The sequence below is a fragment of the Phragmites australis genome, chromosome 3, assembly GCF_958298935.1.
Source record: "Phragmites australis chromosome 3, lpPhrAust1.1, whole genome shotgun sequence".
Taxonomy (NCBI): Eukaryota; Viridiplantae; Streptophyta; class Magnoliopsida; order Poales; family Poaceae; genus Phragmites; species Phragmites australis.
In genome coordinates, this window is record NC_084923.1 from 25,019,759 (window position 1) to 25,091,847 (window position 72,089).

Genomic DNA, 72,089 nt, shown 5'->3' on the forward strand with positions numbered 1-72,089 from the left:
TCGAGATTTGGTACACGAGGTCCCTTTAGGAAAAATGGTACGCATGTTGACACAAGTTCTTTGTAAGTTAAATTTAGGGTGCAACTAGTGTTTGTGTCAAAGAAACATACCGCCAATGACCAAGCCTGATCCCTATGCATCGAATAAGTGTCTGGCACGTGCGCCACATAAGTCAGCACCTCGGATGATGTGTATGTCACCTTGGTCCGTGTTTGAGGTAGAAAACCAGGCCATGTACTTCGTGAATGCCTCCTCAGAGTGCAGTCTAACCTCATCAACCACGTCATCCACCGTGCTATATGGCTGAATACATGAAGCCTACATGGTAGTAGATGACGTACCCTTCCGCGACATCCTACAATATGAGCAAATACATGAGATAAGGTGCATGATTAAAGATTGAAAACAATTAATCATAAAATATACTTGTGCACATGAGTAGGCACAATCTAGACATGAGGGGAGAGGGAGGTAGGGGAACTACTGGTACCAACCAAACTAATGTACCACCCGATGCACCACATAGTCCTCGACAAAGATGTCAAAGAAGATAGCCTTCCTCGTCAGCTAGTACTCGATGTCCTGCGTGCACAATGAAGAAAATCCATAGGGGGTACGTCTAACTACGTCCTCATAGGTGTACGTGGTCCATCTCACGTCATCGGCCATGAGGTCATCAAATTGGGCTGTGAAGTCTGATATGGTTTGTAAATTAGAAAAAAAACATTAAGCATGTATAGGTGGACCATTAAGCACATGAAGAAACGCCAGATAAGTAATGTACCACGAACTAGAGTAGAAACCTCTCGCTAGGTCCGTACGTCTCGGTCCTAGTATCATCCTGTACAGGGGTGTCATCCCTTTGAACAACGACATCGAGTTGTGCCAGGATGTTATCGTGCCAAGTCGGAACGAGACATCTTCAAGTGTTGGCACCATCTCCTTGCACGGGGAGATGGAACATGTGCATCTCCAGCGTCCACCTATTCACCAGCGCAACAAGCAGGGCTCGATCAAAATTGAATCATTGTGCAAACTCTAATCGCCCGAGCTCCGCGTCTGCCTCAACAAGCTTACTGAGCGAGAGAAACCCAACCCCGCGCAACTTGCAAACAAAATAGATGTAAGTCAGAGTACCTCATGAACACTAGAAGCACATGATGGGAATGAATTGCAAATCTGGGGGTCCAACACTCGTTATCCTCATGAGCTCGTCCAAAAACTGTGGTCGGAGTACCGGGAGTTCAACCGCCTTAACAGTGATTAGGTACAACGGTGTATGTCATCCATGCGTGGGTCAAGTAGCTCTAAGTGGTTAGCAGTCATACCTACCCACGATCATTGCTATAAAAAACTATAACTAATAACAATACAACTGTACCTAAAAAAACATACATCCAACAACCTCAAAACCTAGGTATAAAAGTAGCTCTATGTTGTCCAAAAAGCTATATCTAATAACAGTACAACTACTTCTATAAAATCTAGTTATAAAGAGTTACAAGTATATAAAAAATGTTGGTATAAAAAGTTACAACTATCCGACATGGATGCCACTGTGGACTCGTCGACTGTTGGAACTGACACGACATGTTGCTCTTCCAACAGGTGACATGAGTTTAGAAATTTTGTTTGGTTCGTGCATAAGTTTGCTACACCTAAGATTAATCAACTGTACCTTGCCAAAAAAGTATGGCTAACAAATTCTTAGCTCCGAGTATGATAAAATTAGTCAAAAAAACTAAATGTATGACGTGTGTACCCATGAGCTAACAAAATATGATTTACCATAGTTATGATAGTCAATCAAACAATTATTTAAATATCCATGACGTGGCAAACTTAGATGCTAACTAAACATGCTCTAGTTTTGCAATTTTTCAAAATTGAAACAAATATTAGTAATTTTTTGGACTTACAAAATAAAAAGAACACGCTCTAGTTTTGCAATTTTTCAAAACTGAAGCATATATTAGTAATTTTTTGGATTTAAAAAATAAAAAATAAATAGATTCACTATATCTAGCCGAGGTGGTCATACCTTGACACTGTGTACGCTTGGGGGCCCTAGCCGCTCGAGTCCCCCGTTCCAGGACAAAACGCGGTCTAGGATGCTTGGGAGTCGAGACGAGTAGCTTTCTGGCCCCTTTCCATCCTGTCGCGCAGCGCAGGTGCTGTGCGCCTCGCCCCCTCTTTTCTCTTTTGACTCACCACCCACTCCTGCCGCTTCCATCTCCCTCCCTCCCACCCCTCCTCGTCTTCTCCTTCCACTTGCTTGATTGCTTCTCCCTCCGTTACTACCTGTTGATGTTCCTGGACTCCCATGAACCGCCCTCCGTCGGATTCTTGATCCATTCTCGGCCCAAGCAATCGGACCCTGATCAAGATTCGGAGCTTCCTGCGCGTTTCTGATAGATTTGGCTGGGCGGCGCCTTCTGTTTCGTTCTTGGTTACAAATCCATCGCACCTCCTGGTGTGCCTACTACTGTGGTATGCCTCTTCGTTTTCTGATCTCTGTTACAGTGGTGACAGGAGGAGGTGCTCTTCTTTGCAGGTCTTAGGACTTTTGGAGCATCTGAGGCCTCGGGCGGTTTGTTCCTGGAGATGTTCGGCGTCCAGGAGCAGTTCGAGATCAAGTTCCGGCTGCCGGACGGCACCGACATCGGGCCCAGGCGGTACCCGGCGGCGTCCACCGTCGCCACGCTCAAGGAGACCATCATCGCCCAGTGGCCCAAAGGTTCGTCCAACCGCGCTCTTTGCCATTTTTTCTCATCTAGTTCGTAGCAGCAGTTTGTTAGGGACCAGCGAAGACATTGGTTCTCAGCAACGGTGAGTGGCGCTGGAGCTGTGCGATTAGTATTGGCGCGGTGGTCGCTTTCTTGGGTTGGATTCTGCCCGTGGAACGGCCACCATCTTGTTTGGAATCTTGAGGTGTACAGCACTATGGCGTCGCCATCAGTAGCCAATCGAGTACTTCGAGAACCAATAATTGGGGCTTGTGTATCGGCAAAATGCCTGTCCATGTGAACCAATATTCCTGATCAACGCCATCTGTTGTTATTACTGCCAATCAGATTGTTTTACTGCTAAAATTTAGTACAGATATAGTGGGGGCTTCCCTCACCGTTTTCTGTTTTAAAAAATAAATAAATAGTACATAAGGTCGAATCAGTGTACTGACATATTTACATTGAAGTGAACCGTTCCTAATCTTTTCCGAAATGTGCATATGTGGTACAGCAAAGTGATCAAACCAAGTTAACTCTTGAGGGACAACCGAAAGGAACTTAACAAATGGAGAAGTTAGAGCTACAGGGCATCTAAAGGCGCGTGCAATGGGAGCTAGAAAGGGGGAGCTAAGAGATGTTTTTGGCATTTGGACTCGAGTCTAGGCCATTGCAGCATAAGGAGCTAGCTAAGTTTTCCTAGAGCCATAGCAAGTTGAAGCGCCGAAGCTTGCATACTAAAAAATGGCAATGGGCACACCTGCTGTAAGCTTATTTTTTGCATGAAAGGGGGACACTAGTGAGAGAGCTAGAGAGGATGGAGACAAGTTAGAGCTACAGGGCATCTAAGGGCGCGTGCAATGAGAGCTAGAAAGAGGAGCTAAGAGATATTTTTGGCATTTAGACTTGAGTCTAGGCCATTGCAGCATAAGGAGCTAGCTAAGGTTTCCTAGAGCCATAGCAAGTTGAAGCGCCGAAGCTTGCATACTAAAAAATGGCCATGGGCACACCTGCTGTAAGCTTATTTTTTGCATGAAAGGGGGACACTAGTAAGAAAGTAGAGGGGAGCTTACAGTTTAAGTAAAGAGACGAATTCCTATGAATGGAAGTATGAAGCAATGTGCCTAGGATAGTAGTTCTCTGTGATGATCTTTGCCATGGAGCAGCTGAGGAAGTACCATTGGTATAAGCAAGTGCTGCACTTTGACTCTATATCTCTCTCTCTCTCTCTCTCTCCACCATTGCCTACTGTCTGTTTTAATACTCTTTCCTACTACTCATAGTGTTGAAAATTGGTATATCAGCTCTATGAGATTGGATGTGCTGAAAACAAAATAATATGGTGGAAAGCTGCTATTGGTTGGACACAAAGTCTGATAAACTGCTGGTATGGTTTCAAATTAGGACAATACAAGGAGCGCTAGTAGTATTTAAAGTGATGAGCAAATTGCAGCGAAGGAAAAGGGCATGTCAAAATGGAGTCATATGGACTATATGTATATTCCATTCGTAGCAGGTCTCCACCATTTGGATGAAGTGTCACAGCTGAAGGAGGGTGGTTGTATAATATGGTGAACAATGGATACAAGGGTAATATAGGGCAAATCACCCTCACTTCTCCTATAGACTAGAGGTTCTGATCGATGCCAAGGGAAGATCGCCCTCTAATCGTCGGGTTTCTCCCACCGAGAAGAGGCTCTGATCTAACCATCTGGGCAAAAGCCTTTTTTCTTAATTTTCCCTGCTTAACTATTACAAACTAGACTCCTCTTTATATAGAGGCTAAAGACTCCAAAACATGCAAAAAATTATTTATAGAAAGACTAACAATAAAAGGAAGGCTAAGGATATAAAAGGACTAATAGTCCAAAACTTGTAAAAGGAAACTAATGGCAGCAATGATTTTTCCCTTTTTTTTGGGCGAAATTGGTGAAGGGTGGGCGGCAGAAGGAGTCGTGGTTTTGCTGGATGCAGGGCAACAATGGATTGGCGTGCGGTGGTGGAATTGATAGGGTAGGCAGTGGCGGGGTATTGTGCAGGAGGCAGCGGTGAGCGAACCCAAGGCAGGAGTGACAAATTTGATACCAAATATTATGGTAACGAGAGGAACTGTGGATACAAGGGTAAGATAGGGCAGATCGCCCTCTAAACCTAGGCTTCTCCCGTAGATTAGATGCTTTGATTGATGCCTAGGGCAAATATCCCTCTAATCGTCGGGCTTCTCCCACAGAGAAGAGGCTCTGATCTAACCATCTGGGCAAAAGCCTTTTTTTTTTCTGAATTCTTCTTGCTTACATATTACAAACTAGATTCCTCTTTATATAGAGGCTAAAGACTCCAAAACATGGAAAGTTTTATCTATAGAAATACTAACAATAAAAGGAAGGCTAAGGATATAAAAGTACTAACAGTCCGAAATTTGTAAAAGGAAACTAATCTGTTGATTGCTTTCCATAACATTGTAACCTCAGCTGTCAATGCAGCAACACAACCTGTTAGAAGGATAATGTCAGGACAATTTGATTGATGGTAAGTGTTTACTTTGTATAGATTGCACAAATGATAGATTGATCACACTGAGGCCCAATGGGTACTATATATAGCAGTGGCGGATCCAGGATTTTTTCGTAGGGTAGGCATCCAAATTTTTAAGATCACAAATTCGGTAAAAGAGTATAAAATTTGACAAAAGACAATGCAAATTCGGTAATTCGGTATAATATCGTAAATTTAACAATAAATCCCAAATTTGTAAAACCGCAATATAAATAGTCCAAACATGACATAAGGTCTTACATAAGTGGAAGATTACATCGTTACGATACTATTCTAGATTCTTCACTTTGCGCTTTCTCATGGCCATAAAAGACTCGATTATTTTATCCCCACTTACCTTGTAGAAGATATCTCGCTCGATATATGTGACTAAACAATCATTCAGCAACTCATCACCCATTCTATTTCTCAACTTATCTTTCAATAAACTCAATGCCGAAAATACTCTTTCAACACTTGCCGTTGTCACCGGTAGGATCAATACTAATTTAAGAAGCAAGTACACCAAGTCATAAACAACATACTTATTTGTTTCAATAAGCCTAATAGGGAGCTCACCAAAATTGTTTAGACCTTTGAATCTATCATCTTTCCTATGTCATCAATGAAGTTATCAAGTTGAAGTTCAAGTCTTATCAATTCCACACTTGAAAAGTCCTTGGGATAAAACTTATCAAGCCTAAGGACTTTATGTGCATCATAAGAATCAAAAGAATTGAAGGGATTCAAGGCCGACATGCAAATAAGTAACTCTATATTTACCTCATCAAACCGATTGTCAAGCTCTTGCCGAATTTGATCAATGACATCAATATACACTTCTCTTTTATAATAATCATCAATTGTTTGAACCGGATAAAACTATGGGGATCTTGTATGAGGGACATATCTACCATCCAATGCAGGAATATCAATGCCATAAGCAGCAGGAGACTCTTTCATGATCAATATTTTCAGCACATTAATCTCTCCTTTCATGTTACTAGCCGCATCATATCCTGTGAAGCAACTCGGTCTTGCTCCTGCTACTGAAAAAAAAATGAAGCACCAGTGCACCATGTAAACCTGCGGTCTGTATACGATAAAATGATCCAACGAAATCATGGAACTGGGGCTGCAGATGGACCGATGGTCGATGGACGTACCAGTCACCAGGTGCAGCGGATGGACCGATGGATAATGACTTGATGCCAGTCCTGATTGATGTCTTGATGGAAGTACCAGGGGAGCAAGTCAGTCCTGATTGATGCTTGATGGAAGTACCAGGGGAGCAAGTAAGCATCCGATGGATAATGAATTGATGCCAGTCCTGATTGATGTTTTGATGGAAGTACCAGGGAGCAAGTAAGCAACCGGTGGATAATGAATTGATGCCAATCCTGATTGATGCCTTGATGGAAGTACCTCGTCGGCCACCTGTTCGGCGATGGCGCTAGGCGCTGGCTGTGCTGCCTGCTGCGGACTGCGGAGCAATGGCTGGACCGATGGATTGGGCGCAGGGCGGAGCAGTGACCGCTGACAGGCTGACCACATGAGGAACGGAGGACGTGACGAGGAGGCGAGGAATCGCGATGGCACTCGATAGCGGCGTGAGGAGGCGAGGAGTCACGACGAAGAACGAAACTGCCGTGAGATTTTTTGATATTTTTTTTTACAACCGGGCTAACTAATTACTAATCGGACTGAGCTGGACTAGGGTAGTCCTATGCCTACCAGGACTACCCTGTAGGTCCGCCCCTGATATATAGAGGTACAATAGAGAAACCCTACGACTAAGAGATGACTCTAATACCCTTGACTATTATACCTTTAACACCCCCTCAAATGCAACGTGAATGCAATAACATTTCATTTGAAGAGTTGTCACTAAGCATTAGACCTAAAAAATGATACATCCGAAATTCGATAGCAAAGATGTCGTCAAAGCATGCAACTCTTGAACAATGTCGATGTACGAAACTATCTCCTCCACAAGAGGGTACTGACTTCATGACCCGTACTTCAACACATACCTCAAATATGAATCTTGCTTTGGAGACTTTGAACACGACGAGGATAGTGAGATGTGACAAATCAAGCCGAAGGGATAATAGAGAAGTTACTACTGCAAGACGGCAAACAATGAGACAAAATCGTGATGACGACGAAGGGGGTCATTGGTCATGATGTGTAGCAAGACAGTACGAAAGGACTGAGAAGGTAAGGTCACATCAACGATGGCGATGATGGGGTTAGCCAAATCAACGGGACTTAGCTGATCACAGATAAAAGGAGGCAAATGTTTGATTGACAGAATTTGTGGATATGCATGGCTAAGACGAACTGAAGGAGTGCAACAGACTTGGATGGACATAACAAAAACAAAGACTGATTAAGATACCAGCAACAGCATGCAACTAGGATATGGATAGCAACAACGAAGACAACCTTGAAGCGGCAAGCAACAACCATTAGTAGGGATGGACATAGCGGAAACATGACTCAACATACTAGAGCTACTAGAAAAAAAATGAATTGGACTTAGTGGACTATAGCAACAAAAGGGAATTGTGAAATATAGAACCAGAGTGGGGAGGCGAGATGGAGGTCGATGATGTGCTTCTTGGCCCCGATGCCACTGTCGTCGAGCTCCAAGACACAATTTCATGTGGTCACAATCTAGTTTGTTAAGGAAATGGATGCGACCCTAAGACTGGGCATGAACCCAGGTGTCGTTCTCCCACCTGCACTCCCTGTGGGTCTAGGCCCCCATCTTCAACAAGTAGGTATCCATCGAACTCGAAGACGTGCGGGGTTGAACGCCAACGGCTGACAGCAGATAGATGAGACAGCGGGCAGGTGGACAACAGGCTGGCGATCCGTGACGGAGCCCGACGTAGGGCGGCATGTACGGCACACAATGGAGGGTGGCCGCGACGGATGGCGACAAAGGGTGGATCTGGCATGAAGATGACGTGAGACGGATCCTGCGGAGATGGGTGACGCGCATTAGGCAGGTGAATCCCAGCGGCGCGTTAGACGACGGATGACTGATGTGTCGTGATGGAGGACAGAGAGTTGATGACAACTAGAGGACTGACAGCTGGAGAAGATTCGTGACGGTGGAAGGTGTTAGTCGCTGAATTCTTACTCTTGGTAGTAGCTGAATTCTTACTCTCATCGAGAGAAGATGACACTAGGAGTTGGGGCAATTTTTTCTTTATTTCTCACACAAAATGCCATACCAACCTGAGGGGTTGGGGATACATATTTATAGGCCCATGGCCAGCCAAGCATATGCCAAGATGCTAGTCTAAGATGCTAGTCTAAGATGCTGTCCTAGATGCTGTCCTCTAGTCTAAGATGCTAGTCTAAGATGCTGTCCTAGATGCTGTCCTCTAGTCTAAGATGCTGTCCTAGATGCTGTCCTAGTGTCCTAGATGCTGTCCTAAAGCATATGGGCAGCAAGACCACCATGTGGCAGCCCCACAAAGACCATGCAGCAGCCCCACAAAGACCATGTGCTGCACAAGGACTTATCCCATCAGAAGGCGGCACCATGACAGACGAATGGTGGCGGATGGTGGTTCAGAGCACCTGCAATGGACGAGCGGATGAAGGATGGTCGCGACAGCGGCCAAATGCGCGCCGATGAGCCTCGATGTGAACGATCGAAGACAAACAAAGACAGGATGGCAATGACAACAAGATGGATCGTGGTGGATTAGACCTAACCCTAACCCTGACCAGGTTCTGATACCATGTTAACTTTGTATAGATTGCACAAATGATAGATTGATCACACTAAGTCCCAGTGGGCACTACGTATAGAGGTATAGGAGAGAAGCTCTAAGATTAGGAGATGACTCTAATACCCTTGACTATTATACCCTTAATAGCAAGTTCTGCCAAAGTGTTCATTCTTTTCTTAAGGGGAAAAAAGAACAATTGTGCTTGAGGCAATTTGAGAAATTTGAACTTCTCTATGATCTTGTGGAGCTATGTCGCAATAATAAGAGGTGATTGAGGGTACCAAGGCACTGATTCTCTTAATGGGATTGACTCAGGCTGATTAATGACAAACTGTTGCCCAAGGATTTAGAAATGAACAATGATATTGAGAAAGCAGGCAGAAGAGCTCGAGTCACCGTGTACTCACCCCTAATAATACCCAACATATATACACTTCACAACTAAGAGCTGTATGCTTGTCAATTCAGGACGTGTTGACGACAGCAACTAGTGAGTACTCTTGTGAATGTTTTGAATGTTTTCAGTATAGATATAAAGCTGATGCACTCTAGACTACCAATTGCATGATGTCATGTGAAAACACATCATCTTTAGGGGCACTAAACTACTATTGCAACAACAGGAATATATGCTAGTTTCTTCAAAGTATTAACAAGTATCTTCGTCATAATTATTTCTTTAGAAATTTTAGGTATGTGGTTGTTACAAATTTATTATGTATCAAGTCAACAAGACAAAACTAGTATGACCAGATTGACCTGCTTATATGTATCTGTATATTGCAGAATACTTAAACTGAGCTATTTGGGCATGTCTTATTCATGCAACATTCAACAATTAAGACATCACGAATTTTCAAATGTGACATGGATATAGTCTCGTGACCAGTTCGTCAAGAGCTTGCTATAGACCAACTTGTGCCTTCTCGAATTGGTGCTAAACCAGTTTATGCAGTTGTAATACTTGATTGGAATGATTTGAAAGCCAATACTCAACCCGAAGTCATCTGGGAGCTTTTTTGAGACCATATAAAGCACGGCGAAGACGAAAAACATATCCTGAAGGAACATCAACATCCGTGGGTGGTTGCATATAAACTTCCTCATGCAAATCAGCATGAAGAAAAGCATTCTTAACATTCATATGAGAAATAGTCCAGGAACAAGCAACAAGCACTGCAATCAATGTATGAATTGTGGTCATGTGAGGAACATGAGCAAATGCCTCATCATAATCTCGATTCTTAGTTTGCTAAAAACCTCTAGCAACGAGACGAGATTTGTGCCTCTCAATGGAATAGTTGTAGATGTGATAGATGGAATATGTGGTGAAGGAGTTGAATCCAAAGCAGGAGTGGTTGCGATGAGGAGATGGATCAGAAATAGTTGGGGTTGAAATCGAATCAGAGGTGGGTGGGATGGAAGAAGTAGGCGTAGGGTAAGGAGATGGAATAGGGATATCATCGTTAGATAAAAGAGGAGGAAGACATAGCAAGGAAGTGGACTCTGTGGGAGAGGATGAGGGCTGAGTGGAGGGGTTATAAAAGAAATGACGGTACTCAACAAAAGTCACATCACGAGAGATACGCATGCGACGCGAGGAAGGAGCATAGCAACGATAACCCTAATGCTCATAATTATATCTAAGAAAAACACACTCAACTGGCTAGACAGTCAACTTAGTCCGCTCACGTGGTGCAGGCAGAACATAATATGTAGATCCGAAACCTAAAGATGATCATAGATAGGAGTACAAAAGGAGACTCATCAGGGCATTTTCCAGCCAACTTTGAAGACAACTGTCGGCTAATAAGATAAATGGTTGTAAAAACAATTCCCTAGAAATAAGAAGGAACAAAAAATGCAATGAGTGTGCGAGTAGTCTCTAAGATGGCGATGTTTGTGTTCAATAATGCCATTATGAGCATGAGCCCCAGGGCATCAAGAGTGCCCTCAGAGGTGAGAAACTGACAAAAAATAGAAGAAAGATAATGTCATGGGTTAAGATCCAGCCCATGGCCCAATTAGGCCGACCGGCTCAAAAGCCCACCGCCTGCCACCACATTATTGATCATCGACGTATCTGTTGGCATAAAAAATGGATCCTCGCGCCAACACACGAGCACCTCGTGTGCAATCCGTAGCACCACGCGCAGAGTGTTCAGCAACGGAGATAACTATTGCGCTTTCGCGGCAACGAGCGACCGATTTACGAGCAAACCGGCAAAAGATAACTAACCCGACAAGCAGCACCTGGGAAGCCTAGTTTGGCATTACGACGACGGATTTTCGTCAACAAATTGCACCCGGGAGGGACCCGTCAGGGCACGGTTAGCCGGCGGCTTTTCCTTGGTCGTCGAGATTAAGAACGAGTAGCAGTAGGAGGAGGAAGAAGGAGGAACATGACTACAGGACCTATGCAAAAGATGAAAGATAATGTAAATTATGTTTGATTGATTGGTTGATGTCCTCAATCAGTCATGACCCTCTCATATTTAAAGAGCAGCAGGTCTTAGTTGTAAGAGATCAGGACTCTTAATTCAAACCGAACAAGACTTACATATATAATTCGACTATGCCTACATGATCTCTGAACTTTCTATAACAAACATATATTTCCTATTTGAACATGTAAAATTCTCATATATCTACTCGAATATGCTTTAATGTAGTTCGGACTTCTTAGATTCGACCAACTCTTCCATCTGTCCGGAGATCAATTGTAAGAACAAACCATGATCACTGTTCACTTGGTCATTGATCGTGACCATTGATCGTGTTCACTGGTCCGAAATCACTATTTATTGGTCTAAAATCACTGTTCACTGGTTGAAGGTTACTGGGAGAACACTTTCATGCGCAATAATCATGAACAACTTATTATTTATTTCCAGCCATCACTTAAACGATGATAAATGATATGTCGGCTACGTATGCTCTTAGGACGATGATAAATAAACATTGGCCATATATGTTATGGTTTCCTAATAATGTTTCTAATACGGCCGTAAGAGCCGATACTGTGTACCTTGCTTTGGCAATGTCTGACTAAACTGTAAAAATTTATAAAACGGCATCCAAGGATCACACCAAAACCAAGGAGAATAATCAAACATACCTGGGCATAGTTTCCACGATGAGGACATCGGTGGAACAGGTAATAAACACAAATGATGCGGCTGCCAAAGGTTTTGATGATCATGTTCAAACCTGTGATTTTGTAGTTGTTTCTTAGATTCCTTCGCCTTCAAATTTACATCCGGTGTAGTTCTAGCAATGGATGATTGAACACTACCTTTAGTTTGAACTTGTGTGCTGCCTTTAGGAACCCACATCTTCTTCTCTTCTTGTAACTAACCACATGAAGGCCATGCTATCGATTAGTCACATCAATTGTCTTCTCACTTTATTGCTTTTAACCTGAACTGGAACACATGCATTTGGCTGCATCATTTATCATTGAGCTGCTGAACCTTTTGTTTTTGCTAAGCCTAACATCAATAATTCGTCTTCTATATGTTGCTTTTCCTTGTCGCATAGTAATGCAGGAGCATGAACCAGATGTGTGTTTGGCTTGATCACATGAAGCATGTGCACGTTTATCAGTTACCGACATAGCTCTTTCAAATGAATTCACACTTATCAGCTCCTTTGGTACAATAGTAAGCTTCTCATCTCTTGAAGGCAAATCTGAACTCTTATCCTTGTTACCATCCCTTTTAATACGATAAACTTGTTTGATCACTTTCCTCCTTTGATCTCCGGACCGATTCCTTTGATCAAAATGATCATCTTTAGGATGAGATAGTCTATCAAACACTGGTGGCCTAGGTGCCGCCTGCCCTGGATGGAATGACTCAAAAGGCATCGGAGGTGGCGTCCATGGACTATAGCAGCCTTACGACAAACAAGGAGGAAATACCATAGGAAGAGATCTCCATGTCATAGGCATTGGTGGCCCAAAAGGAGGATACGGCGCTGCTGCATGAAAACCTTCCCATCGTCGATCTCGACCACCAAACTCATATTTTGGAGGTGCTCTCGGCTGCTTAAAATTATCAAACCGACCAGTAGCATTCGGGCCAGCTTTCTCCTCTCATATTTAGCTAGAAGTTATTTGAATGTCACCTTTGGCTTTGCATTTGGTACAACTCTAGCAGTTGATGTTTGAACCTTAACCTTAGCTTTAACATTATGAATATCTTTAGGGATCCAAACCATCTTCTTATTGTTGCCTATAATATTGCTAGCTTTACTAGTTCTATCATTATTAATCTTGCTAACTACTGCGACCTTCTTGTCTTTTGTTGTATCAGTATGTTTTGGCCGAATCAACACTTTCTTGTTTTCATTACCAGTCATGCTTATAGGGAGAGATTGCTTATCTACTTTATGTCCCCTGTCTCTATATGGTTTGCAAACTTCAATCGACCTTCACTAATAGCCAATTGTACTTGCCAGCGAAACACATTGCAATCATTAGCAGTATGAGTAAATAAATTATGCCATTTGCAATATGTACGCTGTCCTAATTCTTCACATGAAGGTATAACATGATGGCCAAGTAATCTAATATGTTTCTTTTATAATAAACTATCAAAAATCTGATCACACATGTTAAAATCAAATGTATAATTTTTCTTTCTTAGCTGATTCGTTTGCGGAGATGGTTTCAAAGCTAAACAAGCAGATTGTTCAGATTTGATATTAACTCACTCGGCTACACATTTACTTGTATTCATCATGTCCGATATCTTAGAGTTATCTTCTACTATATTAATATCAGACTCTTCAAATTTCAGCCTCGATCTTGTATCTCTAAATCCAAAATAATCATAAAACTTATGCTCCATTTGTGACCAAGTGTAGACTGAGTGTAGAACAAGTAAAGTAATCAATATAAATATACTACCTAGCGAAGATGATGATAGGAATAATCTTAACTTGAATGTATTACCAATATCGGCCTTCCTATATGACATAATAACTTGGCCGACGAATCCTCTAGTGATTCTACTATCTTTACTTGTGAATTTTGCAAGTTCTTGCACTTTAAAACCCCGCGAGTACGGAACCGTATTACCATGATCATTAAGCAACTGTTTGTATGCAATAGTAATCGGCTTTTTGATATTCATGCTTGAACCTAATTGTTTGCTTACATTACCCTCTTTACCCAATCTTTCATAATCATAAAGCATAGAGTCTATAATATCAAATTGGGAAGCAGATAACGTAATTTCAGATCGTACCTCTTTTAGCAGGACATCAATGGGTGGAATCTTATTTATCTTAATGACACCTTGCTTTGTCTTCTGATAGCACGAAAGTAGCTCATTCCGATGTTTTTGCAATTTTGCTTCAATCGTGCTATTACCTTCTTCAGATAATTCATTAAGCGTAGATTTGTTGCCACTATTTACATCAGATATGACCGAAACAGCTTTATTTCAGTCTTGATCATCAATTGTTTTAGCACGAAATTCAGATGGTAGCACCATAGCTTCCTTTATCTCCAGCATAGCCATCAATTCAACAGTAGCTAGCTTTTGTTCTTTATTTTCAATTACAACCGGCTTTTCTTTTTCTAAAACCGACTCTGACTGCACATATGAATTATAGGAACTCACAATTCCACACTGAATCAATTAATCATTTCCTACCTTTAGACCCTAAAAATGTTTCACATATCCTACGTGTTTCATCTCTGCTCATGTAAGGTTGTCCCCCGATACTTTTAGGCCCTATATGTTGCTCGGCTGTGAGCCGAGTAGACACAGAATCAATTGTTGTTCTGGGCTAAAAATATATGGCTTTAGGGTATCACAAGAATACGATATTGTGGACTATACATATGATGTATCTTGTTAGGGAACATTAAAATAAGTTTCTGGCAATGAATTAAAAGGAATATCAAAAATTTGGGGTTGTGTGGGAGATACACTATGTTACAGTATTGTATGGAGGTACATGCATACTTGCTGAATTCTCATCTATTCGGCTATAATCATCAGTGGCGTACGGAGCCGAATTATATGCATTAGGTGTTGCATATGGTGCTGAAAAAACATAGGGTGTAACCTCCGTTTTAGTGACATATAGTGTAGCATATGCTGGTTCAATATAATTGGCTGAATGATCACAAGGAATAGCCTCTAAGGAACTGCCTCTATTTGTACTGGTCCTTTGAGTAGCTGTCAGAACACTGTGAGGTACTAACATTGGAGTAGGCTTTAGCGAACGAAGAGGAATCTCTTCAACGATCAAAGCAGACAATACATCTGCATACGAAAAGACTCAAAACTCTAAGCGTAGTCCATGGCAAAAATGGTACATAAGGAACTTCTCATTGTTCTTCTGGTTACAACAACATGAACATCCTTCAGTACACTGAGTTACCATTGAGAGCAACGGCCCCATCAAATAATCAAATCCAGTGCAGTACTCATCTATTGTCAGATCATTCTACTGAATGCCATGAAGTCTTGTCATCAGAGTATGCAAGAGAACTCTATTTTGAACATATCGGCGCCGCAAATAGTCTCACATTTCCTTAGCTATCTTGTGATGCTCAATACTCATAATAAAAGATTCCTTCATACTGGTGACAATAGCACTCATTACACTTCCATCATCATTATGTTAATTCTCGACTTCAGTAGCACTAGAGCCATCCTTTGACTTGTCAATAGGTGGATCATCAATCAGGTTAGATGTCAGAGCATAGCCTCTCAACACAGTTTTCACAAAGAAAGTCCATTCTCGAAAATTATGGCCATCAAGCTTAATAGGAATAGCAATTGGACTCGGTTGTGACATATTGGAAACAAACAGCACCACAAACACAGAAGCGATGGGCAAAGTCAAGTAGTTACCATACTGAAACAACTTGATCAACAGTAGAGAGATATCAACTGAGCAGCAACGGAAAAGTACCGATGATAGGGCGACCTAGAGATGGACACTACAACAGCCGGCGGCCTAGCTATGTCTGGTGCATATGCTGGACACGGAGCACAGTGCGACGACGACAATGACGGGCTAGTGAAGAGGTCGGATGGCGACCACGGCTGATGCGACGCGATGCGATGGGCGAACAACAACAATTGTTGAATCTTCGAAAAACTGGATGAAGGACGGCTGCAACAGCGGCTAGATGCGTGACAACGAGCCGCAACGAGGAAGGTCACTACAGGCAGTCGCAACGAGCGACAAGGACGGACGCAATAGAGAGCCGCGTCGATGGACTTCGCGACAGGAGTGGCCACAATGGGCAGCCGCAACATGCGACAGGGGTGACAACAACGGGGACAATCGCGACGGGAATGACGGTGTAAAAAAATTGGTGATCGTGGATAGTGGATTAGTCTAAACCTAACCCTAAACCTTTTAGATTCTATGTTACCCTGACTGAAATTATGGGAAGAAAAAGATAGACCATCCATTAGCTTTGATGTCAATATATAGATCCCTCATGGGCCAATATGGGCCTAAAGTATATGGGCCAAAATATATACTTAACACCTCCTATGCCCTTCCCCTTCACATTGCTCTTTCCCAAACCCACCACACACCACAGCTCCTGGACGCAAGCCAGGGCCAAAGCCACGCCATCAGACACAATTACCTGATCAGATCCTTGGGCCGTGACATGTACCTTATTCCTTTTTTTTTAATTATTGTTAAATAATTCATTTGGTTGCTAGCAGTTGTTGAACTAGGCTTTTAAGTTTTAACATTGAATGATGTGGATGAACAATGTTTGCCCATTTGATTGATATCCTGTGGTGCTTAGTATATCATTTAGTGACATAGATATATTTGCAGGCCTACTTATTTTACCAGCGCTCAGGACACTTCTGCCTTTTCAATGCCTGAGATAACCTTATGTGGTCATTTTGATGAATGAATCATCTCACAACAGGTTCTTATGATACAGTAGGGAAGGGGTAGCAGAATAAGGTGTTCTTTTTACACGTAGTTAGAAATTGTGCAGTGACGTAATGAACTCATTGATAAAGTTCCATTTCTGGAGGGATCATGCTACTAATATGTTAATTGAATAACATCTTGAGCTATTCTTACATCTCTGGGACAATATTAGATAGGGAACAACCCAATGGTTCTCTTCATTTCCTTTAGAGCAATTCAACTTAAATATAGTTGATCAAGTGCCGTGTTGCTATATACCAAATGTTATTTACTTGCCATGAATACTGTTGGTGTCTTATTCTACTAAGCTGTTTTGTAACATTCCTAATTTTCCTAACAACTGGAAGATGCACTTGTTAAATTTGCACTCCCAACAGATAAAGAAAAAGGTCCGCGGACTGTGAACGACCTTAAGCTTATTAATGCTGGGAAGATATTGGAGAACAACCAAACCCTATCAGAATGCAAAAGCCCAATTTGCGACTTCTCTGGGATGACAACTATGCATGTAGTAGTCCGTGCACCAACTTCAGGCAAACAGTCTGGTAATTGTTCTATCCGGTGCAAGGTGATGTAGTTTTTCTTGCATATCCTTTAGATTAACATGTGCCCCTTCTGCTGGTAACAGATAAAAGAGCAGCCAAGAATGCAAAAGATGTCAGGTGTGGTTGTGCCATCATGTAGCAGTTTTGTGAATAGTAGCATTAAAAAAGGATGATGTGTCTATTTAAGTTCCTTCCCTTGTTTTCGCTCTTGCTAGAGTGTTGTATTATGTTTGAGGCGCTTTCTATTCCCATCTTCTTTTGATGTATTGAGAACTGTCGGCAGTTATTTGCTCCCAACCTTGAGTTGCATCAAGTACAAAGTTTGGATGCAAATCGTTTAGTATCTAAATTACTAGATCCATGTTATCCAACTTTGCATGCGTCACGAGTCTCTTCTGTTTGCTCCTTCTGTCACTTGTGTTTAATGTAAACCTGTCAAATTAGATGAACTTTTGGGAGCGACGTATCAACCAATCGGTTTCTACTGTTTGCTACTCAAACAATTGTAATCTTGAAAGTGATGTTACTCATATCATATTGCTCAATTCTCTCAGTTTCAATGGTATTATGATATTACTGGTCGTCATATATTCATATTTGAAATCAGTCATTGCCTATTGATCTCATTCTGCATCAAGCACCGTAAGAATGTATCAGGTGATACGCTTCAACGAGTATTGTTTAGTTGAATTGTTTCAGGCGTTGCTTGAGTAACTACCCATCTAGTAACAACAGTAGTGCCTTCGGATATATACATATTGGACACATAAAAATGATACATAAAGATTTATCTCATAAAGTACTTTCATAATATTATAATATTATTAGGTTTTCTAACTATATTAATAAGTATTTTTTTTTGAAAACTACATGTAAGTTTGCAAAACTATCACAAAGTTCTGTCAGGAGTTCCGTCGTGAATCTACAACTTCAGTGTCCTTGTATCACAAAACTACAAATTAAAAAGCTGTATCAGAAAAAAAATACTATTGATTTACAAGCTGAAACGTTTTCTTTACGGTAGCATTAATTAGACCACGCAGTCTACCTATCTTCATTGTATGGTACTATGTTCTGTATTTTCTGTGTTGACTTCGGTAAATTGTTTACAGTGCGTGCATGTATGCAATGGTCTTTGGTTTTTTACACTTTTTCTTTTTTGCTGTGCGTTTGTTTGGAGAGAATTGATAGAAGGGAATAAGAGATTTGAACCTTGTTCCTACACGATCTGATCAAATCGATTAGGCACTTGCCATCTATCTTTATTGTTCAACTCTATAATGAAAAGATGAAAAAACAAAAAAAAAAGCTCTGCACTTCCATCTCTTGTTGGGGCTTCACAATTACTAGCCAATATTTCTCTTATGCCTTTTCTCGTTCATGGTTCGATATTCTGGTGTTCTAGGCGTAGAGGAATTACACCAATCCATCTCGAATTTGGTGGTTAAACTCTACTGCAGTGACGATACTATAGGGGAAGTCCTACGGCAAAATAGCTCGATGCTACAATGATAAAAAGCTTAACACCTCTTATTTGAATTTAGAGGTGCGAGCTTTTAAAATCTTCTGAACTGTTGGTGGACATGAGAATTTTAATGGGATGAGGAGGGAATTTGAGAGGGGAGGGCAACTCTCACCACTTTACACCCAGGGAAGGGATGGTGATTGGATGGGCATTGCTTTGTTAGTGTAAGATGGATGCATCTACACCGTTCATCACGACTATTGTTACCTTTTTTCACTCCTAAGACCACACACCAAACCGCGGATAAGAATCGGTGGATACGAATTTTCTCCTAAACTCCCTCTCTTAATTCTCATCACAAGCCAAGGAAGAGACTGAGACTAAAAGTTAAACTCTCATGTCAAATCCCTCCACCAACTCCCACCTCTCATTCCGCTCTGCCGCGCCGTCGGTCGATCGAGATGGCGGCGACCTATTCTCAACTCCGCGCCCAAGCAGCGCGCTACTCGACCCCGCCAACTCCGCGCGTGGCCCGGCCGTGCGGTGGTCGTGGTGCAAGTCCGCGCTGGACATACACCGGAGCGGCGTCGACATGAGGGAGGCGCGTCCTCCTCATTAGCAGCAGCGCGCTCGCCTGTGGCGCTCACGACCCCACCATGTACACACGGGCGACGCCGCTGCCGCGCGAACGCTCTTCGAGGTGCCGATACGGTGATACATCACGTTCGAGCTCGACCACGCGGGCGCACGCCAGTCTCGCGAGGTCCGTCGCCGAGCTCGCCGTGGCGGCCCGCCCGAGCAACCGAGCGGTGCACCGTAGTCCTCATCTTTCATTGCAATGGCTACAGAATAGAGACTGTGGCAGGGGGCTCAAGCAAGGGGCGCGGCTGGAGATTGCGCTTGCGCCGCACCAGGCCTGCTGCTTGGGCACTCCCGACCAAGACCACCTGGGCACAAGGATGACATCATCCTTTCATATATGCAAGAAACTGAAAAATGATGGCCTGGAGGCAAACAGATGTGGCGGAATGGTTATGCCGCTGGGTGGTATCTGACGGACCTAAATCCTGAAAAGTTGATCTTACGATGATACAGCATATAAACAAATTTCCTTCATTTTTCACTTGGTTATGGCATCGATCGACGTGGTAACCAAACCTGTTGAGTATATTACCAATGGCCTATCAAGCCATTCGGTGTAGCAAAACAAAACTCTGGTTTTTTCTTTTCTTTTTCTTCTATTATTTGAAACGATACTGCTAGTTATTTCGGTGAAACCTGAAACGTATAGCCGTATAGCCCAGCTATTTCTTTTTCGAGGCCAGAAAATGTGGTAATGCGTCCTTGAGCCACGGAAAAAAGCACTGCTCCTCCACCGGAACGCGACAATAGCAATCCGCACGCCGGGCGCGAGCAGGCGACGCGGCCGGCCGAACCGCGCAGATCCCGGCCGCCCAGCGCGAGATCCGACGGCGCCGCACCCGCGAAGCACACGCCCCACCCCCTTCCCCGCTTCCCCTCTCCCCTATCATCATCGTCGTCATCTTCGTCTCGTCTCCACGGGCTCCCAAAACCCCCCCTTCCTGAACCTGCCAGAACCTCGCCTCGCCGCGCCGCGGGCGCCCACCCACCAATCTATCTATTTATACCGCACCGCGACGTCCCCTTATCCCGTCGTTCTGTTTCCAAGGCGAACGCCGCCGGAGATCCCCTCGCGCTACTAAACCCCGCGTAGACGGACTGGATTGCTCGGGCACAAGCTAGCTACTGCACCCGCTGCTGCAGCAATCACCGTGTTGCCATGGCCGCCGCGCCGCCGCTCGCCGCCGACGTCCACCTCTTCCCCTCCGCCGCCGCCGCCGCGCCGCCGACGCCGATCGTCGCCGCGGCGTGGGGCGCAGCGAAGGCGGGCTCCGTGAGGTGCAGGGCGGCGCAGCTCAGGGTGACCAGGAGAGGAAGGGGCGGGCGGGCGGCTCAGGTAGTCGGGAGGAGGCGTCGTGCCCCGCTCTCCGTGAGGTGCGACGCCAGCAGCCGGGACGGGAGGGTACGGACCCGTTTACTCCCTTCTGCCTTTTCGCTCTGTTCTATTAAGATACCATTTTTCATTGGAGATACCGCCAATTGTTAGCAATAAACCTTGATGTATGCATATTTCCAGCTAGCAAATTAGGGAGAACAGTAACCAATTAAAGCAGTAATGGCTGTAGTTATTAGCTGATTGACCCAGGAATTTTCTGCTAGCAGATTAAGGAGAATAATAGACAATTAAAACAGTAATAACTGTAGTTATTAGCTGATTGACCCAGGCCATATTGTAGTGATCAGCAGTGTATAAATAGAGAAGAAAATAGAAAAGGTGGCAAGCTATTGCAGCAACAAAAAAATACTACCTCTAGTGTACGTGTGTTTTGGGTGAGTTTCTAAGCTACCTGTGAGGCTGTAGGCCTTTCACCAATGAGCTCGATTTTCAATTTCAGTGTGGCATTCTTCATCTGCACTGCACATTCAATGCATTTATTTGCATCGGGAATTTGCACCGTATTTATAATTATACAGTGTACTTTTGAGGCAACAATAGCACAGTTCTTTAGCTCATCATTACTTACTTGGCTTACAGATTACACAGCAAGAGTTTACTGAGATGGCCTGGCAAGCAATTGTCTCATCACCTGAGGTGGCAAAGGAAAGTAAGCAACAGATTGTGGAAACCGAACATTTGATGAAATCCTTGCTGGAGCAAAGGAATGGGCTTGCCCGTCGGATCTTTTCTAAGGCGGGGGTCGATAATACAAGGCTTCTCGACGCTACGGAGAAGTTTATCCAGAGGCAGCCAAAGGTGGTTTATCCTAACACAATTTGATTATGTTGACCGCCACATGCAGCTTATCATTCAAACGATGACGACTTCGTATGCTTCTAACTTTAATCTCAGTTTTCCGAACTAGCTTTCTTAATATTATTGTGTGCAAAGTGTTAGGACTCAACCCTAGGCCTATGAATTATGATAATACAAGTGCACTGTATAAGCACCTGCATGATCAGTTCAATTTTATTGGAAAACAGATGCAAGTACAAGTTACATTAATTTATGACTTTTTAGCTTTACTTAATTGTCAGTGTTTGGTTCTGATTGTACCATTGGAAACAGATGTCATCATCACTGTTTTTTTTTTCATAGTACCCGGATATCATAGTTAAAATGCATTTATTTTACTTTGCTAAACAACCATTCTCCTATCTTTTGCCTTATTTTCATATTAAAAACATTTCCAATGAGACAGCTTTCAAAAGTTCTGATCGGCGATTCAGGTGTTAGGCGAAGATCCCGGATCCATGTTGGGACGTGACTTGGAAGCTCTGATACAAAGAGCAAGAGACTTTAAGAAAGAGTACGGCGATTCGTATGTCTCAGTTGAACATCTAGTCCTTGGCTTTGCCGATGACAAGCGATTCGGGAGACAACTGTTCAAGGATTTTCAGATTACTGTAAAGGCCTTGAAATCAGCCATTGAATCGATAAGAGGGAAGCAATATGTAGTTGATCAAGGTATGAGCTTTCTGTTTTGCCTCAATTTTCAAAAATGCTGTAGCAGTGGCAGAACATGATTTATTAGTATTAGATATTATCACAAGAAAAACTTAAATGATGTATTTTCAATAGATCCTGAGGGTAAGTACGAAGCTTTGGAGAAGTATGGAAAGGACCTGACAGCTATGGCACGTCAAGGGAAGCTTGATCCAGTTATTGGAAGAGATGATGAAATTCGTAGATGTATACAGATTTTATCTCGGAGAACAAAGAATAATCCGGTTTTAATTGGTGAACCTGGTGTAGGGAAAACGGCTATAGCTGAAGGGTAGGAAAACAATACTCTTTGCACAGCATTTCACCTTACAAAGTATCAAATTAGTTCGTCTAACTTGATCTTCATTCCTTGTTTAGGCTTGCTCAGAGGATTGTACAAGGAGATGTCCCACAAGCTCTGACAAACCGTCGAGTAAGTCATTCATGTATTTATGTTGTCTTCTTCAGGGTCATGAAGATATGACTTTGTACATAAATAATTGAATATATTGTTACCGATAATCTCATGTTTTCCAAAATAGTTCTAGAGTACATTGCACAGAGGTGTCACTGATGTACTTTTTTTGGCACTAACTTAAACTGTTTATCATTTAATCTTCAATTGTTCTTAAGTAATTGTTTATGTTGCACTGAGATTAATTTCCCAATGTTCCTTTGTACTAGAGATTGAAATATTATTTTTCCAATGGTTCATTTTTTTTATGTCATTTAACTTATGATTTTATTTATGTTTGAAGAGCACTCTGTATTTTTTTTTAATAAACATTGAAATATCTTGGAAGTAGTTGGCTCTTTTATGGATTTTTTTTGGCGATGTATCTTAACTGCTTTAATCAGCTTCAAAAGTATTGAACTATCAGCTCATTGCGGGTTCATATAACTAATTATTATTTTGTTTGAGAGCCCATCTAAAATATTGGAAGTATATTATTTAAACCGTAAGTGGTTGTACTTTCTGTAGCTGGTCCTTCAACATTTAACCTGTCATTGTAAATTTCGTATTATATTTTTCTATTTATTTTCAACAGCTAATTGCACTTGATATGGGTGCTTTGATTGCCGGTGCAAAATATCGTGGAGAATTTGAGGATAGGCTGAAGGCTGTTCTCAAAGAAGTCACAGACTCTGACGGACAGACCATTCTTTTCATTGATGAGATTCACACTGTCGTTGGAGCAGGTAACTATATGAAGGATGCTCTGTTGTTTCCTAGACTACTAGATCTTTTCTGCCTGTACCATTAATTAACTTCGATTCAAATTACTTTATCTGGTAATACCATTAGTCTTCTTTTTTCATGACATGCATAAGAAAGTTCCCTGCACGATGCCTTGTGTGGGTCCCAGTAGTTGATACCATACTCGGTGTCTGTTAGCTGAGCTTGGACAATTGCCATTGTGTTTGCATAAGCTCACCGGTATCTCACACTGCCCACTGAACTCATGTGCTGATGCCACTTGGGCTGGCATTTGCTCCACACAGCTAACCGTAACTTTGGGGTGTTAGTCTACCATTTTGTTTGTTTGGGTATTTTCAGGATTGATCCATATGATGTAGTACTAATGGTAGCAGGTCTTGGGGATGGGTACTGACATTCACTGGATGGGTGGAAAACTATATGCAATGCAAAGTCGTGTAGCATAGTCACCCCCATTTTGTCTTCGCTGTTTTATGATGCAAGGAAAAGCAGATGCTCTAGTCAAAGCCATGAGGTGCATCAGAATTTTGAATAAGAGATCAATTGAATAAGTCAAGTTGTGTAGCATATCGGTCCTCATGGGCCAGAATAATATGTTACCATATATACTTAACCTCCTCCCCCGTTCCCGTCAAACTCAAGGTGGTATTCCCCTCAAACTCAAGGTGGTATAAGAGGCTCAGAAACATCGAGTTTGAGGAGATGAAGCCGATGATGCGCTTGAGTTTGAGCTGAGATCGAGTAAAAGAAGCATCAACCCCAATATGCTTTGTGAGTTCATGCTTCACATGATCATTTGTAATTTGTATAACAGTAATATTATCACATAAAAGAGGTGTGGGTGCTTCACAAGAGACGCTAAAATCATCCAACAACTAGCGAAGCCGTACAATCTCTGAAGTGGTAGTGGTAAGTGCTCGAAGTTCTACATTTGTAATGGATCGTGATACAACAATCTGTTTTTTAGACTTCCATGTAAGAGAAGTACAAAAAAAATACAATAATCAGTGACAGAACAACGATCCATCGGATCACTCGCCCAAGTGAAGTCCGAGTAAGCATAAAGCTGAAGTGGGCTAGAACGGGCATAGAACAGGTACTGTGATGATGTCCTCAAGTAACGTAATACGGTAATACCTAAAGGAAATGACCAAAATGCACAAAATTAGGAGCACTCACAAACTGACTCAAAATATGAACTGCATAAGTAATATCATGTCTTATGACAGCGAGATAAACAAGACTGCCCACAATAAGATATATATCAAGAGGGGTCCTCAAGGGGTGTACCATCAATTGGACGAAGATAGAAATGAAGCTCCATAGGTGTAGCAACTGTTCGATTATCTGTAGTGCCAGAACTAGCCATGAGATACTGAATGTTAGATTGAGAAAGATAGGAACCCTTTTTAGAAGTCATAACTTCAATTCCCAAGAACTAATATGGCCTAAATCAAACATCTGAAATTGCTCATTGAGTTGCTTCTTCACATGAGCAACATGCTCAACATCATCTCTAGTAATCAACATAGAGGAGAAGCAAAGTATACCCTTTTGGAGATAGATGAATAAATAAATCAGGATCATGATCAATAGGGGAAAAATCAGCAGCCTGTATAACAGAAGCAAAACCGCTCAAACCAAGCACGAGGAGCTTATTTGAGGCCATATAAAGCACGGCAAAAATGACAGACAATCCTGTAGGAGCATCAACACCTAGGGGTGGCTGCATATAAACTCCCTTATACAAATCACTATGAAGAAAAACATTCTCAACATCCATCTAAGAAATAGTCCAGGAATGAGTAGCAACAACTTCAATTAAAGTATGAACTGTGGTCATGTGAGCAACAGGAGCAAGTGTCTTTTATAATATCAACCTTTGGTCTGCTGAAAACCTCTGGCAACAAGGCGAGCTTTGTATCTCTCAATAGAATCATCTGACTTAATCTTAAACACCTACTTATATGTGATAGGAACTGCATGAGATGGTAAGGGAACAAGATTCTAAGTTTCTGTACGATCAAGTGTAGCAAGCTCCTCAGACATAGCAGACTGCCACTTAGGAATACTGATGAGGAAATACTTTCCACGGATACACGCATTCCTTCTACTACACAACACGCCGAACAGGTGATAGAAGGACCAATAACGCGAGCACAAGCACGCTAACTTAATCATCAGGTGAACTTGTTCCTAGGGCTACCCACAAATGCTTACAAGAATGGATTACTATTTAACTATTGTGATGATTTTATTGTCCATAGGAACCAGGAAGAAGAACCACACAAGTCGAAGTATATAAGTAGAGGCGAGTTAAATTTGAATTCAGCCCTCCTGACAGCTGCAACTGATAAAGGCCATAACTGTTGATTACGAAGGATTCTCTGGGCCCATGAGTACTTGATGGAAAGATAATTTCGTCTACTTTCAGATGGATCCAGTCTCATCTTAAAATTCCTCCTAAGCTGTCCGGAATCGTTAAAGAGAGTCGCGTCTGTTTTTCAGTCCGAATCAAACTTGGGCCTTGTGTTAGAGTCTAGTTCGGCTTTCTGTTGAAACCTCTCCTCTTCCATCTCATAAATAGACAGCTGCACCCTCTTTTAGGGTTTGAGTTTTGATAGAATAGATCTAGCTTTTGCTATTTCGCCTTGTAAACGCGCGTGTCGGTTAGATTGCCTGATTACTTGTTTTTGGAACCTCGCTACTTCTGTTTTCAGATTGTGTTTTTTTATCTATATTCGCAATTAAGTTGCTTGTTCATCTTGTTCTTGCTCGTGCTTCGATTGCTTGCAGGAACAAACACCCTCGTGGTTAGGTTGATCGTGCTTCGAAATATCATGAACTTCTAGAGTTGGTGTATCGATTGCAAAGGCGCAACGTTCCTGGACTGTTGTAGTCGGATCACCAACGTCTACTCCACCTAAATCGAAATCTACCCACCTCATTGAAAGATCGGGACCAGCACACCTATCAAATACCAAATGCTTCCTGATAAGTAGATAACTCCTCAGCTATAACTGCACTCGCACGGGGAAACCCAACCTGTCAGGCGCTTCAATAGTAGCATGATCATGTAGATTATAATGAGGACCAGTAGGCAACTCAGTAACAACATCAGAATCAGTAAAGACAGGAGCATTAGGACTAGCCATTAGGACAAGCTGAAGAGCGGGGATTGGACGGATGATCAGAAGGAACTGTGGTCCGACGAGTATAAACATGGATGATAGGCGGAATATATGGGAGTTGAATCCGGAGCAGGTGTGAGTGGAGGAGTTGAAACCGGATTAGAGGTGGGTGGAGGAGGGAGATGGAACTGTGGCATGATCACCAGATGTAGGAGGAGGAAGACATAGGAAGTGGACTATGTGGGAGAGGATGAGGGTTGAGTTGAGGGATTATAGAAGAAGGGATGGTCCTTAACAAAGTACGCATGCGATGAGAGGAAGGATCATAGCAATGATAACTCTTATGCTCAGAACTATAACCAAGAAAGACACTCAACCGACTAGACAAACAACTTAGTCCTCTGACGAGGTGCAAGCAAAACATAGCAAGTACATCCGAAAACCCAAAGATGATCATAGTTAGGAGTACCAAAAAGAGCCTCATCAGGGTATTTTCTGACGAGCTTTGAATACGACTGTCGATTAGTAAGATAAGCAACTGTAGAAATAGCTTTCCCCAAGAAATAAGAAGGAACAGAAGATGCAATGAGTGTGTGAGCATTCTTTGTAAGATGGCGATGTTTGCGTTCGATAACGCCATTTTGAGCATGAGCCTTAGGGCATGAGAGCTGAGCAAGAGTGCCCTCAGAAATGAGGAATTGACGAAAAGCAGAAGAGAGATATTCTCCTTCAGAGTCGGAGCGAAAGACTTTAATGGTAGTAAAGAATTGAGTGTGGACCATACGAGCAAAAGATTGTTATATAGAACACAACTCGGAGCGATGTTTCATGAAATAAATCCAAGTATATCGAGAATGATCATCAATAAAAATGACATAATAGCTATGACCACCTTTTGAAGCAAAAGGTGAAGGACCCCAAACATCCGAATGAATAAGATTAAAAGGTTTAGCAGAATGGAAAATACTATCAGAATTTGAGAGTTGGAGGTGTTTACCGAGCTTGCAACCCATACAATGAAAAGCGAACTCAATGAACGTATGACCTAAACGACCCTGACGAACCAAAGTAGACATATGCTATCCACATAAGTGACCAAGGCAATGATGCCACTTGGCAAAAGATGAACCGGATGACGGAGCAATGGAGCTGGTGGAAGGAAGAAGATGCAAAGTGTCCAGAACGTAGAGGCTAGGAGACCTGTTACGATGACGACCAGTCTCAATCACACTCCCACTTCAAAGATCCCGAATAAAACAAGATAAGGCGTCAAATCCAACAAAACAATTTTGGTCAGTGACTTGATCAACGGCGAGGAGATTCATGGATAACCGAGGTACAAAAGAGACATCAGGTACACAAAAACAAGAAGTGGAAAGTGCACCCTGATGAGTGATATGACAAGATGTACCATCAGTTGTCTGAATAGCACCTCTAGTAGTGATCGGCTTGCAAGCAACCAACTGAGACTTATTAGATGTGACACAGAAGGAAGCGCCTGAATCCAGAACCCAAGACTAAGAATACAGAGCTGCGGGAAGGAGCTGAGAATCATCATTCAAGCAGCATGACGGGCACAGAACTCAACCAACTTCTCTAGATGATGAGAGAAGCAATTCTCTTAACGATGACCAATCTTTTTGCAATGCTCATAAGGAATACCTTCTGAGGAGCTACCTCTAGCTGTGCTGGTCCTCTGAGAAGCTGCAAATACACTATGAGGTATTGACACTGGAACAGACATGAGCAAACGAAGACAAGTCTCTTCAGCAATCAAAGAAGATAATACATCATCAATGGATCGAGTAGTGGGATTGTTGAGCAGCTGTATACTAATAGACTCAAATTATGACCGGAACCCATGACAAAATTGGTACATAAGGCACTTCTTGAGGAACTTATTCTTCTGATCACAACAGCTTGAACACTCTCCAGCACACTAAGGTACCATCGAGAGCAATAGTCCCATCAAGCGATCAAAAGCGGTGTAGTACTCATCTCATTTTGCTGAATTCCATGAAGTTCTGTCATTAGAGTATGCAAGAGAGCACCACTATTCTAAACAAATTGATGTTGCAAACAATCCCACATTTCCTTAGCTGTCTTGTGATGCTCAAGACTCATAATCAAAGACTCCTTCATACTAGTGACAATAACACTTATAACCCTTCCATCATTATTTTGCCAATTCTTGACTTCAGCAGCACTAGAACTATCTTTTGATTGATCAACAGGTGAGACATCAATCAAGTGAGATGCTAGAGCATAACTTCTCAACACGGTTTTCACAGGAAATCCTATTCTCGATAATTATGACCATCAAGCTTAATAGGGATAGCAATTGCACTTGGTTGTGACATATTGGAAGCAAAATGGCTACAGATGAACAATGATAGCAGGCGACAACAAATGAACAATAGCAGCAACGGTAAATGACAGTGATGCAACCAATGATATCTCCCTCCCTCTTCTTTTGTTCTCTGCAGAGCAGTAGTAGAGGAGAAACATGCTGATTGATAGACACCACTGGCAGATAGGTGGAGTGAATGCACCAGAAGACCGCCGCAGACCTTCGTGACAAGCGAGGGGCGACGGGCGCAGCAAGTGCGACAACAGACCTGCTTCCCGACAGACGGGCGTGGTGACGGGCGACAAAGGCTTCGAGATCCAGCGGCGAAGGCGGTGGAATCCGAGCTGATCCGAGGGGCAGTGAGGTCCGGCGCGGACCGAAGGGCGGCAGGGTCCGACGCAGATCTGGTAGGCGACGAAGGCGGCGGAGTGACGCCTAGATCCGAGCGGCGGGACGATTAGAGCGTAGTAGGGTCGCGACAGGCGATCGAAGAGCGGCCACGACGGGCGGTCCTTACGTGTGGCCGCTACATGCGGCACCCGCGCGATAGGCGACACACGCACGATAGCACAGAAGGGGGTTGCAACGGCCCCTTGACGGCGGCAGACGGACAGCGTCTAAAAGATTTGGATTTCGGGAACCCTAACCCTAAACTTTGCTTTGATTCCATGCTATCTTGACTGGAATTTTGGGAAGAGAGAGAGAGAGAGAGACAATGTATTTGGTTGTCTTGATGTTAATATATAGAGTCGGTTCTCACGGGCCAATATGAGCCAGAATAATATGTTCTCATATTTACTTAACATGATGCACCAAAATATCCCGATCCAATAATTTGTGTTGGATGTTAATATGAAACTGCATGTCAAAGCTTGCATGATTTTACCAGTGCCAACATGGAAGAACAGAAGTAAATTTCCTGTCTCCAGTATTAGGAAATTTATGAATGTTCATCTTATTCCAGGTGCCACAAATGGTGCAATGGATGCTGGCAATCTTCTGAAACCAATGCTCGGGAGAGGAGAGCTGCGTTGTATTGGTGCAACAACTCTTGATGAGTACCGCAAATATATTGAGAAAGATCCAGCGTTGGAGCGGCGCTTCCAACAAGTTTATGTTGATCAGCCTTCAGTTGAAGATACAATCTCAATACTCCGAGGACTACGAGAGAGATATGAACTGCACCACGGGGTATGCATATCTGACAGTGCCCTTGTGGCTGCTGCTGTTCTTTCAGATCGCTATATCAGTGGACGATTCTTGCCTGACAAAGGTGATTTATTTGACTCACTGTCATTTTTACTCCAATCTACTAACCAGCTCAGGGCTGAGGAACTATTATAGGTTCTACTTGAAGATCTTCTGTGATCATTCTAATAGGAGGTTATGATTTGTTGCAGCAATTGATTTGGTCGATGAATCAGCTGCCAAGTTAAAGATGGAGATAACTTCGAAGCCGACTGCTTTAGATGAGATTGATCGTGCTGTCTTGAAGCTTGAAATGGAGCGTCTCTCACTTACCAATGATACGGACAAAGCATCAAAAGATAGGCTATCTCGCATTGAAGCAGAATTATCGCTCTTGAAGGATAGACAACGTGAATTGACTGAACAGTGGGAGCATGAGAAATCAGTGATGACTAGAATTCAATCAATCAAAGAAGAGGTAAAGTTGAATTTTCTACAATGCCCTCCTATATTATAGACCAACAGAGTTGGTTTTGTCAGTACACTGACTTACATATAACTGTTGCAACAGATGGACAGGCTAAATGTGGAGATCCAGCAGGCAGAACGTGAGTATGATCTCAATCGCGCTGCTGAACTGAAGTATGGCAGTCTAAATGCCTTGCAGCGCCACCTTCAAACAACAGAAAAGGAGCTAAATGAATATCAGAGTTCTGGGAAATCCATGCTAAGAGAAGAGGTGACCCAAGATGATATTGCAGAAATAGTGAGCAGGTGGACAGGTATTCCAGTTTCTAAGCTAAAGCAATCTGACAGGGAGAAGCTGCTCTATCTGGAGGAAGAGCTGCACAAGCGTGTTGTTGGGCAGGATCCTGCAGTAAAAGCAGTTGCAGAGGCCATTCAGAGATCCAGAGCTGGTCTGTCCGACCCGAATCGTCCCATTGCCAGTTTCATGTTCATGGGACCTACAGGAGTTGGCAAAACAGAGTTAGCGAAAACCCTTGCTGCTTTTATGTTCAACACTGAGGAAGCTGTTGTTAGGATTGACATGAGCGAGTACATGGAGAAGCATTCAGTCTCAAGATTGATTGGTGCTCCGCCGGGTTATGTTGGGTATGAAGAGGGTGGTCAGCTAACAGAGGCTGTTCGTCGGAGACCGTATTCCATTGTCTTGTTTGATGAGATTGAGAAAGCTCATTCAGATGTCTTCAATGTTTTCCTTCAAATATTGGACGATGGTAGGGTTACTGACTCACAGGGTCGGAAAGTGAGCTTCACCAATACTATCATTATCATGACATCCAACGTTGGGTCACAGTACATATTAAACATGGATGAAGAAGGTGTAACGTCTGATTCAGCCTATGAGAACATAAAGAGGAGGGTGATGGATGCTGCAAGATCTGTATTCCGCCCAGAGTTCATGAATCGCATAGATGAGTACATTGTTTTCAAGCCTCTTGAGAGAAAACATATCAACAGCATTGTCAAATTACAGGTAACACTTTGTACTTTGCAGGGATCAATTTTACAGCCTTTTTAAAACATTTTGCATTTAGAAATATCAGTACCATGATAAATGGGATAGTACTTCATTCCAGGATAGATGACATTCTATGATATGCCATTGACAATCTATACTCAGCATGCTACCGATCATGTATTAATAAATTTGCTCTGGTTCTTGTGATGCAGCTGGCAAGAGTACAGAAGAGGATTTCTGACCGCAAGATCAAACTCGAAGTCTCACCTGGAGCAGTCGAATTTCTGGGAAGCCTTGGGTACGACCCGAACTATGGTGCCAGGCCAGTGAAGCGAGTGATTCAACAGTATGTGGAGAACGAGCTCGCGAAGGGCATCCTTAGAGGAGATTTCAAGGACGAGGACAGTATCTTGGTAGACACCCAGGTCACTGTGCCGTCCAATGGCCAGCTTCCGCAGCAAAAGCTAGTTTTCCGGAAAGTGGGCGAGGAATCAAAATCAGCTGCCGAAGACAAGAAGTTCCTGCCAACTGTCTGATGGCCTGCTACTGCAGATTGAGAAATAAAATGTACATATAAAGGTGGAAAACTGCTAGAGTCCCTTTGGGCGTAGCATAGTGATACACTCGATCCCTTTTTTTTGTTCAACACTGCCAACAGAGCATAGTGATACACTCAATCCCATAAGGGCAGGTTTAATCTGGGTATTGCAATTTTTGTTTAATTTCTGCCATTTTTCAGTGAAGTATATTAACATTTATCTGTTTTGTCCTTTTGAGTGAAACTTATTCGCGTTTATTGTAGTGCTGCATAGCATGCTGTTGGTTGCTTTCCACATCTACGCTTACTGATGCAACAAAACTAAGAACAAAAAATGTTCCAGTAACTAGACTCATGAGGTTCATGTTGCTTTCATTCTCTGCTGTTCCAGAATAAGTTGCCCAATGAGTAAATAACATGTTTTCCCTGAAAAACAGTCCCTGCGGAGTTGGTGGGCTTCAAAACTTTAGTGATCTCGGCAATGAATTGATCGTACCAATAACCCTACCGTCATCAACAAGAACAAGGACGGGTAGGATCTGCTCTGGAACCACCTTTTGATATGTTGTAGATTTGTTTGGTCTGACTCGAATCACCAGGGTTCAGGAAATGGACATGATATCGATGACCACGAAAGTACAGCTTGACAAGGCTTGTCTGCGAAGATTTATATTGTTTGAAATAACATGTATTTACTCCAAGGACTCAGATGACATTGTGTCGTGGCAATGAATTGTTCCAATCAATAAATCTACCTTCCAAAAATACTACCAACCACAATAAGAACTCATTTCGTTTTAGTTCTACTCACAGAACGACCTCTTGATGGGGCGGTAGAATCGTGGGTTTTGGTTCCGCTCACCACAGGCTCAGGAACCTAACATGATAACTTATGATCTGGAAAGTACGGCCTGACGACTCTTGACAAAGATGTACATTGTTCTGAAAACACTTTAGAATCAGAAAATAACCAAGAGTTAGGAAGTCTCACTATGGACTCTCTAGGACTACATTCAGCGACAACAGTATCTGAACAGAGCAAAGCTGTATTGCATCATGCATGATTTGTACAGCTCAAGGTCATTTCAAGCTACATGCCTTACACATACAGTTAAAATGCAGGTAGGTGCAAGATACCTGTAATGAGGTATTCATAAATAAGGAAAAGACGATGCAGCTGGCTCCTTTTCTACTGTTACAAAGTAACAAGGAGAACAACGCTGCAGTTAAATACAACAGCGACATCAAGGCATGTCCTTGTCACTGCTCATTCCCTATCAAAAGCAAGATCCCACATTGTAAAAGATTCGCAGACCATGGGACTTAACACATCAACCTGTCAGTAAAAAAGGACGACAATCAAACATAGTTTATACAAACATAATATAATAATTTTTCATTCTAGAAAAACATGTATGAAAGGACCAGACAATTGACGGTCACTATACAAAAGTAAATATTTCTTCGATGCCGCTTAAGATTATATGTATAATCACTAAACAGGTTTTTGACCTGAAATTAGATGCAGCTATTTCTCTTGATTCCACTGGTTATTTTTCTCAACAGTTGACTTGAGCGTGAGCTATTATATCATGCCAAGATATCATCTAATTACACAATGAGATGAGCAAAACATAAATGCAGATCTCCTGCCATGGGCATACTTTAGATGGCCTTGAACCCAAGTAGCAGCCGCACCACAAAGGCAGGGATGGATAGATTCTAGGAACCTTGATATATTTCTTGCTTAATTAAAATAGATGTTGTGCCCTCCTTTATATAGGAGCCGGCCCTAACAAATTTTATCTTTAAGACTGACTAATAGATCTTATCTCTAACTAATCTAACTTGATATCCAAGCCACTAATAAACTAAGGATAGACTGATGGACTAAAAGGCCTGCTGAACGCTACAGTAGAACGGCCCTATTGGGCTGGACATGACATCTCCAGTGCATGAACAACTAAGTTTGTGGAAAAAACAACAATGAGCGGCATGGTATTACAATAATCAAATCATCATACATATTTATGAATACCTCATTATCAGGTGCAAACCTTTGGTAGGATCAATCATGTTAACCCATTTAATTAGGGCGTCGAATCAACTTGAGATTCTAAAGGAAAGTGAAGACACTCAATGCGATCTACCATCATATAAAATTCTTAAAATATTTTGCAATATAGAGTATGATGTCATCTCTGATCCTACAAAATTTCAACTTAAAACACAAGACTTGTGTAAGGAGAAACAAAAAAAGGTAAGGAGAAACAAAAAAAGACAAACTTCATTCGGGAGTGAAGTGGCCCGGTTTTAGTACTTCGGGAGGTTAAGTGAGACAAAAAATATATTCAGGGGGTTAGGACACAAAATAGTTTGAGGGACTAAAAGGGACTTTTTCCATTGCATATCTCAAGGGTGAAGTTTACACGAAGAGTAACTTATTTAATTTTTTTAATGACTTGTCATGTCTGTCATATCTTTCTCTTTCCTTTTGCTTAACACTGATTTGAGTTTTGACTAAAATCTTATACCTTTATACGAAAGCAGAGTTCAAAAGAAGGCATTAGAGAGTGCCACATCACCTAATTTTACTGCTACTGTCCAATCCAAATCCAATAGGCATAAATGTATTTAAGGAAACATTTACTAGATAATACTTATCAAACCTACCAAGGAGTTCTAGGGAATACTAAAACATCTAAGCTGTACTAAAATTCACTAAAATTAAACGAGCAAGAATGCAGCAATAATCATGCATATAACATTAGTTAACTTAGATACGATTATTTCCTAAGCGTTTCCCTGAATTACTCATAATACAGATTTCCCTACTAAACTACGAGACAAAATTTCCTCAACGAAGCACAGTTTCGAACATAGCTTTATATGACAGAAAGAGTAGGTCGCAAACAGCCCCAAAGATGTATGAGTGCAAGCATTTCTTCTATTTTATCTATATGCTTCACGCTCTTATTGTTGTTGTTGTTGCTTCACGCTCTTATTGCAGGTCGCTGCCCAAAGCATGTGCATCTGCTTTTTCAAGGTACTACAGCTGGAACCAAAAGGTTCAAATCAAATATTTCCTGGGCAATAGGTGACCTAAATAATTGAAACTGGACGAATCTAAAGACTCAAATTAAAATTTTCTGGACAGTCAACATTAAATACATCATTCCTGACAACTGGAACTTGGGCTCAAATCAAGCTATCATCCATTTCGTTATGGAATATGAATCAAACCATTTTAAGTGCAAGATTGAACATACATTCGATAAGTTCAACTAGCTTAAATAAGAAACACGTGGAACCAAAAGGGAGATGCAACTATGTAACGTAAAAGATCATGATAAGGTAATATATCTAACTTTTTGGGAGTTCAGGAATACACAAGATAGACATGGTTTTGAGTTTTTCAGTGCACCATATAAATCCAGTAGGGTAATCGAGAGGAATAGCAATTCGACTGTCAGTGTGATGAAACACATTACATTTGTACAATGAAGTATCAACATGCAAGCGTAGCGTGTGATGCTATGGAGGAAAAAGATTATCATCTTCTACTTTTATTGTAGAGCAGTAAGATGATAAACTTGTCCATTATCTTCAACATGTCAGATATATTAAAGAAAGAGCAAGGTGTCCCATGAGGAACTAAAGACTGTCAACCTAAACATAACTTTTGTCAATGCCAGAAATTAAGAACTGGGGGTCAAGTCCAAAATTCCAACACAAATACATACAGCTAATCTACCTTTTCTTTCATGATTACGGAACTGCTGTAGTCCTGTGTCTGTACAACATGGTAGTTTATCAGGGACTCAACTGTATGAAAGCTCAAGTATCACTGAGCTCCTAAGGGAAACTTCAGCATCAAAAGTCTCAAGTACAAACTGTAGATAGAAAGTATAATGCAGGAAAAAATTAAGTTGCAGACAACTTAAAAGCAAGCGCTCTGTCCTGCATGTCAATAATTTCACTATGCATTCAAATACTTCGATCAATATACTCAGGATAAGGCAATCAACATATTGACTCAAGAGTTTAATCTAATAACATGAACATATAAGGAACAGTATCATAGAACTATGTTTTAGTTTCATGTGCCCTTAGTTGGCTTGAAGTTAACATGTTTTTGTTAACATGTAATGATTTATTAAAACATATTTCCATGTAGATATTACTAAGTATACAATGAAAGCACTTTGTTAGTTTATACTATCCAAATCAACTAAAACTGACACCAAATGGAGAGTATTACATAGATTGACTCTAGACAACTAAAACAAGAAAACATAAACATGAAAAAGCATCCTTGAGAGATAAAAAAGAAAAGAAAAGAAAACACAAGCATGTGAATACCTGACTCAAGTCTTGATGATCACTCCTCCTTTGCGTCCTCAGAATCTGAGACGGGCATCAGAGTGCACAGACCAAGGATGTGACCATTAAGGCATATATAGTATTCAACAGAATCATCATAAGCATCCAACCTCACGGAAGCACTTCTCGGTATCATATCTGCTTGCATCATGTTCCATAGCTTTGCTTTACAATAAGGACACACCTCCTTCGAATGGAACTTTACCTGCTTCTCAATCAACATCTTTTTGATCTTTGACATAGCAAATGACTTGAAGATACCCCGGAAGAAACCCAAGTCACCTTCCTCGTCCTGGTCCAGATGTTCGCAAGAATCCGAGACATACAACACATCCGTCCTGCACTGTGGAGGCAATAGGCTCTTTCCCAATGTCCTCGAAAAACGGGTCCTGTAGACAAAGTGCCCTGGTACATGGGTGTTACCAAACAGCCCACCCCTACTGCACCCTGAGCAATAGATAAGAAGCTTCCCTAGCGCCTTCCAGTTGCCATCAACAATATGGCTTCCACTGGAGTGCAAATCCTGCATCATCTTCGGTGCCCTGGCATGGCAAAACTCCTTCCAGAGCACCCGCTTCGCGATTTCGTCAAACCACTTGCACGTGCAGGAGAAGAGAGCAATCATCTTCGGGTTCCAGTTCATGTGGCGGAACACGAGGAACATTGCATCCTCACTGACGTGTCCCTTGAGGCAAACACAGCTCATAGAGTGCGTGCAGCGGTATTGCTTCACCACTAACACCATTTCCGGCGATCAAGTCACTCAGACAGTTGTGCCCAACTCTATGTAGCCCTTCAGTCCTGCAGCAGTTCAGTACCACAGTTGAGAATTGAGATGCTATGCATCATGGATTAACCAGATTAAACATTGAAATTAACCAAACACTAAGAACTAACCTACCAAGTCAACTAATTGGTCGAAAAATAATGCTTTTAGCGGTTCGTTGATGCTGCCAACATTCGAGGCAACTATTCAGGAAAAAGAAAAAAGAAATCCAGCAACAATGTACGAGTAAAATTACTAAGAATTTAACCAGCTATAAACAATCAGCCTTTACTTGCTCGAACATCCACTCAATAATGCCACGAATTGCCGAAGCCAAAGAGAAAACAAATCTCCAGAAAAAGAGTTTCTAAAACAGTTTAAGGTCACAAGAAATTTCGGAGCCAAGAAAAAAATTGTGGATCTCATAGCAAGAAACGAATTGACCGAAGAACCAACCGCCCCGCAAAAGATAAAGTAGACATGGCTGATCCTCAATGCAGCCAACACAGAAAATCACAACTCGCCCCGCCCCATTACAGACGGGAGAACCGCAAGAAACACCCGAGAAAAGACCAAAATCACATAAAAAAGCACATTCCGGGGCTAAATCGAACCGAGGAACATACCTGACCGCACGAACGGCGCCAAGATCGCAGCTTTCGGTCTCCGCCCCCGAACCTCTCGCCGAAGTTGCCGAGACCGGGCGACGAGAAATTACATGAATACCTCTTGGCGTCAGGCCCTCTGCGCCGGGTGCGGTGGAGAAGACGGGTAGCTTTGGGAGGGAGGGGGAAGATTGGTTGATGGCTTGACTGATGCCACTCGCCTCCTTCCTGGTTCTCTTGAGTCTGAGGTCTCCCCGCGGAAGGAAGAGAGGCCAGGAGAGAGAGAGAGAGAGAGAGAGAGATGTGAGAGAGTGGGAAATTAAAGGACACGGAGATCTTTTTTGTGGTTTTAAAGAGGGAGGGCGATTTCTCAACTTGTTTTTACTCTCACTATATAATTATGTTTTTCAAGTGGTATTAATGGGCCCTAGATTTGTATGTTATTTTTGAGTCGTCTCAATATATTTTTATACTGCTAATTATTTATATCCCCTAATACGTGGCGTGAATGTTACAAGGATGCGACACTTGGCAAGCATTATGGATGTCTAATCAACTGCGTGGCAATACACCTATACCATGTGTCGTGAAGAGCGAGCGAGAGATAAAGTATTGCATCATCTCCGTTCATGCTCTGTACTATGAAGACTAATTAGTTATTCGCCTTTTTAAAAGTAATATGTTCTTAAAGAAAAGTAGAGATGCTCAATCTACTCAAGCGTAATCATGGAAATGGATGCATTCTCTACTGTCAACAACATTTATGATATCTCCTAACACGTGACGTAAATGTTGCTAAGGTGTGACACTGGACAGGTATTATGGATATCTTATCAACCATGTGTCTGCAGAGAGTGCTGAGACGGGACGAAGCCAAATAGATAAGATGCTTTATTTGTCTCTTAAAATTGATAGGTTTGTAGAAAGTATGAATGCACATCCTACTAAAGATTAATCATGGAAATCAATATACTCTCCACTGTGCACTATACTGTCTACATTTATGATCTCTTAAGATGCGGCATGACGTGCAAAGATGCAACACTTGGCAAGCATTATGCATGTCTATCAACTATCGTGGCAATGCACCCGGATGCCTGCGCCGGTGATCAACTTCTTCCGACGGCTGCCTTCCATGTCTGAACGACATTTAGGTGCAAGCAAGCAGTGGCAATCTGGAACGAGTTTGACACTGACACTGTCATTGCCCAAAGGCCGGCGCCAATGGATTGATGGAGAGACGAGAAATTTGAATGAAGTGATGGAGTAATACGCAGGTGCAGTTGTAATCTGTCGTAGCAACATGTTAAGAACTTCTCATTTAATTTCTATACTAGAACATAATAAAGCAACGTATCTTCCAGTGTAAAAGAATTCTGCTTGGTTTAAATCCTTCGTTCGTAACTTCGAATGGAATCCAGTTTAGCTACTCAATGTCGTTGATGCATGAGTTAGAAGACAGGGGAATTTATTGGAAACAAATGAAAGTGAGCAGGCAAACATGTAAACAAACTTCATCGCTTAGATTGGGTTGCAATCATGCCACAAAATTGACCTATCGATTATCGAATTTACAAGAAAAATATCAGTAGTACGAGCATTCCACTGTTAATCCATGAACTGTGATAAATGCAGACAGAGTAGAAACACGTGTTACAGTGCGTGGTTGCTAGCAGAGAGATTATGCATTGCATCATCGCGTTGATGCAAGAATCAAAGAGAAGATACAATACTGATCAACCTTGCTCCAAATTGTTAAAAAAAATGTCTAACGACCAAGATCATAAGCTTTCTTAATGTTATTGCACATACTTACGTAGCATGTAGACATTCACTACTACATAAATTATTTTTAGAGGCGGTTTGTAATCGGTTTTTACAGGCATTTAGCGTAACCGTCTGTGATCGAAGGCCTGTGAAAATGAACGATTTTCACAGGCGCAAAATAGATCGTCTGTGAAAATTTATTTTCACATTTCCACAGGTGGTTCCTTAGGACAACCACCTGCATAAATAGATTTCCCCGGGCGGTAACCGCCTGTGAAAAACCAATACCACAAGCAGTTACTTAAGTGAACCGTCTATGAAAATATATTTTTACAGGCAACACACTTTAACGTCTGCCTATAGATAGATAGATTTTCATAGGCGGGTGACGTAAGGATCCACCTGTGGTATGTATTTCATTTAAAATTAATAATGAGCATATATTTTATTTCCTCCAGATTTTAACATATTTTCAACATCACATATTTCAACAACATTTGAATCAACGCAAGTCCAATATTAACACAAATACAATAATATTCACAAGTACAATATTTTTACATCACAGATCAATTTATATCACAAGCCAAATATTCAACACAATCATTCTTTTATCTCTCACTCACAAAGCATTGGATGGCTAGCCAATTTACCTCCGAGGTCAAAGAATCTGCTACTCTTGTGAATGACTTCATTCATGATGAACCGACATATATCACGTTGGACGTTTTAAATATCTTCGTCTTTGAGTGAGATGTGGATACATTCGATCATCCGTGCCTAAAATAAAAACACAACTAAAATAGCTAAAACACTACTGACAACAAAAACAAAACCAAATAAGAATGTGCAAGCGCAATGATGACTTATGTCCTTGAGGTTCGTTGTGTACCTCCCATTTACCTTAAGAAACTAGCAAACATATCCACAAAGAATGGTGTCAAAACCTTGTATGTGGCACTTCAAATAAAAACACAACAGAATCTTAGTCGTAAATAGTGAGATACAAGCATTAAAAATGTGTTATTACCAAAAAGTGTGTACGAACCGTCATCTCATCCGGCTTGACTGTATCATGTATCCCACCTTTCCTTACGTACCACTTATAGGCCATATTCGAATGCTAATAAGTAATTATCAATTCATAAATGATTTATAAGAATTTTCTGTATATAGGTTTTCTTTACCTCTATATAACATCGATGAGAACTTGGTAAGATTTGTGGGGGAGATCGGCTGAGTTAAGGACTACAAGTCTGCTCGACTTCGGCATTAGCATTATACAAATAAAGTGATCGCTACATGAATTTTTATGTTCAATTCTTGATAGACCAATTAAATTGAATAATTATGTTAGGTTATGGACATATCACACTTACTTAAAGTTGTAGGGAGCCATGATGTAGTCCTTGTCTTGCATTTCTAGCATAGCCCCTCCTATGTAGGTTGGCATGTCAAACCTGCGTGATTTGGTTATTTCTCTTATGACTCTTACTTTCTCCTTGTTACTCTTACCCTTAATCTAGGGGTTATCTGTCCTTAACTTTACGACATAATTAGGCTAGGAAATTCGTTGCGGATTAATGAATCCGATCGGTACCTTCAACTTTTCCGCATCGTTAAATTGCATTCTATAAAATAAGTCACTGGTCATTAGCTTCTATAGCATATATTGGTAGACATATGAACATAGGGGTAGATTGTATGCACTTACAGGCACCACACGCTTATGATATTGATGTCTAGTTTGTCACGGTGGAACAAAGCGTGTATGTCCTTAAAATCCACTATGAGATAGGAGTCTCCGCTTAGGAAAACGTTAGCGGGGACAGAAGTAGTGATTATGGAGAACCCCGCACGACATGCCCTCATGTACCATTAGTGGAATGTCCTCATCTCATATGGACCTTCTTGGAGTTGAAACAATGGCAGAAATAGCTTGCCATTCTCATATTTCTCAGGAACATCCGGTGTAGGCAAGAAATCCAACTGACAGGTACTTAATGTTTCGCCGGTCTCTATCGCGAGATCGCCCTTCGCTAGAGATTCCGGAGCGGATGATGCCTTTTCTTCGGAGGACAGAAGCCACCTCTTCACCGAATATGTTAGAGTCTTTTCGTATGGGGTAACCATGATAGGGACTCTCCAATGCTCGGGAGAAGGTGCTGGAGGTGTAGACGCTGGATGCCAAGATGTCGGAGTCACAGACGCTAGAGGCGGAGGTGCCAGAGTCACATACGGTGAAGCACGATGCGAAGATGCCTGAGGCGGAGATAATGGGCGTAGGGGCAAAGGTGCCTGAGGCCGAGAGGCTTGGCTCTAGGGCGGAGGTGCTTGAGGCAGAGATGCTGAGCGTAGGGGCGGTCGTGATGCTGGAGATTGTGATTTCTGACGGCTGAAGATGATATCCTTCCTAGGCCACAGAATGAAGTTGCCAACAGCCTTATCGAGAATCTGGATACAGAGAGAGAGGAGGGGATGGCTACTGACCACGGCGGTGAGGTGGATAGTGCGCTTGTGCAATGAGGTGGACAGCGTGTTAGCAGCGAGTTAGATGCGAGGACCGAAGGAGGGAGGCCGGACTAGGCGTGATGGGGATGGCGACGTGGGTCGCTCCTCCTCGGGGACGGCGGTGGCACGGGTCGGCTCCTCCTCTATGGGGATGTCAGTGGAGCGGGGTGGCCCCTCCTCGTCGAAGGCGGCGGTGTTACGGGGTGGACCCACTCCTCGTCAGACTCCAGGACGGCGTCAGCGTCAGTCGGTGTCGTACTCCGGGATGGTGTCAGCGTCGGCGGTGGTGGACAACGGCGGAACAGAGGTTGGAGGGAGAGGACACATCGCTCGGAGGAGGACTAGGGTTCAGCGTCAGAAGGGGTGCGGCGAACTCTGGGATGACATCGGCGGTGGCGGACGGCGGCAGAACAGTGGCCGGAGGGAGAGGGCTCGACGGTGAAATGGAGGACGAAGGGGCGCGGCGGCAGAATGAGGCAGCCTGACGGTGTGGGCACGTGGCAATGTGTTTGTCAATGGGACTAGGGTTTTAGAGGCCTCGCGCTGCTATATATATAATGCATTTCCACAGGCGGTTGACTCAATAAATCGCTTGTGAAAATCATTTTAAATATGTTTTTTTAATTTTTCTCGGGTAAAATTATTCTAGATGCATATATTTAATACATATCCTTAATACAGTCCCGTATATTAATTAAAGCATTTTAGTACTCCATACATGCCCTTAGTATTATGTTACATAACATGCATGTCACATTGGAAAAGAAATTGCATGACATGAAAATCACACTAGAAACTAAGTTACCTAACATGGCACTATTTGCCTTGAATTGTTTTTCCTACTCCATCAAGGCGCATGTGGGGCATCACAGATCTATCGAGGGTTGCTTCTACAAGTTTGATCTTTTCTGGATCTCTGAAAGGTGGCACATAGTCGAACTGATTGTATTCTTCCTCATCCTCCACATTCTCAACTTCGATAATTCTTTGTTTTCCATCAATAACTATGTGCTTCTTTTCATTTCTGGGGTCGTTTATATAGAAAACCTGTGTGACATGATCAGCGAGTACCCACGAGTCATCTTTGTGGCCTACAATACTGAGGTCGACAGTTGTGAACCCGTAGTTGTCCACCACCACTCCATTTGGGTGTTTGACCCATTTGCACTGAAAGACGAGGATCTGAAGATTCACTCCATAGTCGAGTTCCCAGATTTCATCTATGAACCCATAATAGGTGATCTTTTCCTCCCCTGCTGTGTCATAGGCTTCTATCCGAACGCCGTTGTTTTCGACTGTGCTCTTCTTGTCCTCTGCTTTGATATAAAACGTGTACCTATTAATGGCATACGCTTGCCATGACGTAACTAAACTTGATGGGGCACAAGCCAACATTTTCACATTTTCTTATCTACGGATTCACCATCTGAAAGGTTTTGGTTCTTGAACCATGTGGTGAAGCGATGCTCTTTCAAAATTCAATCATGTGAGCAGCCTTTATTTTCTGTGTGAAGCTCTTTCAGGTATTGCTCGACATACAACACCACTATTTAGAGCTGCTACAAGATGGTGAAATGTGCTTCTTCCACTGCTTTGTAATCATGATCGATGTATATTTTCTTTCCTCCGGTCCCTCTCCCAGACAACCTCCCCTCATGTCGAGATACATGTACACTAATGGTTTAACATCTTTTATGTAATCGATGCAACACTCAACGACTTCCTCGGTACTGTAGCCCTCGATCATGGAACCATCTGGGTGAGCACGATTCCGTACATAACCCTTGAGAATGCCCATGTACCGCTCAAACGCATATATCTGATGTAAGAATACAAGACCCAGTGCAATTATATCATTCACGATGTGAACCAAGAGGTGTACCATGACATCAAAAAAGGATAGAGGGAAGCACATCTCAAGTTAGCACATAGTCTCTACCAAGTAACTATGTAGAGAACCCAGTTTCTAAGCATCTATCACCTTCTAAGAAAGTGTGTTAAAGAAGTGACACAACCGTGTGATGACCACCTTTATGTATCCTGGCTTGATACCTCAGATTGCAATATGGAGCATCTGCATTATCATCACATGACAATCATGAGACTTCATGCATATTAGCTTCAAATCTTTCATCGAGACTAGTTTCTTGATGTTGGATGAGTAACCAGTCGGGACTCTCACCCCACGTAAGCACTTGCACAATACTTTTTTCTCCTCAGGTGTCAGAGAGTAGCTAGTCGGGGGAAGATAATATTTCCCATTTGGTCTGTCTTCAGGGTGTAGCTTTGGCCTGATTCCAAAATGCACCAAGTCCTTACATGACTTGATTCCATCCTTTGTCTTGCCCGGTATGTCCAGTAAGAGGCCAACGATGCTATCACACACATTCTTCTTAACATGCATGACATCGATGCTGTGGTGAATGTCCAAGTCCCTCCAGTAGGGCAAATACTTAAAGAAAATCAATAGCTTCTTCCACAGCATGCCGGTCGGTATCTCACTTTTCTTCCTCTTTTTACCCTTCAGCAGCTTCCCAAAAATAACCTTGATGCTCCTGATCATTTCAAACACTAGTGTCCTGCTGCGAGGTTTTGGGCCAATACCTTGCTCAATCGTGTTGTCAAAATGTTTCTTTATCTTGTGGTATCTGTGAGTTTTGAGTAAGTATTGTTGGTGTCCCGTGTACATTACCTTCTATGAATACGGAAGGCATACAGACACGGTTTCATCCAAGCACACTACACATCATTGCTTCCCTTTAACATGTCCTGGTAGGGAAAAAAGGGTGGGATAAACACTGATGGTAATGAAAATCATGGCTTTCAGCATGAAGTACTGTCGTTGGAACTCATCCCATAACCGGACCCCATCGTTCCACAGTTTTGCCATATCTTCCATCAGTTGTTCCAGAAATACATATATATCGTTGCCAGAATGTTTCGGTCCTTAGATAAGAATGGACAGCATAAGGTACTTACGCTTCATGCATAGCCATGGAGGAAGGTTGTAGATGGCCAGGACCACTGGCCAAGTGCTATGTGAGGTGCTCATGTCACCGAAAGGATTCATTCCATCAGTAATCAACACGAACCCTACATTCATTGGTTCTTCAGCGAAATCTGGATACATGGCATCGAACTTTCTCAATTGGTTAGCATAAGTGTGGTGTCGAAGCTTAGTTCCATCCTTCTTATGCTTATCGAAATACCAACGCATTAGTTCAGAGTCCCTAGGTTCGAGTACAAATGTTGTAAGCGGGAGATCACTAGCAGGTACCACATCACCATGTCAGACTTTTTCTCTTCTCTACGTCAGAACAAGTGTCTTCTTCATCACGACCAACATTACTCTTCTTCGTCTTCACGTTGGCGGAAGAATCTTTGTCCTCACAATCATCAATCCTCTTGTACCGACTCGCATTGCATACTGGGCATTTATCCATGGCTTCGTACTCTTTATGGTAAAGGATATAGTGGTTCGGACATACGTGTATTTTTTTACATCCAATGACAATGGTAGATAAGCTTCTTCGCCTGATAAGTGGTGGTGGGCAAGGAGTTAGGCTTCGAAAGCATGTTTGCTAAGAGACTCAACAAATCCAAAAAATTCTTGTCGGACCATCCATTGCTGGCCTTCAACCTTAGAAGTTCAAGCACCGAATGCAACACCGTAAACTCATTATCACAGCCATTTGATTCCTCATACAAAAGTTCCTTCAATACCTTCTGTAACGCCTCAAAATATCTAAACCTCTCGTGTCCCTTAAAACATGCGATTCTGTGTGGTGCAACATTTCCTCCAGATCGAAATCAGTATCATCATCCACCATAACATCAGTGTCGCCTTCGACTCCCTCATCATAACCATCCACTTGATCAACAGCGATGCCGTCATTTGGTTCGCTTGTACGTTGTTCGCTGTGATTGTACCAACATGTGTAATCCTCGACAAAATCTCTCAAGATCAAGTGTGATTTGATTATGCTTGATTTGACCTATAATTTTTGGTTCTTGCAGTCAGAACATGGACAATATATTTTCTTTGTCTTCTTAGTCAAAGCGTCCTTCTCGGCGGCTTCAATAAAAGCAGAAAGTCCTTTGATGCATATTTCTCCATATCTTGGCGCATCGTACAACCATGTTCTGTCCATTTTAACTTTAACCATAAAATTAGATAAATAAATAAATTAATTAATAATATTATTATAATTAAAAAAGATTTTAAAAAAAATATATAGAAAAAGTTGGGCATGTTATGATTATAATATGTTTATGCAATTGAATTTATATTGACGTAAATTTATGCTCAAAACAATGTGGATTCATTACTCTCTCTTCCTCTACATCAGAAAAATCCCCATTCATGATAAACCCCCTAGAGGCCTAAAAACATCAAATTGAAGATACATTTTTGAAATATAATGCTATAATCATGTGAATTCACACAATGGAATCAACATTGCCACAAATTTTAGTTAATTTAAGAATATAAATAGCTAGAACCATGAGCACTCTAGAACATATTCAAACCCTAAATAAGCCATAAATCCAAATCATACTTAAAAAGATGCTACCTAGAGATGAGATACTCTTACCTTAGATATCTCCTCTAAGGAATTGAAAAATAAAACCTTCCCCATTTGTTTTCAAATTTCGTGGCCGCCTCTTGAGTTGTACTGTTCGAACAACAGTGAGCTCGATCTGAATCAAGCTCCCCACGGGACAAGCACTATTTATAGGAATATTTCCACAGACGGTTTCTAATGTGAACCGCCTATGAAAATTAGTTTCTACATGCGGTTCATTATGTGAACCGCATGTGAAAATACCTCTATTTCTACAGGCGGTTCACATCCGCACAGAGCTGCAACTGAGTACTCAGACGGTTTGTCATATGAACCGTATGTAAAAATGAAATCTAGGTGTCTCGAAAAATAGCTTTTGTAGTAGTGATTTTGAAGGGTGCAAATCACTTTTCTTTAAACCTAGCAAAAATTAGTGTATTAAAGATCAAAATATTATGGAAAATGGTCAAATTAATCTCAAATGCTTATATGCTCTTTTAAATACAGATCAGTATTAGGGGGTTTAAACAATTCTTTTTCCTTAAAAGGGTCCCAGTTGTATCTTTAAAAAAACCAAGTTCTCAACGAAAACAAGAAAGTAAATTACAAAAGTCTTGCAACTTGACAATCGGATGGAGTGAATCAATACCACTTTCTATGGGCACAACTAGCATGCAAATGCCCTGCTAGGATACACGTGTACTCTACGTACTGAAGAGAGAATTTCGACATCTTTTTGAGACTAGAGAGTATAAGTATAGTTGAAATTAAAGGCCACCACTAGAGATAAATTATTACGCTACTATAGAATTAGGTTTATACGTCAATCCATCACTGTCGGTTTCTCATAAGCCGGCAGTGATGGGATATCACTACCGGTTCATTAGTCACAAGAAAAAAATTAGTCATTGTGACTTATGAACTGACAGTGATAAGGGTCATCATTACCGGCTCATGTCGGCTAATGGATTGAGTCGGCAGTGATGCACCCACTCTCATCACTGCTGGCTTAATCTACTAACCGACAGTGATATCTCTATATCACTACTAGCGAAATATATGAGCCGACAGTGATATCCTCCTCTTCCGTATCTTTTTATACCTTAAGCTAACAGAGTCATTTCAGAATTCTCTCCCTCACAAAATCTCCTATGGCAACAACCATTTCATCCCTTCTCCCGTATTGATTCCCCCATTACTCAAGCTCAATTTTGGTCAAGAGAAAGATCTAGATGAGCTCTCTCTAGCTATCCAACTAAAATCCCTTCTTTCCTCTCTATTTGCTTAATTTTTGCCTTTTCTTCATTTTTTTGGTAAGTGAACTCTGGATTTTTTCCCTAACAACAAGCATGCTTCTAGCAGGAGCCTCTTAAGGTCAAGTACGTTGAAATCCCCAAGCTTAATCCTATATTTAGATTTTAACTCAAAATATTATCTGAAAAACCAAATGTGATCTTATCCCTATAGAGACCTAGGCAAACCTTCAAAGTTGATTCTAATGAACCATAGGAATAAATTTAGAAGTCTATAATATAGAAACTTTAGGTATGAACATATTTATTTTTGATTTTTAATGAATTAGAAAAATTAGCCATGATATTTAGGTATGTAGCAAGATCCAATTGTATTTTTTATATTTTATTTAATTAGTAACCTCCAATATAGAAACTTTTGGTATGAGCGTATTTATTTTTTATTTTTTCTTAATGAGTCATAGATAAGGGTTGAATAATAAAGAAATTTTCTAGGGATAGCACCAACAAATACTCATCGAAAGCGGACGCGAAAACATACAAAAGGCGGCTCCTCCAACCCAGGCCAATTGCCGGTCGAAGATGACGAGGTAATTTATTTGTTGGTGATCGCAAAATCTTCTAGATATTTTGAATTTGGATTTACAATAATGATATAATTGTAGATGGACAGAAGATGGATGTACGATGCGAGCCGTGTGAGCGCAGAGTACAAGAATGACGTGGAGGGTTTCCTGGTAGCAGCCGCGGCGCACAAGTCAAATATACAGTCTCAATACATGTGTTGTCCATGCGTCGATTGCAAGAACAAGAAGCAGTTCTCCACCACCCAGCAGATACATTCGCACTTGATGCCAAGGGGCTTTATGCCTGTCTATACCTGTTGGATCGAGCACGGTGAAGCTGAGATCGTATAGGAAGGGCAATACATTGGAAGAGAAGACGAAGACATGTGCACCTATATACCGATCAACGAATACATCGATATGCCGCCTGCCAGAGATACGTTGGCCGATGATGATCTAGAGGAGATGTTGGCCGACACCGACATCGATGATCTGGAGCAGATGTTGCGCAATGGGGAGGGTAACTTCACCAATGAAAGAGAGTTTGAAAAGTTCCAGCGTATGGTAGAGGACTTTAAAACACCATTGTTCGCGGGCTACGAGAGGAGCACACAAATTTGCGTACCGTGCTTTCGCTGCTGCAATTGAAGGCAAGCAACGGGTGGTATGATATAAGCTTCACAGAGTTGTTACTGTTCTTGAAGAAATTGCTTCTAAAGGAAAATGTGCTGCCAGAAAACACGTATCATGTCCAAACGATTACATGTTGTATCGCGGAGAGCATGCAGACTTACAAGCGTGTCTTATCTGTGGTGCAGCCCGGTACAAGCGTGATGGTGATGATATCGATGGTGAAGGAAAGAAGAAAAGGCGCCATGTGAAGGTGATGTAGTATTTTCCTATAGTCCCCTGTTTGGAGTGTTTATTCGCGAACAAAAGGCATGTTGAACTGATGTGATGGCACGCTGATGAGCGCAAGGATGATGGAATGCTGAGACACCCCGCTAATTCTACGCAGTGGAGAAACATCAATAGGAAATATAAGAAGCCCTTTGTAGAAGATGTGAGGAATATAAGATTTGGGTTGAGTACGGATGGGATGAATCCATCCGGCAATATGAGTAATAGTCATAGCACTTGGCCTGTGACTCTATGTTTCTATAACCTTCCTCCTTGGTTGTGTATGAAGCGGAAGTACATTATGATGCTGGTGCTGATAGGGCCGAGGCAATTTGACAACGATATCTATGTCTACCTGAAAACATTAATAGAAGATCTTGTAATACTGTGGAATGATGGTGTGGAGGTATGGGATACATACAAATGAGAGAACTTCACCCTACGCGCAATGCTGTTCGTAACAATCCAAGATTGACCAGCCCTTGGCAACCTATCAGTCCAGACTGTCAAAGGCTACTGTTCATGCATGCATTGCTTGGATGAAACAGAGAGCTTGTGGCTGAAGAACAGATGAAAAATAGTGTACCCTAGTCATCGTAAATTTCTTTGCAATGATCGCCCGTACCGCAGCAACAAGAGAGCTTTTGATGGGAAAGTTGAAACTCGATCACCTCCTAAGCATCGCACTGGGAGACATGTATATGAGATGGTAAAAGGACCTAGGGTTATCCTTGGAAATGGATGCGGGAGTACATCGGTTCCGAAATCTAATCTTAGAGCTCCTATGTTAAAAAAACTATCTTTTATGACTTAGCATATTGGCAGGATTTAGTGGTTTGACATGCAATCGATGTCATGCACATTGAGAAGAACGTGTGTGGTAGCTTGATTGGTACGTTACTAGACATACCTGGCAAAACAAAGGATACACTCGAAGCACGTAAGAACCTAAAATGTCTGAAACTCAGACATGATCTACATCCCGAAGAGATGGAAGAAGGCGACAAATATCTTAGCCCCGGTAGCTACAATATGAGCAAGGTGGAGAAAATTGCAATGTGCAAGTGCTTGCATGGAATCAAAGTTTCATCCGATTACCCCGCCAACATAAAAAGACTAGTAAACATGAAAGACATAAAATTAACTAGCATGAAAACTCATGATTGTCATGTGATGATGACACAGATGCTTCTGATTGTAATTAGAGGTATTCTACCGTTGAAGGTTCAAAACTCAATTATAAAGCTGTGTTCATTCTTCAACTCAATATCACAGAAGGCCATCAATCCGACCAAGCTAGATAAGCTGCAGGAAGACGTGGTCGAGACCCTATCCCAACTTGAGGTGTTGTTCCCTCCATCGTCTTCTGATATCATGGTGCATCTCATTATTCACATTGTGAAAGTGATACAGATTCTTGGCCTCGTGTTTCTGCATTAGATGCACCCTTTTGAGAGGTTCATGGGAGTTTTTAAGAAATATGTTTGTAACCAAAATCGGCCGGAAGGCTGCATGGCCGAGGGTTGGGAAACTGAGGGGTCATTGATTTCTGCGTCGACTACATGAATCTCAAATCGATTGGTGTGCCTGTATCTCGCTAGTCGGGGAGGCTAGAGGGGAAAGAGACGATAGGTGCAAACTCATTCCATAGTAACGACCTCGTTTCATTCACGCAAGCATATTTCACAGTTCTACAATAATCATTTGTAGTAGACCCGTATGTCAAAGAACACCAGAAGATGGCACACACCAGAAACTCAGGGAAGTCCGATGTTTGGATTGCGCGAGAGCACCGAGATCATTTTGGCACTTGGTTACGTAGACAGGTGATGGATAAGCAGATAGAGTGTGCTCGGTTGAATGTGTTGGCTCACGGACCATCAACTACAATCCTCACATTCCAAGGATATGATATAAATGGCTATACATTTTATACGAGAGCTTAGGATAATACGAGCTCCAACTAAAATAGCAGTATTCATATAGATGCATACGACTGCATTGGAAATAGAGACACCTACTACAGATTCATAGAGGAGATCTGGGAGCTCAACTATGGAGTGTTAAAGGTTCCTCTTTTCTGGTGCCAATGTGTCAAACTCCTAGGGGTGTGAAGATCGACAAGTACGGTATGACTAACAGTGGATTAAAAACTTGTTGGATACAGGGAAGAACCATTCATACTTGTGAATGATGTTATGCAAGTCTTCTATGTAAAGGACCCAGACTCGGCTAACAAGGAGGAGTGCCACATGGTTCTTTAAGGAAAAAGAAGGATTGCCGGAGTGGAGAATGTTGTTAACGAGGAAGACTTCAATCAATTTGATGTGCTACCTCCTTTCAGAGAGGACGTCGACCTACATGGAAGACACCGACGAACCTCCCTATGTATGCCGGGATCATAATGAAGGGCGAATCGTTAAGACAAAATAGCTAAATTGTATTAATTACTATGTATGAATTTATTTTAGATGCAATTATACCTCACTTTTGTTATAGAAGCTTCAATTTGTAGTGGCGATGGTACAAGATATCTTTATTATTGAGCGTACAAATTTTTTGCACCTCACTTAGGTATGAACATATTTATTTTAATTTTTTTTTATTGAATTAGAAAATTGAACTAGGAATTTAAGTATATACAAAACTTAATTTTGGTATATAACAAGTTCAAATTTAAATAAATATGTATTATAATTTTAGGTCAACATTATGTTAATAAATATGGATAGTACAACTAAATCGAACACTATAAGAGAGAACGAGCACACATTCATCACGTGGGAGAAGGCCTACATAGTGTTTCCACTAGGGAAAGCTACCGAGAATCACTACTCTCCACCAGGGTTCAAAAAACCGTCGGTAACCGCGATTTTTACCGACCTTCTCGGTCTGGTCCGGTTTCAGAAACCGAACGGTAACCGAAATTTGAATTTAAAAAATTCGAAAAAATAAAAAAATTCAAACAAAATTAAAAAAAAAACTTAAAAAAAACTAGACACAATTATAAGACCTTCTATGAAAAACGTTTTCAAAAATAATATCGTTTGCATCATATTCTATAGGGAGAAATTTAAAAAAAATGAAAAAAAATTGAAACGTGCGGCTCAGTTATTAACTCACGTTAAGGAAAAGTGTAACATGCAAACACATATTTTTCTTGTATAAAACGTATTTTAAGAGAATCTTTAAAATTGATTTCACTTTATTTAGAGTTTTATTAAATTCTCTATGATTTTTACAAAGTTCACAAGCATAAAGTGAATATGTTAAGAAACAACACTGTAATTAAATTTTTCATGTCTCATATTATTTTTTCTATGTAAATCATAGTATAAATAAGCTAATGAAAGTGGTTTCACTAATTTTTCAGGTGTGATGTGTCAGTTATGAATTAATCTAGTCGCAACACATTTATACAATCATGCATGTTACAATAACTAATTCATGAGTTCATGTATTTTTAAAAGACATAGGATCATGTAAGAAGACTAACAAAATTAGTTTCATGATTTTTGGATTAGCAAAGAGTAAACTATACATTTAACTTGGTTTAACAAATACAATTTCTCACAGAAAATTTTGAACTTTTTTATGAGCATACATACTTTTATCATGTATATTATGTTACAAGGAAGCCAAAAAATTTTGTTTCACTTGATTTGAAGCTCAGATGAATTAGTTATTGATTTTACAAGGTTGAGCCCTTTTTTGGGTTTTTTGTTGAACCGTGCTGAAATTCGATAAAACCGCTCGATAAATCGAGAAAACCGAGCGGTTACCGACCCAAACCGCTCGGTAACCGACCAATTCAAAAATGCGAGAAAATCGCTCGGTAACCGACCCAAACCGCTCGGTAACCAACCAAAACCGAGCGGTTACCGAATAGCTAAAATCGCAATTTTTTTCCAAAATTCAAATTTTGCCAAATGAATTTTCTCCGAATTTTTTTGAATTTTTGACCGGTAACCGCGGTTATCGCGCATTTTCGGTTACCGCCGGAGCTCGGTAACCGAGCTCCAGTCGGTAAATTGAACCTTGCTCTCCACTACGCCCCGGTCCACCATTGCCTCGAAGATCTCTCTCTCTCTTCAGCCATCTCCCAAAAGTAGGATTCATCGATCCTGGGCTTGTGAGCCAGACGCTTGTAAGGGAGAGTCCATACTTCACTGAAAACTACATATTAAAGTGTCTGCTTCACCACCAATACAAGAAATTCATATTCTTACCCTACAGCTATAAGTACGTGCTTGTACGATAGGGTGTACTGCTTTTATGGGCAACTCGATTCTAGTACTAATTTGCTATGGTGACATAATATTCCTGCAGCTTCCATAGGATCCTCCTTTTCATCTACCTAGACTTGAGCAAGATTATTGTCTTGGACTCACAAAAGAGAGCTCAGACGACTTACCAAAACCTCATTGACATGATAAACAGGTAAACTCAATCATTTCATCATCTTGATGATTGCATCTAAGTTTAATTGGTATTCATATTCACGTACAGGTCGTACACAAGATACTGTAAAAAGAGTCATATTCACTTTCCATTCAAGAAGGGGTATATTGTAAAAACAGACTTTCCGGTACGCACGTAATTTTCATGTCTTGCATTTACTTTTGAATAACAAGGTTCAATTCGTTCCACTGACGAATTATTTCCTCTTGAAGTGTATGAGGTAGCCACCCGACAAGAATATCTACGTGTTTTATGTTCTAACTTTCATGCACGGATTCAACCTGGATGGAGACGCTGTCAGGTTCAATAATCTTGAGGTATGAAATAACATACCGATGCCTTCTTTTTAATTTCTACATGTGTATAAGGACTAATTCTTTCAATTCTTCAAACGCACCGCTACAAACTATGCACAAGTGAGTTACAACCTGTAGAAATAAATGCTCTTCAAGAACAGATCACCGGGTTCTTCATAGAACATGTTATCAACCCAAACGGCGAGTTTCATGAACCGATCGTGCTGTCGAGTAGTGACAAACCTTCAGATTACACCGTACCTTCTAGTACAAACTATGCGATAAGGAAGAAGTCTACCAGAGGGTTAGACAACTTACATATCATCAAATGACACCATTTTAATGAAGGACATTAATTACTATGTATTAATATAGGACATGAATTACTATGTATTAATGAAGGTGTATTTTGGAGTTGGTACCCTTAGACGATTCTTCGACAAAATGTCCTTTCAACGATGATGCGAAGGAGGAGCAAGAAGCAATGGACCGTCAGTGCGCCCAAGAGGAGGAGGATGAGAGGCTGGCCCGTTAGTTGTGCGCTGCAGAGGAGCAAGAAGTAGCGTCCTGTAAACGTGCCCAAGAGGAGGAGGACGAGAGGGTGGCCCGCTAGTGCGCTATGGAGGAGGTTGAATTTTCAAACTGTACTAGCATTTAGGAGTCGAACTTCGATATCTTTGACAGGCGATCAGGTGTCACCGGCTCCTCCACTCCACCACCATCGGCCCCCAGCATCCCAACACGTACACACGCCATCAGCCGTTCGTGTGGAGACACGGTCCTCATCGTGGGAGAGGTAGAGGGATACTGGACTGGCTTAACTCAAAAGACTTAGGGGGTGACCTATGAGAACTATTATGTACATATGTGTGACATGAATTACTATGTATTAATGAAGGTGCCTTTATTATTGATTTACATTACATGTGTCTCATTTTATGCATGTATTGAGTGGGAGAGAGACGGAGAGATCGAGGAGAGAGAGGGAGGACAGAGAGGACAGAGAGGGAGGACAGGGTCAGAGTAGAAGGGGGAGGCACAACACTGCTGGCTGAAGCTTTCAGCATGCAGTGATGCCTTGGGAATCACTGCCGGCTGAAACAACCAGCCGACAGTGATACCTAGGGAATCACTGCCGGCCAAATCCTTCAGCCGGCAGTGATAACCCCTTTCACTGCTGGTCCACAGAGTCGGCAGTGATAGTCCGACTATCACTGCCTGTTACCCACTGCCAGCTCCAAAACCGGTAGTGAAGGGGGTTTTGGAGCCGACAGTGGTGTATTGTTCTATAATAGTGTTAGTGACAGCTGCTCAGTACGCGTTACTAATGCACTATTACTGACGGGTTAAATAACGATTCTTCACTAATGTGTGGCCCGGGTTGGGACTCGACCAAGACCCGTCAATAATGAGGGGTCATTAGTGACGTCGAGGGAACAACCCATCACTAAATATAGTAGTGATGGGTCATCTCAAAACCCGTCACTAGTGATGGAGTTATTAGTGACGGGTAGAGAGAGCACACTCATTAGTGATGGGTGATCTCAAAGCTCATCATTAATGATGGAGTCATTAGTGATGGGTAGAGAGGGCATGATCATTAGTGATGGGTGATAAAGACATCTGTCACTAATGGCTGACTCATTAGTGACTGGCCTTTAGGTGACCCGTCACTAATGACTGATCGGATCCCGAGTCATAGCTGGTCGGGTAAAAAATTCATAACTTTCTTATACTAATTCAGATGGGGAAAAATTTATATAAAAATTGCAGCTCTTGACGAGGTCTACAACTTTGTAGTTGATCACCTTTCTATTTGAATCCATATAGATGCACAAATAAATATATAAAGACTGTCGAAGGAACCACACACAGGGCCACAAACTAAAGTGTTGGACTAGTGTAAAACTAGTAGGAATCATTGAAAAAGACACACATAGTGAGTATACTTTTGGAATGGCCTTAGCGAAAAAGTAAGCAATATGTTGAAATATCTCCATGGATCGAGTCCGGCACGACAACAGCCGGGTCAGCTACAGTACTAACTGGCAACATGTTGTTGCCGGCCTGATCTCTTTAGAGATAGAATCAGTTGTAGTTATTATAAAGTTAGAGATAATCTGATTCAAAGTACAGCTGGAGATAGCTTAAAGATAGACTTTGAGTTAGATATAATCTCTCTCTATATATTCATATATAGTCAGAGGGCTCCCTAAATAATCCAAGCTTGTGATTATACCCATACTTCCAGTTTTTCATCGCAATAGCCTAACCCGATCTGTAACCTTGCTTGGCCGACCACCCCCCTGTGCGACCTCCCCATTACGCCCCTTTTTGCATTCACCCTGCTATTGTTTCATGTATGACTGTTGCGCGCACATCTACATCCATCGCCTCTAACCCCACACTTCTACTCTCTCCACCATCAATATGCGTAAGCACATCTCATTCTCCTTCGAGCTTCACCTGCTAAACTATACCCGCTGGCCTGAACTCTTCCTTGTTCTCGTCAAAAAGTTCGGTACGATCAGCCATCTTGATGGAACCTCCCACAAGACAGAGGGCAGCGATGACACCTGGCAGGTGATAGACTATGATGCCCTCTCCCTCCTCTATGTGCCCATCTCCGATGAGATCCTATCCATCATTATCACGCCCAGCACCACTGCCTATGCCATCAGGACTAGTCTAGAGGGTCTGTTCCATGACAACAAGAAGGCACGCGTGCTCTTGCTTGGGGCTGAGTTCCGCAACTTATCCCAAGGCGATCAATCCATCCTCGCCTACTCCCAGCAATTGAACTCCTACGCTGACATTGACTAGAAGATCCCCGAGGACACCGTCGTCCTAACCCTGTTGCTTAGTCTAAACAAGCAGTTCCGTAACATCACCACCATCATCAATACCAAGATGCCCTTCCCCTCATTTCTTGAAGCATGCTCCCTCCTTCTTCTTGAGGAAACCAACCTCAAGGTCACAACATCATGCTCCTCCACAGCCTTGGTGGTAGCCTACGACACTAAGCCCATCAATGCTAGCACCTCCATCCATGCAATTGGCTACAGCACCGACAACCAAAATTCTAACTTTAGTGGCTTTGGTACCAGCGACAGCAAGAAGAAAGGCAAGCAATGGTCATCACGGCAGCAGTGGCAACTACGGCGACAACAACAGCTTCAGTGCGTGTGGTGGCGAGGTCCTCCACCTCATGCCCCCATGTGGTCGGGTGCTAACTCCGGATAGGGCATCCTCAGTCCACTCCCCGGGCATCGGATGTCCAATCTGGTTTTGCTGCACCAGGCACGTACAATGCTCATACTACTTTTACACCATCTTGGGATTAGGCCTCTCTCATCCAGGTCATGAACATTGTGTCCCTTCAGCAGTCAGGGCTTTGATAAATGAACTCAGCTGCCTCTTCACACCTATCTAGGTAGACCCTGGTAATCTTTTCTAAATCACACCTTCTCCATTAACCAGAATAGAGGTAGTCATTGGTGATGGTTCTGTCCTACCTCATAGCCTATGGTTACACCACCTTCTCTACCACCTGCTCTCTCACTCTTTCTAATGTTCTAATTTCTCCAAACCTCATTACCAATCTTAGTTATGTTCATAAATTTACCACTAAGAATCTTTGCTCTGTCGAGTTTGACATGTTTGGCTTTTCTATGAAGGATCTCGGCACCAGGAACGTGATTATCTAATGCAATAGCTCCAATGACATGTATACATTCTTCACACCATCTGCCTCAGCTCATCGCGCCTTCGCCATGCCATCCGCCACCCTTTGGCACCAACACTTGGGTCACCTTGGTAGCCAGTCCATCTCTAGTCTTTGCTCTAGCAATACTATTTCGTTAGCTTTCAATAAATCATCACCTTCTCCTTGTCATGCATGCTAGCTCAGTTGGCATGTTCGCTTTCCTTTCGCAAAGTCTGTTTCCCGTACTAGTAGAGCTTTTGTGTTTTTTTAGTTACTTAATTGTGATATGTGGACATTTCCTGCCACCAGTATATCTAGTTACAGATAATATTTAGTGTTGCTTGATTATTTTATTCATTATTATTGGACTTTTTTTCCCTCAAATTAATTCAGATACTCTACCTACTCTAAATTCTTTTCATGCCTATGTCACTAATTAGTTCCACAACACAATTTAGAACATTTAGTGTGACAATGGCTACGAGTTTGACAACCATGCCACTCGAGACTTCTTCCTCGCCTAAGGTATCCGCTTTCACCTCTCTGTCCCCACACTTCTCAATAGAATGGAAAAGCCAAGCCTGCCATCCACACCACCAATGACGTTATATGCTCCCTGCTTTTCCAAGCGTCTGCCCTGCCCCCTACTGGGCCTAGGCTCTCCACACCACCACGTATATCCTAAACAGTTGTCCAGCAAAAACCCTTCACTCCTCCATGCCATATCAGGCGTTGTTTGGTCATTCCCCCACATATGATCATCTTCGAGTCTTTGGTTGTCATTGCTACCTCAACCTCTCCTCCACCATGATACACAAGCTTGCTCCTTGCTCCATTGAATGTGTCTTCGTTGGTTACCTGGAAAATCACAAAAGGCTATCGTTTCTTAAACCTTACCACTCATCGCATCATCATATCCTGCCACGTGATTTTCGATGAAACTTCCTTTCCCTTTGCCTCATGCATGCCATCATCACACAACATGTACTCTATTTTCATGCAGATGACCCGCCAGCTCCCTTAGTCACCTTGGCTCCCCTGAAATATGATGACATAGATGGCACAACCAACTACGTGGTTAGCACAACAGGTGGCCTCACTAGCACGTGTAGTGACCATGCCTTGACATGACACGCGGCTCCTAACACTGGCGTAGGTACAATGGTGGTCGACCTAGCCAAGGCAGCGCCCAATGTAGCTTTGGAGGTTGATGTAGGTGTCGACATACCACTTTGGTTCTACATGCAATGACATGGTGCGATGATGGCAGGTGCATGTGTGGAGGCGGCCAGCGTGGTCGAAATAGTGGCTGGTGTGGTGGCGGTGCATGGTGCTTGTACGGGCGTGGCACATAACAAGGGCATGAACGCAGCTCCTGGCGCAGGTGTGAGCACAACACACAGCACACACAACAGCTAATGGTTCCACCAACAATGGCATGGCAGACACGCATGGCAACGTAGTGGTACGCTCGACGGTGGCAAATGACCACTCGATGGTTACGTGCACCAAAAATGGGATTTCACATGCCCAAGCAGGTCTTTGATCTTAACACCGCTATTGTCGCCGTGTCTCCCCTTACAAAGACCTACCATGATGCTCTCAACTATCCTAATTGGCCTATCGCGATGATTGATGAGTTCATCGCCCTCTCTAGCAACAACACTTGAGACCTAGTGCCTCTTCCTCCATACGCGTACATTATCTCCGGCAAGTGGATCTTCTACCACAAGTACAACTCTGATGGCACACTAGCTCGCTATAAGGCACACTAGGTTCTTCGTGGCTTCTCCTAGCAGCCCATTATCGAATACGATGAGACCTTCAACTCCATCATCAACCCCACCATAATCCTTGCGGTGCTCTCCCTCACCATCTACAACAACTGGCCCAATCACTAGCTCGACGTCAAGAAGACTTTTTGAATGGGAAGTTGGATGAGACAATCTACTGCCAACAACCTTCCAGCTTTGCTTACATCGACAAACCACACCATGTCCGTCACTTAATAGGTTGCTCTATAGCCTCAAACAGGCTCCCCATGAGTGGTACAATCAGTTTCGATCCTTTGTCATTTCCATCGGCTTCTATGGTTGTAAGTCGGATTTCTCTCTTTTTGTCTTCAACAATGGAGCATACATCTCCTACTTGTTGTTGTACCTCGATGACATGGCGCTGACAACATCCAATACATCTCTACTTCAACACGTGTGCCTCCGCATGCATGATCCCCACGAGCAACACTTATAGCTTATAAAGCACAGCCTAAGGTACATCAAAGGCACCCTGGGTTATGGTCTACAACTCTTTTGCATTTCTTCTCATGACCTGGTCATCTACTCCGATGCCGACTAGGCTAGCTATCCTGACACCTGCAAGTACTCGTCCGACTACCATGTCTTCCTTAGCAACAACATGATCTCCTAGTCATCCAAGCAGTAGCACACCGTCTCTCACTCCAGTGCTGAAGTTGAGTACTGTAAGGAACCGTCCAAACAGTATTCTAATTAATCATTAAGTTGATCATTTACTTAATCATGACTTCAATGATTAACCAAAATACTATTCTGGTAGTCCAGCATGTGTTTTGTGCCCAACATCGAACACATGTCTTTTCAATATTTAACATCACAACATAGCTTAATAAAGAGCGAGTAATTAACATTAGATTACAAGTTCTTAAGCATTTACCAAGTTATTATAATTTATAGCAAAAAAGAGCTAGGAGGAGATAAAACTGACTCAACTCCTAACCAACAAAAGAAACTATGTAGCGGACACAAAAGCTAAAGACAACAAAAGATAGGTGAAGTCATATGTCCATAGGCTTCACCCCAAAAGCGTGACCTCCGAGTAGTTGGCTACTCATGCCCGCCACCACCCTCGACAGGCATGAAGTAGCCAAAGACTAACTTCTCCTCGACGGTAGCACCTGAAAAGTAGCATGAGTACGAAGGTACTCGTAAGACTTAATCCATAATGGACACTTATAAATAGCCCAACTCCAAGAGTTATGCATTTGGATGCTAGCAAGAAAATGCCACATGGTTAAGTAAACTTCATATGCAAAAGCAAATTTGACATAAATACGTATGAGCATCTATACTTGACCAACACGACTATCTAACCCATAAGCCTCAACTAAACATATATGTAAACAGAACCATAAGAACAATATCTATAAAGCACCATATCAACCCATCAACCACATCAATCCACACTCGTAACTCTACAACATCTGCAAATGTACAGAAGCATACTCATGACCGAGAGCGCGGTATTTTGAAATATTTTTACACCCTGCAAGGGGTACTCCTTTACATACATGACTTGAGGACCATATGGCTTGCATGACCATATACGTATGTACAAGGGGGCACTCATGTCAACCTTTTCTAATAAGCCCTGATCGTTTGATCATGTGCTGATAGGTGTGGGGGTCATCTAGAACTACTTTTGGAGCAAACTAGATACCCCAGCTAGCCTCATGCGACCCGCACGCCAAAAAGCCACAGCTATAAAGATAATCGGCTTATCGCTTCCATATGCTACATATAGTAAGCACGAAAAGTGCTAAAGCCAACGGTAACAACGGTCGATGCTTAAACGATGCAAGCGATCTACAGTGTCCGAGTCCCTCTCCCGACCTACCTAGAAGAACTCCACATCCGGGCAGGATAAACACCCCTAACACTGTCCACATCTCGTCTCATCCTCAGCACTCATCCAACCAACACTATCAACCCATCATTGTGATTATTGTGCAAGTAATTAAAGCCTATGCTCGCGAACGATGAACCATTTTCCCACTCAACTTCTACCGAGGACCTAAGCACGTGCTAAGCATCATGAATGATATTTTAAGTTAGATAACACCATATTAGGCTATAAGGATACGGATCAACAATTATTTAAGAAAAGAGAATTAGTGCATCAACATAGGTTCTACCCATCAGAAACCCAACATCGACTTGAACTCATGCATAACATACGTAAAGCGTAATTTATCACATATGACGCATATGATCCAAATTAATGGGAGAAGTATGCTTACATGCTTGCCCTGCTACTTTGGTGACCGCCTAATGCTACCCGAACAACACTCTCAAAACTCGGGGTGTTTGGCATCACCTTCAACCGCGGCTGGGTCACGCATCGGTTCTTCGTTCACTAAACAAGAACTCGTGCAATGATGAGTGTTGGCACAAGAGGGTGTCTTACGCAAATAAAGTACGGCGAGAGTCTCTTCCAACGAGGAGACTCAAGCTTAGGGCTGCGGTGAGCCGAGAGGAGAGAGCGACAGAAGGGGTGTGTCTGTGATGGACCTAAGAACACAAGAGATTTTACCAGGTTCGGGCCTCCTAGTCGGATAACAGCCCTACGTCCTGTGCTTTTGCTTATGGTGTGTATCAACTAGCTACAAGAGGAGTTTCTACATCTGATCAGGTGAGAAAAATCCTTCCCCGGGGTTCTCCTTCCCCTTTCACCTCCCCTGTGGGGCTTCTTTTATACGGAGAAGGAGCAGGGGATATTACCACCTTGCCCCTAGGATATTATCCTACAACCACGTGGATAGGAGGGGTTCTGGATCCTTCATCCCTGTACCCACCACGTGGTAGCGGGGATATTATGGTTCCTACAATAATGCTATAGTGCACCGTATAAATATCTCAGGCTGAGGCGTTTCCCCCCAACACCCCCTCATCCGCTAGTTTTGAGGTTCTGAGGGCCGAGCGGATGCACGATGAATTAGCTCTAGCCTCTTTGAAGTCTGGATGTCTCGAACGGCCTCCCATCCTTGAAAAAAATCTCTCAGCGACAACCACATGTGGTGGTGGTGAGGTTCAATGGAGGAGAGGCCTGACGGAGCATCGCGGTGAAGCCGGAGACGGAGTCGTCGGTGAAGTTGAGAGGCGCGTCAGAGGTAGAGTCGTCCGGAGCCTACGGTGATGGAGCCAAAATGGGGTCGACGACGGGGTCGATGATGAGGCCGAGGTGGTGAAGTCGATGACGGGGATGCAGGAGGCTGCCTGTTACCCCCTCAGCGGTAGATACGGAAGCGAAGTCATTGGTGAAGCTGAGGGGCGTAACGGAGGTGGAGCCGATGACAAGGCTGTGGGAGCCAGCCCGTTACCCCCTCAGTGGTAGATGCCAGAAGCGGAGTCATTGGTGAAGCTGAGGGGCGTGACGAAGGCTGATCTGTCCAGAGTCCCCGACGGCGGAGAGCCGGAGGTGAAGTCGACGACGGGGCTGCGAGTGGTGGCCTGTTACCCCCTTATCAGTAGATGCCAGAAGTAGAGTCATTGGCAAAGCTAAGGGGTGTAAAGGAGGCAACTCGTTCGAAGCCATTCGGAGCCCTCTGTGGCAGAGAGATGAAAGCGAAGTCGACGATGGGGCTGTAGGAGGTGGCTTGTTACCCCCTCAGCAGTGGATGCCGGAAGTGTAGTCTTCAGCGAGGCTGAGGGACATAACGAAGGAAAAGTCATCCAGAGCCCACGACGATGGAAGCCAGAGGCGAAGTTGACAATGAGGCTATGGGAAGCAGCCCATTACCCCCTCAGCGGTGGATGCTGGAAGCATAGTCGATGGTGAGGCTGAGGGACGAAACGAAGGTGAAATCGTCTGGAGCCCACGATGATGGAAGCCGAAGGCAAAGTCGACGATGGGGCTAATCGTCCGGAGCCCACGACGATGGAAGCTGGAGGCGAAGTCAACGATGGGGCTACGGGAAGCAGCCCGTTACCCCCTCAGCGGTGGATGCCAAAAGCATAGTCGATGGCGAGGCTGAGGGACGTAACAAAGGCGAAGTCATCCAGAGCCTGTGTACTCCGAGTCCCACTCAACTTGTTGGAATCTCCGCTCTTGCACTGTGCCTGTAACTGTCTGGAGAATAATTACCCCTTCGACATGAAGGTTTTTTGCCTTCAAGATGTCGGAGGGTTTTCTATCTCTCAGGCATGGAGGCTATTGCCTTCAAGATACCGGAGGGTTTTATACCTCTCCAGCATGGAGGCTATTGTCTTCAAGATGCCAGAGGGTTTTGAACATAATGTGTTCTGACAGGAAATGGTGAAATTCTGCAACTTGTGCAGGATCGACTGAGCCCTCTGGCTCCCTGACCATCTGTAAGCATATGTATATGTACGTAAGTATGTATGTATGTATGATGTATGAGTGTATGTATGTATGGTGTATGAATGTATGTATGTATGATGTGTGCATATGTATGAATAAAATTGTACTTTTGAGTTTGGTCGTGCCAATGCATCATTTTCCTCCACTTTCCTGGTCTCCTCGCACTCTGCGGCCGCTAGCGACTGGGGTGGTGTGATCTTTTAGGGGTGTTTAGTTAAAAAAAAACAAAGCTGATCTCTACGTTGGCTAGCGTAAAGTGGCCCACACATGTTTTGTGCGTAGAGTGGCCCACGCATTTTTTGTGCGTAGAGTGTCATACCTCTTTGGTGCGAAGGCTATTGCCTTCAAGATGCCTGAGGATTTCTTTACCTTTCCGCCACTGAGGCTTGCTAGGCCTTCATATGGCGGAGGGTTTATGCCTATCCAGCACGGAGGCTATGCCTTCAAGATGCCGAAGTGGTCTTTGCCTATCCACCTCGTAGGTTAGCTAGAAATTAATGATGGCGGACGGAATTATTTCTCCGGCATGAAGACACTACCTTCAAGATGCTGGAGTTATTGTACGATAGGTCTTTAAGACCTCTCCATCAACGAGGCTATGCCATCAGTGAGGAGGTTTTTAAGATATCTCCGTTTTGCAGAGGTTTTCCTAACATCTCTGCAGGTGGAGGTTTTTAGAACATCTCCATGTGCGGAGGTTTTTCTCTAAGACATCTCCGCGTGCGAAGGTTTTTTAAGGCATCTCCGGCTTAGGGAGGTTTTTGAAAAGACTCCATTTTGTGGAGGTTTTGGAAGACTCTCTGTATTTGCGGAGGATTTTTGGGAAGACTCTCAGTTTTTTTGCGGAGGTTTTTTGAAAGACTCTCCTTTTTTTTTTTGCGGAGGTTTTTTGAAAGATTCTCCGTCTTGCGGAGCTTTTTGAAACATTTGTTTGTAAGACATCTCCGCACTGAGGCAAGGCCTTCAGGTGCGGAGGTTTTGGAAACGTCTCTGCGTGCGGACTTCCTCTCAATTTGCATCCATGGCTATACGTGTACATGCATAATGCATAGTCCCGTAGCTGATGACTTGTTCGTGCTCCCGTAGAGCCTTTTGGGTATATGGCCATAATATCTCAATGGAGTGTAGCGAGATTTCGTTAGCGAAGGATCCTCCAGCATCGAGTGCAGCGAGATTTCATCAGCGAAGGATCCTCCAGCGTCGGGGGGGGGGGTGCTCCGGTGCGAGGTGGCCCTCCGTCGGGTGTGGCTTCAGAGCTAGGTGGACCTCCGGCGGAATCCTGCGAAGCCTTTCCAGCTCGGAGGCCTAGGAGCTGTGAGGAAAGAGAAGAAGCAAGCAGCAGAATCTTCGTGGCTGCAAGAGTTCGAGCTCTCTGGACCTGCGTGCAAGAGAGAGGGAGAGAGCACCACTTGTGCATGGAGGTTCGCACGGATTTTACCTTCTGCCTTTGCTCTCACATGGTTTAGCCTTTGCTCGAGGCTAGATGGGCATGAGGAGTCACACTTGTATGTGCGTTGCCTTCGGACGGCCTCAGGAGCGGCTCATAGCATGTCATGGCTACTGTTTGCGCACACGACGGGGCCAATGCAATTGCAGTTTCTTCACCTGCAAGATGCTAATGACAGCTGAAGGGCAGAGGGAGGCTTCAGCAGCCTCCGGACACATTCCACATGGAGCTATGTTTGGAGGCGTCGTCTCAGCCTATAGACTCGAGGACATGTTTTGCTCTTTTGATGTCTTCCCAACCTCTTTCCTATCATGGTTTTTTGTATCTACATCCCCACAGACAGCACGCTGTTGGCGCAAGAGGATGTCTTGCGCGAACAGAGTACGGCGAGACTCTCTTTTAATGAGGAGACTCAAGCTTAGGTACTGCGGTGAGCCGAGAGGAGAGAGCGACAAAAGGGGTGTGTCTGTGATGGACCTAAGAACGCAAGAGATTTTACCTAGTTCGGGCCTCTTGGTCGGATAACAGCCCTACGTCCTGTGATTTTGCTTATGGTGTGTATCAACTAGTTACAAGAGGAGTTTCTACATCTGATCAGAGGAGAAAAATCCTTCCCCGGGAGTCTCCTTCCCCTTTCACCTCCTCTGTGGGGCTTCTTTTATAAGGAGAAGGAGCAGGGGATATTACCACCCTGCCCCTAGGATATTATCCTACAACCACGTGGATAGGAGGGGTTCTGGATCCTTCATCCCTATACACACCACATGGTAGCGGAGATATTATGGTTCCTACAGTAATGCTACAGTGCACTGTATAAATATCTCAGGTTGGGGCGTTTCCCCCCAACAATGAGTATGAATGAAGTGCAACAAAGTATGCTATACTATGCATAAAAACACGTTAAAAGTGTAAGACATGCGAAATAATAACAAATGTGCAATCTAAAGTACATCAGAAAACCAACACGAGGTAGGAGACTCTAGTAAAATCTCCAGACTCTCCAGATTTATCCGGACTCTCTGGGAAGTTTTCCTGACTCTCCGAGCTGCAGAGCCTCCAAAAAATTCTCCGGATACTCCGGACTTCCAGTGGAAAACGCGTTCACTGTTTCATTGATCGATTTGACTCGCATGACGAATCTATGCTACATAGACATGCATATACACTATACAAAGGGTTCTACACCTCACTTGCACCCTAAACCCTAACGATATTTTAGTACAATTCAATGACCTTTTTTGGAAAGTCCGGACTACCCGGACATTTATCCAGAGTCTTCGAACATTGCACAGAGAGCAATTTTAAGGGGAAACTTTGGTTGATTTGATTCCAAACCAAAGAGCAAGGTTTTGCAATGGCTCATGGGGTCTAGATCTTACTTACTAACCTATCAACTCGATTCTCTAGTTCAAATTCACCAAAATCTCATAATTGCTATAAAAACATCAAGAACTCGGGCATTTTGCAATGAAGCTCCAAAACTAGGATTTCGACCAACCCAAACACGCATTCGTGCCATGGGAGCGTAGGAGACTCACCTAAGGTACTTTGTCAAGCTTTGGGACCATCGGATGAAGGGGGAAAAGCTCAGGAAGAGGAAGAACTCCGATGCTTCTTGTGCTTCAAGCATGAACACTGAAAGAGATCAAAACTGGCTTGAATGTTTCAGGAAAACGAAAATGAATTGGAGGGATGGGAAACTCATGAGCTCTTGATCGTGTGAGTACCACATGCTTACCTCAAATCCTTCTGTTGAGGTCAGATTTTGGGGGAGAGGGAGAGAGTGCTCGAGAGAAGGAGGGAGAGAGGGAGCTCCTTGCTCTTGTGGCTGGTGGGGAGCACGGGAGTGAGAGAGAGAGAGAGAGCATGGAGAGAGTGAGGGAGTAGGTGAGGGAGTGAGCTGGTGGGGCTTGCTAGCTAAGTGGGTCCCACATGTAAAAGAAGGAAGTCTGTTTTACTGCGAGAACGATTCTTTTCTCCCTCGAATTTCTTTGTCTCGCCTGATTGACTTCAAATGAAGTGCTCTAATGCGCCAAAATAAATTGCCTCGAATTTAATCATGATACTAATGACGCATAAATAGACTTAAACGTGTGATTACGGATTCTGGACATGACAAGTACCGTGGAGTCACCAATGCCATCTTCGAATCTTGTTGGTTGTGCCAGCTCCTCGCTGAGCTCTGTTGTCTGGTGACCAAAGCAACCGTTGTTTACCGCAACAACATTAGTGCGGTGTATCTCTCCACTAACCTGGTCTAGTATCAACGAACTAAACATGTGGAGATTGACTTGCACTTTGTTCGTGCATGGTCTGCCGACTGTCATTTTCTAGGATTTTTCGATCTAGTCTCAACATATGTGAAGCTCCAAGTTGACACTATAGGAGGGTATTGGAATATCTTCATAGACTGAGTCCACATCACATGCCAGACCCGATCTGGAGGGGCAACAACTGGATCAGCTACAGTACCAAACGTCAACAGGTTGGTTGCAATTGTTGTACAGATATAGATAATCTGATTTAAAGTACAGTTAGCGATATAATTGACTTAGAGATAAACTCCCTCTGTATATTGTACTATATATAGCCTCCAGGACTTCCTGAATAAATCAAGCCTGAGATTATTCCCCTACCACTAGTTTTTCACAATACATGCCTGCATTGGCTGCATGGAGAGCTAGCTGTTGGATCAAATATGGCAATGTATTGTACATTTTTGTCTTCTGCTAGATTTTAAATAATGCATTTGTCACAAAATGCGTAAAATTCAATAGAAAGGTACCTATTGTTTTCCTCTAACAAAGTTTCAAGAGAAAGAAAGAAGAATAATAAAAGAATTAGTAATTGGATTTCCTGAATGAAAGATCAATACCATTTGATTTGCAACACGCAAAACTAGTATGCACATATCCAACTAGGATAGAAGTTTAATCTGCCCACTCTAAAAAATTCAACCTTTTTTCGAGACGAGCGGAAGACTTTTGAGAAATGTTGTAACTATCGAAATGGAACAGGTATCAAAACAGGCAACTACAAGCGAACAGTGTTTTGGAATAGGTCCTCTATGTTGGTGATTCAACGAGCAAAATGTACAAACATAGGTTCCACATGGAGCTGTCCCGATCAAAAATCAACATCCACAATTTCAATCTATGGAGAAGTCGCAGAACAATGATGATCGGAAAAAAAGATAAAATCCTTTAGTTGGATAAGGGACGTGTCGAATATCTAACTATTAAGTATATGCACATAAGGAGTACACCATAATAACTCCGGATATTACGGATTCAGATCTGCGAGACCTGGTATACTCGGAGATCTCGAAGACATATATTAGGAAGATCTCGATCGGGTTAACCGATTCGAGTACGATTAGTATTCAAATTGGATTCATTTGATTTGTCTTGGGCAACAAGACAAATAATTCTCTATCAACTACGGCTCAATTCAAGATGGTACATCTACCTCAATATAAGGCGGTGACTCAAATCCCAAGGAAGGGAGGGAACAATCCATGCATACGTAATTCAAGGCAAGCAACACTAAAACCCTAACAATTGGAGATAGTCGGTGATTTCAACCCTAAATTAGCTTAGATCCAATCCTCTCTATTCTAATAGGTTCAACCACATTGCTTATACTCAAAATAATTAATATATGGCTACATCCACACATGACGTACTGTATTACTCCAATTAGGGGTCTAAACATGTATATATCGTGTATCTTATTTCCTGCTTGATCTTTGATCTCGAATATACTCCTGTTTAATTATGGATATATTGTCGGATACTAATCTCCGATATGACGGATAGAGCCAAGTGGATCAAGGCGGTAGATTGTGAATCCACCATACGCAGGTTCCATTCCTGTCATTTGCCTATCACATTATTGCAAATTCTAAAGATACAATTTTCCATAAAGTATCGCGAGGAAACAAGGGGAAGATGAAGGTCCGTATATCCCTTTCCTTTAACTTTAAGGAATTTATCCTTGGCCATCCATGCACATCGAAATCACCAAGTGGTGAACTGAGGATGACCAGTTAGATGCGAACCCGATCGCTCACTTGTGGACTGGGTTGTAGATGATAGTAGCTAGAGTATTTGTGAAGATACCCATGACGGCCAAGTTGGATCAGTTGCTGCTATCATCTGCCTGCAGCCAAGCAACCAACCACTTGGTTTGCAGATTGCCAAGTTGCACAGCTCTAATAATGTCCCAGAAACATTTGTGCTTAATTTGCTTTCCACGGACAGTTGGACTGGATGCGTGCCTTTTGTACTGTGATGTCGATGCTCGCAGTCACGATGATCATTCTTTCCAGTCCCGAGTTTACTTTACTGTGGTTTTCAGAATGCAATTTTGTTCACCAGTTACTGCCTCAAAGTAGCTATAAAAGAAACGGTTTGCATTTTGCCAAAAACAAATTGAGAGAAACTTTTTGTGCAATTCCAGGGTAAAAAAAATAGCTACTCCGCATTCTGTGGCATCCTAAGCACTCCAGCGATAGTTAAGCTACCAAGTCTTATTGAACTTCAGCTTCAAAGGCACAGTAATTGTGCAATGAAGCAGATCTGAACAACAGAGCACGCTGGTGGTTTGCCCTGCAACAGAGTGACCTTTCAGTAGATACTTGGGGCACTCACATGACATATAGTCAGAGCCAAAATTTATGTAACAACATTCACACCTACACACGATACATAATACTAGAGAGAGTTCAGTTACACAGATCCAACAACAGCACTGAGATTTTGCCTTGTAAGGAAATCTCAAGAAAAGTTTCTCTAACAAGCCAGTCTTGGCTCGGATACGCAAAATACAGTATCAAGAATGAGGGTAACGCCAACAACACTGTGATAAGAGTGTACAATAACAAGACCGCTGTGCTGGCAGGGATCGCATAGAGCACCATGAGGAGGGAGAAGAACACCAGAGGAAACTTGGCAGTCAGGTGGACCAAGAAGGACAGTGACTTACGCAGGCGAAGCTTGTACCCTCTCTTCATTTAGGAGAGGGATACCATGGCCAGCATGATTTATACATTGGACGGCGATATGTCAACCTGTGGCGGAAGGGGACGTCTTATGGGGTTTGGATACCATGCATTTCCATTGGCTCTACTGCTGCTTGAGGAGAGCCACGGAGTATGTTGCTCACTGTGAATAGTGCTGGAATTTATGCAAACTTTAACGTTCTTTTGGGCCGTGTTGGGCTGCCAGGGCTGGCCTTTCTTTCTGTTTCGGTCCAATCCAGTATGGGCGCCGTATATATACGGTCTATCTAGGGTTGGAAAGCAGGACGGGATTTTTCCTTGGCCGCTCCGTCCGATGGCTCCTGGGGGCTGGCGGCGGCAACGCTCCGGCCGATTCTTTGGACGGATGCGCTGGTTGCAGCAGCATCAGGAGGGATGGATCTTTGGGTGGTCGCGGGAATCTCGCAGGGATGAGACTGCGGCTCTCTGGATTGAGGATAAGTCCCCTATCTCATTCTCTCTGGCTTTTACTCTCTGGGTGCGACGGCATAAAAGTGGCTGATTACCTCCCTTGTGTTCTAGCTCGGAGTTGGATCAAGACCTAGATCCTGAGTCTCATCTTGGGTTTTCTTTGGTGATCTACCCGAGAGTGAATGCTCTGTTGGTGGCCAGAGCTGCAACGCTGAAACTCATCCGGATTGCAGTGGCAGTTCGGTTCTAGGCTTTGTATCTCCGATCTCCTCTCATCGCCGGCAACGGAGGGTGATTGGTTTTCTGGGTCAGCGGCGCATTAGCCGTGCCTAGCCAATCTTCATTTTGATCTCGATCAAAGCTTTCACTGTGAGTTTCTCTGCCTCCTATTCTGTTAACTTGCTCTGTGATGATGATATATTGAGATTGGATTAATAGATGGGTACAATAGCTAGATCTGTGATCTGGGCAGTGTGCTGAAATCCCTAATGTTTACATCTTGTCATAATTCTTCTGAGTAAGTTGTATGCAGAAATGGATGTATGTTGATTGCAAGTTTATGCGCTCAGGTTAGAACTGGTGCTTGTGACATAGTCAGTGTTTGCTTAGCTTATTCTGTGATGAATATATATGTTGATATATTCTGAGATATCCAGTCATTCTATTCTGCGATTATCTCTTGTGCTGGACAACCTGGTTGATCCTTTGTTGGCTAGAAGAATTATGTAATAGGGTTCTTTTCAGTCACTGTCCAGAACTATTTTAATGTCTGTCCAGATTCTCTAAGCTAGATGAAAACCCTTTAATAGTCCAATCTATGATATTGAGGAAAGAACAATTAGGGAGC

At 42.7% G+C, this 72,089-nt stretch overlaps 3 protein-coding genes and 1 pseudogene across 13 annotated transcripts; 2 read left to right on the forward strand and 2 right to left on the reverse strand.

The window, feature by feature from the left end:
• The first annotated feature begins 2,084 nt into the window (after nt 1-2,084).
• Nucleotides 2,085-17,861, forward strand: LOC133912719 (membrane-anchored ubiquitin-fold protein 1). Of its 3 annotated transcripts, none has more exons than XM_062355605.1 (4): nt 2,085-2,473; nt 2,555-2,737; nt 17,323-17,490; nt 17,574-17,861. In XM_062355605.1, the coding sequence occupies exons 2-4, from the start codon at nt 2,605-2,607 to the stop codon at nt 17,627-17,629; spliced, it is 357 nt and encodes a 118-aa protein (XP_062211589.1). In that variant the 5' UTR covers nt 2,085-2,473; nt 2,555-2,604; the 3' UTR covers nt 17,630-17,861. The 3 variants fall into 3 exon arrangements, with proteins under 3 accessions (XP_062211589.1, XP_062211590.1, XP_062211588.1); XM_062355606.1 differs by having other exon boundaries at nt 2,085-2,449; nt 2,554-2,737; XM_062355604.1 differs by having other exon boundaries at nt 2,086-2,490.
• Nucleotides 17,862-20,311: 2,450 nt separating this feature from the next.
• Nucleotides 20,312-32,656, forward strand: LOC133912720 (chaperone protein ClpB2, chloroplastic-like). Its single transcript, XM_062355607.1, has 10 exons — nt 20,312-20,999; nt 21,573-21,791; nt 22,265-22,502; nt 22,617-22,812; nt 22,899-22,953; nt 23,570-23,720; nt 30,185-30,493; nt 30,621-30,886; nt 30,980-31,906; nt 32,104-32,656. The coding sequence occupies exons 1-10, from the start codon at nt 20,757-20,759 to the stop codon at nt 32,425-32,427; spliced, it is 2,928 nt and encodes a 975-aa protein (XP_062211591.1). The 5' UTR covers nt 20,312-20,756; the 3' UTR covers nt 32,428-32,656.
• A 203-nt stretch (nt 32,657-32,859) lies between these two features.
• On the reverse strand, nt 32,860-38,495 carry LOC133912721 (EID1-like F-box protein 2). 9 transcript variants are annotated; one of them, XR_009908880.1, is made up of 4 exons: nt 38,205-38,495; nt 36,792-37,613; nt 36,184-36,222; nt 33,456-33,765 (listed from the first exon to the last, which is right to left on the reverse strand). XR_009908880.1 is itself a non-coding variant. In XM_062355613.1 (4 exons), the coding sequence occupies exon 3, from the start codon at nt 37,555-37,557 to the stop codon at nt 36,811-36,813; it is 747 nt and encodes a 248-aa protein (XP_062211597.1). In that variant the 5' UTR covers nt 37,558-37,613; nt 37,714-37,762; nt 38,205-38,495; the 3' UTR covers nt 33,456-33,765; nt 36,792-36,810. The 9 variants fall into 9 exon arrangements, 6 of the variants coding, with proteins under 6 accessions (XP_062211596.1, XP_062211597.1, XP_062211592.1 ...); XR_009908881.1 differs by having other exon boundaries at nt 36,184-36,254; XR_009908879.1 differs by having other exon boundaries at nt 36,184-36,322.
• A 32,021-nt stretch (nt 38,496-70,516) lies between these two features.
• LOC133910612 (uncharacterized) overlaps nt 70,517-72,089 on the reverse strand; it is a 2,208-nt pseudogene continuing 635 nt past the window's right edge.

Excerpts from the sequence above, each read along its gene's own strand:
- LOC133912719 (XM_062355605.1), top strand. The coding sequence starts at position 2,605 with ATGTTCGGCGTCCAGGAGCAGTTCGAGATCAAGTTCCGGCTGCCGGAC. Across the intron at positions 2,738-17,322 it reads CATCGCCCAGTGGCCCAAAG|ATAAAGAAAAAGGTCCGCGG; the intron begins GTTCGTCCAACC and ends CACTCCCAACAG. Across the intron at positions 17,491-17,573 it reads AACTTCAGGCAAACAGTCTG|ATAAAAGAGCAGCCAAGAAT; the intron begins GTAATTGTTCTA and ends TGCTGGTAACAG.
- LOC133912720 (XM_062355607.1), top strand. The coding sequence starts at position 20,757 with ATGGCCGCCGCGCCGCCGCTCGCCGCCGACGTCCACCTCTTCCCCTCC. Across the intron at positions 21,000-21,572 it reads CCAGCAGCCGGGACGGGAGG|ATTACACAGCAAGAGTTTAC; the intron begins GTACGGACCCGT and ends CTTGGCTTACAG. Across the intron at positions 21,792-22,264 it reads TTATCCAGAGGCAGCCAAAG|GTGTTAGGCGAAGATCCCGG; the intron begins GTGGTTTATCCT and ends TCGGCGATTCAG.
- LOC133912721 (XM_062355612.1), bottom strand. The coding sequence starts at position 37,557 with ATGGTGTTAGTGGTGAAGCAATACCGCTGCACGCACTCTATGAGCTGT.